The sequence below is a fragment of the Sminthopsis crassicaudata genome, chromosome 2 (genome assembly GCF_048593235.1).
Source record: "Sminthopsis crassicaudata isolate SCR6 chromosome 2, ASM4859323v1, whole genome shotgun sequence".
In the NCBI taxonomy this organism is placed as follows: domain Eukaryota; kingdom Metazoa; phylum Chordata; class Mammalia; order Dasyuromorphia; family Dasyuridae; genus Sminthopsis; species Sminthopsis crassicaudata.
The window spans coordinates 87,102,696-87,174,784 of record NC_133618.1 but is presented as its reverse complement, the minus strand read 5'-3'; the positions used below and the strand labels follow the sequence as shown (position 1 = coordinate 87,174,784).

At 42.4% G+C, this 72,089-nt stretch overlaps 1 protein-coding gene and 1 long non-coding RNA gene across 5 annotated transcripts; one reads left to right on the top strand and one right to left on the bottom strand.

Annotated features, from left to right (window-relative positions):
* Nucleotides 1-13,813: 13,813 nt before the first annotated feature.
* On the bottom strand, nucleotides 13,814-47,055 carry SIX3 (SIX homeobox 3). The gene is made up of 5 exons (XM_074286717.1): nucleotides 46,943-47,055; nucleotides 36,498-37,317; nucleotides 33,424-33,583; nucleotides 17,710-17,812; nucleotides 13,814-17,620 (listed from the first exon to the last, which is right to left on the bottom strand). Exons 1-5 carry the CDS (start codon nucleotides 46,995-46,997, stop codon nucleotides 17,463-17,465), a joined length of 1,296 nt encoding a protein of 431 aa, XP_074142818.1. The 5' UTR covers nucleotides 46,998-47,055; the 3' UTR covers nucleotides 13,814-17,462.
* LOC141554629 (uncharacterized) lies at nucleotides 40,261-52,871 on the top strand. Of its 4 annotated transcripts, none has more exons than XR_012485904.1 (4): nucleotides 40,261-41,116; nucleotides 46,786-46,952; nucleotides 50,413-50,508; nucleotides 51,267-52,871. It is a non-coding gene; the product is annotated as an uncharacterized LOC141554629 (long non-coding RNA). The 4 variants fall into 4 exon arrangements; XR_012485906.1 differs by having other exon boundaries at nucleotides 40,266-41,116; nucleotides 46,836-46,952; nucleotides 51,956-52,871; XR_012485903.1 differs by having other exon boundaries at nucleotides 40,266-41,116; nucleotides 46,836-46,952.
* Nucleotides 52,872-72,089: the final 19,218 nt, after the last annotated feature.

The window sequence follows — 72,089 nt, the reverse complement described above, 5'->3', positions numbered from 1 at the left end:
TCTTGTACAGCAAGATAATTATATGAATATGTCTGCATATATTGTATTTAACACATATTTTGCCATGTTTAACATATAGTAGATTACTTGCCATCTAGGAGAGGAAATGGGAGGAGAGAGGGAAATTGGAACACAAAGTTTTGAAAACATTGTCGATGCATATGCTTTGAAAATAAAATGCTTTAATAATAATTTTTTAAAAAATAGAGTGGAGTTTTACTCCATAATATTTCTATATAGATTAGAAAATGCACTAGCCCAGATGAGCAAAGGGAGAAGTCTGTGGACACTGGCATTGGAATCTAGGCAAGAACAGTTACACACAGCATTCCAGTACAGGGAGAGGTGTGTACCAGGGAAAGAAGAGGTCTCAGATCTAGCATAGAATGGACTGACCTTACAGGGTCCAGAAACAGGTACTAATTGGTGAGATCCTGAATATTGGGTGTGGTTAGCAGAGAGACATTGAAGAATTGATCCTTAAGGCAGACAGAGAAAAAGCACTGATAAAGATCAATTTCTCTAAATCTAAAATTTTATAGCAAATCTCTATATTCAAAAGCCATAAGCAAAATGCAAGTATGAAATCTTCCTGTTTTTTATCTGAAAATGTGTGGTCATTAGGTAAATGACTGTTTTCCATCATTGGGTAGATGAAGATTTGACCTAGTCATCTGCCTTTTACTACAGATATATCCTGTTAGAAATATGTTTGTATAAGGTCTTTAAATCTTTCAAAATGTAAGAACATTTAGCAACTGATGCAACTATTTATGAGATCCAGCTACTATTTAGAGTAGAGAATTTTAGTGCAAATAATTTTTTTAAAGAAATGTAACTTGCAGTTTTTTGTTTCATACAAAAAGTCAGTTTTCTTTAAGCTAATGGGAAACAACATCTGTTTATCCCGTGTGTCTGTGGCACAAGCATATTTTCCTATAAATAACTTATTTGATATACACAGACCAAGCCATAGAAAATGGCTTGCTGATGCAGCCACAAAAGAGGCTGCTATTACATTGGCCTTCTTACTCACCCAGTTCTCCAGGCAATGGATTTTTTTATTATTAAAATTCCATCCTAGATGGAGATCTCTAGAAACTCCACCTCTACTGTATCTAAACAGAAAGCCATGTTATGACGTCAACCCCCCCAACATTACATTTCTCTCCTAGTGAGTTATCTCCTAATTAAGCCTATTTTTACTCCTCACACAGAGAAAATTCTTCAGGAGGAAAAAAGCAGGCCAGCATAAAAACTGCAAAGTTTTTACTAAAAGAGATCATATTTTGTTTTGGCCTGTCCTGTTCTTTACTGAGGGACCAGTCTTCATGTCACAAATAACCTGAACTGTAGCTAAGGCACTTTAAATTGATTATTATCTTCACTCTCCAAATATTCTATCTCCAGAGAAGGTGGGGAAGATTATATTCCCTCTAAACACTTCTTACAAGGATGAGAGCTCTGCTCTTAGTGCTCTCTCAAGCTATCTCTGCCCTACTCTGTGAGCTCCTGTCAGTGGGAGATAGGATAAGTTTTCATCAGACTAGGACAAAGCCTGATCTCAACCTGTTATTCTCTCTATCTAATATCTAAGACCTTTTGAACACTTTGGCACATGTATCCTTAGCTATCCAAACGACCCCTCTAATGTTTGAAATGAGACTGTCCCTAACCTCCATTTGGTAGACTTGTTTTATTCTAGAGTTTGGTCAATTCACCTTCAAATGACCAGCACCAACAGTCACATTGACCAACTTCAAGAATCTGACTCAGAATTCACTGGATAACTCACTTCAATTACCTCCTGGTCCACTCCTCCAACTCTACATTCATTCCCAGTAGGAAGTAGTTTCAGAAAACGAGATCATCATCCCATACCCCAGAGAACTTTGGGCTCCATTTGTTCAGAGGGAAATTGATTATTGAGGTGAATAAATCCTAGCAAAATATTACCCAGTGTCTGAGTGGACCCCCAGTGAGGTGCAAACCGACTTTGTGATATTCTCTACTATTGCGCCCTAGTTACTAACTTTGTACCCCAATGATATCACCAAACTTTGGCTTTAGTTCATCTCTATGATACTCCAACCTCATAGACCACTGTATTTCACTCCCAGTTTCTGGTTTCTACTTAACAAGTATCCCAGGGTTTGGCCCCTAAAATTTCAGCATTAGTTTGCTAGATCCCTTTATGTTTAGGGACTTCCAACCCACTTTTCAAAGATATTTTAGCAAATTAAAAGAGTGGGGAAATGATAAAGTCCTGAATATTGGGTGCAATTAGTAGAGAATAATAGAAGAACTGATCTCTGAGATAGAGAGAAAGAAAGCACTGATAAGAGTTCAGTTTAGCTTCATAGTCCCACTCTCTGAGGAAGTCATCCAATCAGAAATCCAAATTATGTCAAATCCCCAAGGTCCACCCTCTGTAGGGGTCTTGGGCAACCTTACTTTGCTATGTCCTATCAGAAATCCTGATCATGCCCCTGAGGTTAAATTCTCCCTATAAATTTATTTATGGCCCATTCCATAGCTATTGCCCACTTATGGGCCAATCAGCCATTAGCACTCTGCCTCATGATGTTTTTCTCCTTACTCCTCCCCCATGCCACATGGTGTCTCCCCTAATTCCACTGTTCTTCTGAACCCTACTTCTTCTTATAGCTAATTAACTTTTTAGGGATTTATCCTTCCAGCTAAGGACATGCCCCAACCTCATGGGGTGGTGGTCCCTTTCTACTGAGTCATTGTGAGTTCCTCTGAGGAACTTGTCTTTCATATGCTCTCCCACTCTATTTCATATTTACCATTTCTGGTGTCTATAGTATCCCTTCATTTTGTCTGTAACTTCTTTCCTAAATAAATCTACTTTTTGACAAAGAGAATGGCCATTGTGAATTCTTCACATGACTTAATCCCAACTTAAAAAATCCCTACTATCATGTGGGCAAGGAACCTATGTGTTGAGCAAGGAACAAGTTCAAAATCAAGAACAGCTTAGCTCTAATAAAATGTCCAAAATTGGTAAGACGATTAAAAGAATGGGATTTTTTAAAAAAAGAATCCCACCATTAAAAAGCTATTATAGCAACAGAGATGCTCAAGGAACAAATATAGAAGAAGAAAATGTCTCCAAAATACATAGAAGGAAAGTTTCAAAGAAGAACACCACTTGGACTCAAGTTCAACTAGAGTTACTAGAACAGAATTATATAAATGCTAGCTATTATTATTATCATTATTATCATGATCATCCTAGTTTAAAAAATCTAATATAATCTATCATCAATAAGCCTAAAACAAACAATAATAACAAAAATCTTGACTCTACCACTTATTATCCATGTGTCTTTGAGTAAGTCATACAACCTCTCTAAAACTATACTGTCACATTTAGATTATTAGCTTATCAGGAAAGATGATGATGGTATAATTGACTTTATCCTGAGGCCCTTCCACTGCCATCTACAGATCAGATTTAAATCCAAGTTTGCAATAATATTAATAATGAAGACTCTTGTCAGCAGAATGACAAAGTGCCTGGATTAAGACATTAGTCAGTCTAGATCATACACCTTTCTACTTTCTGATTGGCAGTGGAATAGGTCAAGAGGAGAAGGGAAACCTTCCCAGTGTTTGTGAAATTATAATACATGGTTGTCAGGAACTCTGCTTATGAATAAAGCTAGTTCTGATGGCAAGTCAGATTCAAGTTCCCTGGAATATGTGCAGCACATATGAGTACAGAAGATAAATTGGAGGAAACTGAGGCTGGACCAGAGAAAAGCCTTATCTGTATCACTGGCGAGGAGGCAGCCAGGGAGGAGGTATTCCATTACCAAGGCTGAGCTTGTACCATTTCAGCCTGCACAGATGGAAATATAGTTCAATGTTTCAACATCATTTGACTTTCACATGCTAAAATATTGATAAGTGCTGTGCAGCCTAATGCCCCTATGGTTCAGAGAAGTAACTAGAGCGTGCTGTGTATTGAAGTGAGACGCAGTAAAGCCTTTAACGAGTGTTTAAAATTCTGGGAATAATGTTCAACACAAGCACAGCTCATTCCTCTCCTGAAAACCCTTCCTGATTGCCTTGCAGTCCACAAGAGAAGTGCTAACGTACATCCCACTGCTGTCAATGAGTGCAGTGTCTTGGGGAGGAGGAGACAGATAATGCAGGACAGATTTGCAGCCCAACTGGCAAAGTGGCAGATTCAGTGCTGGAAAGGAGATGAGCACATTCAAGAGAAGAGGGGGAAAGAAGCCCCTAAATATACAAGAGCCTTTTATGGTAAATTCACTAGCCAGGACAGCTTGAAGAGGGTTGATGGACTCGTTTATTGTAGAAAAGCAACTATAGAAAGAAAAGGAAGATTAATACACAGTGTTATCTTTGAGTCTCACCTCAACTTTGGGAGGGAGCTACTACAAGTATTATTATACCTAGTTTATAGATGTAGACATTGAGGCATGGATAAGGAAAGTGATTTGCCTTGAGTCACTACTTTTGAATATCAAGGATCTTTCAGACTAGAAGAAAAAAAGGAGGAAGAGGATGTAATGAGGACCTAGAGTAGGAGGAGAAGCAGAAGGTGGGGAATGAAGAAGAAAAAAAAAAGAAAAGCAGGAGAAAGAGCAAGAGAGATGAAAGGAGAGGAGGGGGGAAAGGAAGGAAGTTTATTCTGATTCCCAAATACTACTCTTAGAAGCTATACAGAACTTATGCAGAAGAATGCTCTGAAGGAGATAGGACCACAAATCATCTACACTTATTTTTGGAAAAAAATCAAAGCATCCATGGAAAAGACAGAATAGAAAATGGTTTAGAAAGCTTTAAGAGTACATATGAGTTTTTAAAATTAGGATTCCCCAGATAACACAAGCTAATCATTTTAAAATGTAAATAGGTAGAATAGTATAGCGGATAAAAAATTCAATTTGCCAGAGTTCAGATTTTACCTCAGATACTTGCTGCCTGTGTAGTCCTGGGAAAGTGACTTCACCTACAATATCTTCTTTTGTAAAATGAAAGAATTGCATCTGACGGTCAGTCACATCATTTCAGTATTTCAATCTATGACCCCATAGATGGAATCAGTTGAAAAAACAAGACCTTGCTATTCCTCAATTCCCCCTCTCCCACTGAGGAAGAATTATGAGTTCTTTGGAGAAATAGAGAGCATGTGGGAGATGATCAATACTTTTTTTAGTCATTATTCATACAGGAGGAAGCCTAGAGGATGGGAGGAATGAAGAAATGCTGGAGTGTACAGAAAAATTGACTTTGTTACCTCAAAATCATGTATAAGGGAGACCCAGTTGTCCCAGGGTTGGATTCTTGCTTTAGAAGGGAAGAAATTAGATTTTCTTTTTCATGCCCTCCTTTGTTCCAGGGATTTTTTCACCTCTTCATTCAACCTATTGACCCCCTTATCCCTTGGTCCATTCTTATCCCCAGTTACTTTTAAATTCACATAGTTCACCATACCAGGAACAAGCTTAGTCACTCCACATCAAATCTCTGTGTGATCCTCTATGAAATTCATTTATGAAGTTAATTTTTGTATCTAAGCATTACAATGACCTATTGAATATCATTTTATTTAGATTGGAAACCTCTACATGGAATGTTTACTGACTGCTGGGATTGGAGTCAGGAAGATTAAAGTTCAAATCTGGCCATAGAGACATTTATTAACTGGGTGTCCCTGTGTAAGTCATTTAGCCTCTGTCTGTCTGTTTCCTCACCTGTAAAATGGGGATAATAATAGAACCTTCCTCTCAAATGAGGTAATATTTGTAAAGTATTTAGCACAGCGCCTGGCACATAGTAATCATCCTACTTCCAATTCCTGAAAATTATACTTAGTGTGCCATTATGCACTTACTTGTATGCAAACAGTTCTCTTCACCTTCCTCTTTGGTAAAGAACGACAAACATTTGCTATCATTAACTGGGAATAGAAGAAAGAAGCTGGAGGGGAAATGGACACAATAGTAATCAGCCAATTGATGACCTTTTTTTTATTATTTATATAAAGAAAACCTGTGTCAATAGTAGGTTGTTAGTTCCTATGAAGAGACTCCTGGGATGGAGTGGAAGAAATTTAAGCCAAGTTAGAATTTAAAACCAATAATAACAGCAACCTATATTTATATGTCATCACCAATGGTTGCTATGGGTATTGGACTAAACTACCCATTTCTCTCAGTTAATGTGCTAAGGGCAGCTGGTTGTTATTCAATGATATCATCTGTTCAATTAAGTTAGGTATTCACATATCAAATATCATAGGTTTTTGCTATGACCTATTAGCCAGTCTCTCTTTACTTTCACAGCAGTTAATCAAATATTCTTATCCTAGCATCCTTACCATAAATAGTTTAATTAAATTAGATAAGATACAATAAAAGAAAAAGCATTATTTGCATACAGCAGCAATACATTCCTTTTCAACCCAGGAACAATCCTCCAAGCAGGCAAAACACCTTCATATTGATATTTATTCTTATCCCTCTCTCACCTCCCACCTCTAAGCCTCTAAACCACAATCTCCCTTTCCAAAATTGAGGATTTGTTATAAATATCCTGGTTCCCAGTAAAGCTGAAGCTGGACACAGAGAGTTAATTCATGACCCATTGCCCTGTGATTTGGGAATGCTGTGGCAATTTTCATGGGTTCCTATGGTTACCCGGGATGGCAGGGTATCAACACTCATGCTTGCACATAAGATGACTAAATAGAAATACTCTCATTCAGGATGACCAAAATTGTTCAGGATTCATCCCAAATCCAGAGTTTTACTGAACACAGCAAGAGGCTGAATATAGCACTGAAGGACCTTAAAAGAACTTTCCTATTATCTTTATAGCATTCCTTTCAGAAACCAGATCAGAGGTCTGGAAGCCAGAGCTGCTTTCTCTATTCTTATTGTTTTGGGGGAAATTATTCAATCCTCCCCAATTCCCCCAATCCCAAAGCCAAAGAAGGGGGAGATTTCGACACTGAGGACAATATACAATGAGTGGATATACCTGGAGTTCTCTATGTTGAACTTTCCCAGTATAAATTGAGTTTGGGTTCGGTAATGAATGGAGCAAAGGAACATTAGTATTTGGTTACAACAGAGAAACAGCTGGCCCTCTGCTAGCATTCCAGACAAGCAGGAATGGATATGTCTATTGGTGAGATATTTATAATGCCTGAGGCTCCCCAGAGAAGATCCAAAGATTCCTTTTAGTTACCTCCATTGACTTCCTGCTTCTTTTAAAAGTGAGATGAGGACAAAAGGGAAGCCAGAAAAAAAAAAAAAAAAAAAGTTGGTTGGCTGGTAGTTTTCCTCCACTCTGGCTGCTGATAGAACTGCTGCCCCTTAAAGAACTGTTATGTAAGTGGTATTTTTGAGATTTTCTTATTACGTGTATGTAGCACTCCCTGTCAGCCATGCTCCTCACTTGCATTCGAAATCTTTCATGTCATCCCTACAGAGTTGACTAACTTCACAAATCTAGAGATAACTCTGTGGGATTATAACTTCTGACATTATCCCTCATTAACCCTTCTATCACCACCTATTAACAGCCATGACAGTAGGTACATTTGGCTTTTAACAAAGGCATTTATTAAGAGGATACAGTATGAACAGGTATTATAAATCTTTTGTCTTATAAATCTGAATATACTCCCCTACAAATCTATATGTCACCCATGAGGAGAAAAGATTTAAACTTAGGATACAATGTTAGTGAGGCACACATAGCTTATTTGTATGACAAAGATTATTGACAACTTAAAGGCCTGGAAGTTCTAACTCTTTTTATCTCTATGCAGCTTTCCTTAGCTGCAGATGGGCAGGATTTGCTCCCATCCACTGACTAGAGGAAAACATCCTCCCTTCATATACACTCTCTCTGTCTGTCTCTGTCCCTCTGTGTCTCTCTGTCTCTGTCTTTTTCTGTCTCTGTCTCTCTATCTTTCCCTGTCTGTCTCTGTCTCTTTGTCTGTCTCTCTCTGTCTGTTTCTCAGTGTCTCTTTTTGGTCTCTTCCTGTCTCTTTCTGTTTCTTTGTCTGACTCTGTCTGTCTGTCCCTGTCTCTCTGTCTCTGTCTCTGTGTCTGTCTCTGTCTCTCTCTCTGTCTCTCTGTCTCTCTCTCTCTCTCTCTCTCTCTCTCTCTCTCTCTCTCTCTCTCTCTCTCTCTCTCTCTCTCTCTCTCTCTCTCATTTTGTGTATCTCTGAAGTCTTTTCTATCTGTATGTTGTCTCATCTGTTCCCAACTGATTTCTTAGTTCTCCATGAGCAATGGGTTAAATTCCTTACCCCTTCAGTAATATGTGCCAGTAGCTCCTGGCTTGCTATCTCTATTACTCTCAAACTAGAACTCTAAATACCAAAATTCATTCAGAACTTAGCTATTTAAAGCCCACAGAAGCTTGGTTAATTTGTTTGCTCTGTCAATTATGCTGTTATTTCTTTGACTCAATTCAAAAAACATTTGTACTTCATAAAGGCTCCAAGATATAAATGGATCCTTAAAAGGAGTTTAATATCCCATTAATAACTTGTGATTTTGTTTTAGACCTTCTGTGATTATATCAAATTAGTTGTTGAGGGGAAACGCCTTCCCTATATATGTAACCCTGTTTTAAAGCCAGATGTTACAAAGCTCCTTTTTTTAATACAAAAGGAGAAATTAAGAAGGAAAGAAAAAAGGGAAGACATAGAATTAAGAGGAGTTTTAAAAATACTCTCTGTCTCCATTTTTAGTCTCTCTTTTAACTTTATTTTTCTTCAGGATTTTTTTTATTAGGGTTGGAGATCTATGTTTTCTTTCACAACATGACTTTTATGGAAATGTTTTGCATGAAAAAAAACAGATTGGAACACCCAGGAATAACTGGCTAGGGGTTCAAGAACAATACATTTAATATAAATGAAAATTTATTTGTATGAGGGAGGAGAGGAGAGAGACAGAGACAAAGAGACATACAGAAAGGATAGTCTTCAAGACCACATACTTCCCTCCTAAGCAAGACCTGGTTGTCCCAGAGGTAAAAAGAGAATCACACAGCAATCATTCACATTTTTCCTTTGCTCTAAGTTGCAGTTTAGAAGACTGGGGGAGGGGGGAAGTCTCACTTCTAAGAAGAGAAAGTGAGTAAATTCCTAAGAAAGAAAAGTCAAGTTTCTCTTCAGGAAGGTGAGAATGAGTTCCCTAAAGCCCTAGTATCCCTAAGAAACCCCTCAGATTTTGGGGTGTTGTTTTCACAGTTTGTCCTCTTGAACTCACTTTCACCATTTTGTGGATTAGACTATAACAGACCTCTATTTTAATGGCTCTATTTTATGGGACACATAGAGAACTTGTAGGAATCTGTGTTGTTTAGGTCTGTCATGAAAAAATTCAATACATGACAAGGGGGGAAAAGAAAGAAAAATGGAGGAAAGAAAGAAGGAAGGAAGAAAGGAAGGGAAGGAGGGAGAGAGAAAGGAAAGAAAGAAGGAAGGGAAGGAGAAAAGAAGGGAAGGAAGGAGGGAAGGAAGAAAGAGAGAGAAAGAAAAAAGAAGGAAGGGAAGGAAAAGACAAAGAGAAAGAAAGAAAGAAAAAGAGAGAAAGAGAGAGAGAAAAAAAGAAAGAAAGAAAGAGAGAGAGGGAGGGAGGAAAAAAGGAAGGGAAGGAAGGAAGGACATATAAAGGACATATATAAAACATATAAAGAAAGATATAATACATCTGAGCTTTTCAGTATTTTTGTTTGTTGGTTTCTTTAAATAGAACCAGATGAGGGGCAGCTAGGTGGCACAGTGATTAAAGCACCAGTCCTGAAGTCAGGAGGACCTGAATTTAAATCTAGCCTCAGACACTTGACACTTCCTAGTTGTGTGACCCTGGGCAAGTCACTTAACCACAATTGCCTCAGCAAAAAAATAAAAGCATACTTGAGCACACGAGCGCACACACACACACACACACACACAATAGAACCAGATGACTGAAACAGGTAAGGCCTAATTCTGAAATGGTGAACTAAGTGAAGCCAGGACCAAGTCTGGCTGTTGTCTATAAACAACTGTCTAAAATGGTACAGATGTTTCAGCTCAATATTCCCTTTGATCCTTTTATCTGTTTAGGGGAAAAGAAGCTCAAATACTTGAGGAGGTTGTTGGGAGGGGAGCACAGACAGGAAAGGAAAGGATTGACAGCAAATAAGGGGTAGCCTATAATAGATTAAGTCTAAGAAGTAAATAAGCCCAAGCCTAAGAGTAAAACAAAATATCAGGGGAAGAAATGGGCCACTGCTTACAGCTGTCCAGACTACATTTCTCCAGGCTTTTTCCTTGACCAGATCTCTCCAATATCTGAGCAGTCATAGTAGCTAATATACATCATACCTGGCCACTGAGGTCCCGCTCCTTGATGCTCCAAAGTGACTGGCTTGTTGTTTTGACATACTCCAAAAAGGTTAGATTATGTAAAAGACAAGTGAGGACATTAAGAAATTAAAGTAAATAAAATAAAGTAGTAAGGAAAGAATTCTGAATTGATTATGTTCGGGCTAAATTAAAATTTACTAATTCCTAACCTGTTACATAAATGAGGGCTTATTGCTTTCAGAACTTTTAGAAACATTTGTTCCTTCCAGAAATTGTTTCTGCATTGTCTCTGTAGCTGAAGGTCCCAAAACTGTTTACCCTTTCATCCCAAGATCACTGAATTTATACTCTTAAGCTATGGGGCCCTTCCCTGGTCTCAACCCTAGAGGATGCAGGGATTTTTCTGTCCCCAAAATTTCTTCATTTAGTTTTGAACATTTTGGAATAATTAACTATCAACATGGTAGATTATTTTCCTGTTCCTCTGCTCAAAGTTTCTGCATTAATTGTACTACAAAATTCTGTCCCTATTGCTACTCGTTTGTCTTTCTCTGAAGCATTCACTGTCTCATTCCTAAAATGGAATGTATCTATTGGGATTATAAACCTAGAAATAAAGGGGACTTTGGAGACTGTCTGGTAGATTGTCAACAAGCTAGGCCCAAAGACAAAATCCTGTCTGTTTTTATATAGTCAGTGAGTTTAAAAAAATTTTTAAACATTTTTGTTTCATCATATTTCAAAATGAACTATTAGTCGAACTTTATCATTTGATACTTGAGAAAACTTCAGCCAGAGTCTATAAGTGCTTACTCCTGATCACATAAGTAGTAAATGGAAACACCAAGATTCAAATCTAGGTCTCGTGACTCCACCTCTCAGTGAAGATCAGGTTCCTTGCTTCCTAACATATTTGATGAGTATATACCATAGACATACACAGGAGTGTGCCAGGAATTCCCAGGCACATCTTAATGTCTCAGCATTTTTAAAATATATTTTGCTTCTACTTATAAAATTTGTATTTTGTACAACAAAATTTAGTTATTAACTTTTAAAAATAAAATTATACATGCTAGCTTCTTAGTTGAATTAAATGATGCTTTTAATTCAATAAATGCTAATCTTTAATATATATATATATTCCACTAAATGAACAAAAACATGTGATGCACACTGGTGATGTCTACAATGTTCTAGGCACTATATAGGAGACACAAATGGGACAACTCAGGAGAAATGGAAAAAATTGGGGTAACAAAGTTCTGTCCGTGTGGACCTTTCATGTAAATGTTAATGACTTGGACAGATTCAGAATACACATTGAGACCCCTTTTTGGTGGAGGGGGTACTAACAATATAAGGACTTGTTTGAATATACAATTTTGTCACAGAGGTTTGGCTTTTCTTGCTTTCTCAGTTGGGAGTGCAAGAGAAAAAAGAAAGGACCAATCTTCATAACAATAAAATTCAATTTAATTTTTAAAAAATTAGTATGTAGCAATATCACTACTATAGTCTATATCCCCAAGAGATCACAAAAAAAATTTGGGGAAAGGACACATGAATTAAAAAAAATACAACAGCTCTTTTTGTGCTGGCAAAGAATTGGTAATTGAGAGGATACCCATCAATTAGAGAATTGACTGAATATCTTGTGGTATATGAATATATACTGGAATACTGCTATTCTGTAAAAAATGATGAGCAGATTCATTTCAGAAAAACCTGTATATGAACTGATGCTAAGTGAAATGAGCAGAACCAGGACAATAGCCCATAGTAACAGCAACATTGTGCAATGATCAACTATGATAGACTTAGTTCTTCTCAGCAGACAATTCCAAGCAACTCGTAATGGAAAACGTTGACTTCATCCAAAGAATGAACTATAAAGTCTGAATACAAATACAAGCATACTATTTTTACTTTTTTTCTTTTCTTTTCTTTCTTGTGTTTTTCCCCTTTTGTTCTGAGTCTTCTTTTACAACATGACTAATGTAGAGATGTGTTTAACATGATTATACATGTGTAACCTAAAAAAAAAAAATCACTTTGCAAACTTTTTTAAAAAGTTAGTGGTTCTCACTGGCTCATACTCTCAACCTTCTGGGCCCCAGTGGAGGATCAAGTCTTCAGAGGGCAGTAGACCAATTCTCTCTTTAGTGCTCTATCATTGGATAACCCTGAGTCTGAGGATCTAGGGTTTCTAATTCACCCAAGGGATTTTATCTGGTGTGGTACTCCATCATACTGATTAATCAGTTGATCTCAGTGACCTTTTACAAAGAAATATTTATTAAGAAAGTATAGCGGGGGCAGCTAGTTGGTATAATAGAGTGCCAGCTCTGAAATCAGGAAGACCTGAGTTCAAATCTGACTTCAGACACTTAACACTTCCTACTTGTGTGACCCTGGGCAAGTTACTTAACCTCAATTGTCTCAGGGGGGCAAAAAATTATAGCAAGGACAGGTTGTTTTTTTTTTAACATTTATAAATCCAGGGGGTACTCCCTTTCAATTCCTTGAGTGACTAAACTTAAACTTAAAGAATAAAATGACTAAGGCATATATGTAAGAAATACATATAGCCAAAAAAAATCTCTTCACTCCTTTGTGGAGTCTATCAGCATCGATTAAATGCTCACTATATGTCAGACACTTTGCTGAGTATTAGGAATACAAATAGAAGCAAAGATAAAGGTAGTTCCTGACCTCAAAGAGCTTACAATATAAAAAGAATCTGAAGTAAGGCAACTGTTCCTCTATAGGAATATAGGGGGGGGGGAAGATCCACAAGGGCAAAAGAGAGGAATGAAGGAGGGATCATGGCTGGCCTTTGCCCTTTCCTTCAAATGAAAGTTACAGGAGGAATCAATCATTCAGAGGATGGAGTCACAGTTGAAGTGAAAAAGCTGCTGTAGCTTGATGAAGAACATCTAGAGAATCAGAAGCAGAACCTGGAGAGGAATGAAGAAGTAAAACCCACAAAGTTCAGCTCTCAGAAGGACATTGGTCATGAGACAATCACTTTCCTTGTTTTTCTCTTTGGTTCTTTATGAGCTAAGATGCCTAAAATCAAACCCTCAAGACTGGCTCCTCACTGGAATTTTCTCAATGTCATTGGCTCCTGTTGCCAAGGAGCTTTCTCATGCATCTTCTGACCCTTTAAAACTCTCTAGGTGGAAACCTGCATGCATTCATTCACCTATAATCAGGAAAGAACAAGAAACAAAAGGAACAGAGGTGCCATGAAGTCATGGGTATACTTTGACTGAATGAAGAATACCTGCTACCTCATGGCAATCTTCCAAGTTACCAAGAGAGCAATCAAGAAATTGTTAGCTTGGACTTTTTGATGAGTATTCCTTTCCTGTGAATATCATGGATATCCATGTCATGAATATCACTATCCTTCTGCCTCTAAAGCCAATCAGAAAACTCATTACCTCATAGCATCAATCCACTCATAGCTAGAAGAATGATCACTAATCCTCCCCATGTTGGCAGCAATCAAGGAACACTACTTATGCTCTCAGGATTAAAACCTCACCAACAAGTTACATTAAAATGGTACAGTATATATCTAGTATCTTTAACCCCACCCACTTTCTAAGGTTGACACTTTCACATCATTTGGCCCTAAAAGAAGAGTAATGGATGTTAAGGAAACGAGATCTGTGAAGATCTGGCCACATTCTAGCTGACCTAGGAAATTATTTTCATAATACCATTATCCTCTTGGAGAATCCTGTTTCTACTGTTTCCTCTCCCCACTCATATACATATTTTAATCAGAATTCAGGGGATCCAGGTTAAGAGAGGACAGATTTAAGTTCAGAAATAGAATAGTTCCTGCCTTCAAGGAGCTTACTATATAAAAAGAATCTGAAAAATGGGGATAAGATGACAATACCTCTAAGGGAACTTGAAGTAATACATTCTTGAAACTATGTTTTATTAAAGCAAATTTGGTAACTGGCCTTGTCAAGGGAAATTGCTAAGATCAAATCTAACAGCCAAACTCAAGAAGCCAAATGGAGCTATATTATTTCCCCTTACTATTCCTTTGACTAAAAAGGAATCAAAGCGGTCTTTGCATGTCATTTTTGCTTTCTGCACTCTAATGAGTGAAAAATTCTTCACTAAGGCCCCCATCTAGGTGTCTTCTCAGGAATTGAGGATCACTCTGGTATCTGAAAGCTTATGCTATCAAAGCTGGTTTCTCATGATGGATTATATCAGAGAATAACAGCATTGGAGAGGACCTCAGAGGTTATTTAGCTCATCCCTACTGCTGCACCATCTCTGACAAGTTGTCATCCAGCCTGCATATGAAAAGTTCCAAGGCTGGCAAACTGATCACTTCTGTGGACATTCTACTTTGAGACAACTAAAACTAGTAGAAATATGTCCAAATATCAAGTGAAAGAGCTATCTTTTTGTACCTTCTATCCATAATTCCTAGTATTATCTCCTACAAGCAAAATAAATCAATTCATCATAATAATACAGCCCTTCAGGTACTTGAATATTACTATCATGCCCACCTCCACATCTTCACACACCCATAAAACATCTGATTATCTTCAGAGTAAAATCATCAGTTGCTTCAAACAATCCCTATATAGCATGGCTTCAGTTCCTTCTCCATTCTGGTTGATACCCTCAGAATCACTTCCAACTGGGTCATGAAATTCCTTAACTATGGTGCTAGACTGCTTTATGCCATCTAACCAGGGTGGAATAACCATCACCTCTCTGATTCTAGGCATTACGCTTCTATTAATGCAAGTTAAGATTGAGTTAGATGGGGGGCTTCCATGTCACAGAGTTTATTTGTATTGAACTTGAAATCACCTTTAAAATGCCCTCAGTTTTCATTGGAACTCTTATCTACTCAATCCACCCCTGTTCAATATATTTATTGAGCCCAAGGAACACTATTCTGAAAAGAGAAATGTATAGAAAATTTGGGTTCAAATTCAGCTCTGTTGTTCTCTGTGCTCAATTAATCTCTCCAGAACCCCAAAAATCAGTCAGTGCTTCAACAATCATTTATTAAGTGCCTACTATGGACCAAACACTAGGGAAACAAAATTGAAACAATCCCTGCCCTCAAGGAGCTTACATTTTGTTTGAGGAAATCACATGTACACATATAGGTATATAAAACATATACAGATCAAATTCAAGAAAACCTTAGATGAAAAAGCTCCTGCAGTTAGGGAAGAGGGAATTGGGAAAAGCCTCCCAAGAAGGTGGCACTTGGTTTGAATCCTGAAGGAAACCAGGGATTCCAAGAGAGAGAAGTGAGCAAAAAATGCACTCCAGGGATGAGAGTACAAAGGTTTGGAGATAAAAGATGGGGCATCATAAAGGAAGTCAGTATTGACTTGACCATCAAAAGCATGGAGGGAGTAATGCTAGAAAGGTAGAAAGCATCCCAAGAGTGAAAAACCTTAAAAGCCAAACAAAGGAGTTTTGTATTTGGTCTAAGAGGTAATAGGAGGCCAGTTATTGAGGAGGGATATAACATGGTCAGACTTGTGTAATACATTTTTATTGACTGATTCTGTGCATTAGGAAAAGTACTTTCCAGTGTCTCTGTGGAAACCAGGAAATGAAATGAAAAGAAGGAAATGAAATAGGAGGCCATTTGTGATAGACCAGGCCTAAGAACTTTAACTAGGGTGATAGCTTTGAGAGTAAAAAGAAAGGGAAGTATGTAAGATATATTGAAGAAACCAAAAAGATCAGATTTGGCAAAGGGATATATGAAATGAGAGAGATTGGGAAGTGAGGGATGACTTCAAGGCTTCAAAATTGGGTGGCATGAAAGATTGTGGCACCCTCAATAGTAACCAGGAAATTTGGAAAAGGGTATGGGTTTTAGGGGAAAGATAAAAAGTTCTATTTTCAAGATGTTGAGTTTGTTTGAAGGAATCTAGCTCAAAATATCAAATAGACATTTTTATGACAGAGGGAGCTGAGAATGGAGGGGACCACTGACCCTGATAATTCTACTATACTGTCTCCAATAGGAAGTTGGGCTTAATGTATGGGGTAACCTTCTTTAAAGATAGGTATCAGAAATCTTAGGGACAAACGGGTACAAGTGGAAGTGGAAGTTTTGCCAGAATATCCAATCAAGGGGAGGTAGAAAATAAAATTAATGATTTCAATGTGACAGCTATGATCATAGAGCACCCAATTATTTAAGGACCTTTCCACCTCATTTCTTATCCCCCAGCAATGATGAGCATAGCCATGCATACAGCGTCTCCTAGGATAATGAATTCATTACTTGGAGTATCTACTGTGTGGATGACCAGAAGTACATTTTTTTAAATCCTGGACTACTTTCCTCCTTCTTCCCTAGGAAGCTTCCCTGAGCTGCCTCCATGCTCAGTCTGTGTGTATTCTGAGATGAAAAACTCATCTTCTGATCTAGTCTGAGTGAGTAATCTAAATCTGGAAAACAAAAGCAGGTCCTTCAATGCATTCCAAAATAAAGAAAGATTTGATACAGGTTTGGATATAAATTAAGTGTCTGCTGTCCACCATTTTGGATTAATATAGAATCATGCTCATCTAACTTTTTATGCTACCTTTGGTAATGCATACTCCTTCTCTGAGCCTCTGTTTCCTTAGCTGTAATACATGAGATGATTTCTAAAGTCCTTCCTACTACTAATATCTTATGCTGCAGACTATCAGCAATTGTCCATGCCTTTGAAGGTGGGTTTCTCTCCTCTCTGAGAAAAGGATCTCCTTGAAGCAATAGATAATTCCTTTAGAGGGGACATATCTGCCCCATAAGGAACTGAAAGCTCTCCAAGAAGAAGAAGCTCTCCATTCTTTCATTCTCCCCATGAGCTTAATCATTTGCTCTAAGCACAAGAGATGCTCACTATTAAGACTTATTTTGCCTCCCTGTAGACCATTCCCAATCCAAAGCAGTCTAATTATCTCCCAGAAGCACACTCAACATCCTGGAATCTGCCAATGAGTATTAGAAAAAGGATCTTGATTCTTTCTAGTTTTCCTGGACTTTCCACCCCCAATCTTGTCTCCATTCAATTCAAGGAAAATGAGTTTTGTCCACATGAAGACAAAAAGAACCAAGGGAATCACAGCACCCCCTAGAGACCAGATGTAGCGGTGACAATAACAATGACAGTGGCACAGGAAGTCCATAGAAACGATCTGGAGTATTAGGCCCATCAGAGAGGTGAAAACCTAGAAGGGAAAATGAGTAGGATTAGGCAATATTTAGGGGACAACATCTCAGTCAATTTCCTTCTGACCTGCCTGCATTTCCACCTTACCAGTGTTGGTCTTCAAGGTTCTGTTTGTTTGGTCCTTCATCCATTCTCTGTTTTCTCTGCCTCCCTGCCTTGTCAAAGGGTCAGTGACCTCACAGGTCATTGGCTGGAAAAGTAACACGAGCCAGATTATTATCAAAGAACTTTTAAAAATGAGCAATTATAATAATAATTTACATTTATGGTTTACAGAGCATTTTTGGCTCATTACTTTATTTGATCCTTAAAATAACAGAGTAGATAAGTAATATGAGTATTATGATCATCCCCCGTTTTCAAATTAGCAAACCAAGGCCCAGCAAGTGACTTGCCCAAGGTTTTATGGGTTGGTAAGTGGCAGTGTCAAAAGTAGGACTCCTTCTGACTCCAAATTCAAGTCTCTTTCCATTATACCACCGAGGGACTGAGTGAGAGGGATGTCCAAATGGAGATCTTCAGGGGAAAATAAAAAAAGAGTATAGAACACCCGACCTCCAGGGTCCTCAGGTTAAGAAAGAAAGAGGAAATGGTTAGAAATAAGATATGTTCCAATGCGTTAGAGGATCTTGGACATAATCCGTCATTAGTATACCCTAGTTCAGTGGTCCTCAAACTTTTTAAATAGTGGCCAGTTCACTGTCCCTCAGACTATTGGAGGCCGGACTATAGTAAAAACAAAAACTCACACTCTGTCTCTGCCCCCAGCCCATTTGCCATAACCCAGCGGGCCACATAAATGTCCTCAGCAGGCGGCATCTGACCCATGGGCCTTAGTTTGAGAACCCCTGCCCTAGTTCATCTAGAAATACAATGACCTTTATGTTATTGTTCCCAAGAGGGTTTGAGCCTTTGCTTTTATAAAGGCATCTTGACTCATTTCCAAATCAAAAGTATACTTGGCATAGAGAATGGATTTTTTGCATTAAAAATGTATTGTGTCCCTTACTGTCCCCAATCAGGGGAAGTCTTCCCAAGGAACTCTCCACCTATATAGGGGGATAGCAGAAAGCATTCCTCAAATGAAGTGAACAAAGTTTGCAACTTCCCCCAAGCAGAGGGAAGAAAAGTCAAAGGGGGAGCCCAATTATCATTGCTCAGAGAGAAGGATGGAGAGAGAGAAGGCTGGAGGGAGAAAAATAGAATGAATCCTGTTCTCAGAGAAGCCAAATTTCATTCAATTCAAGGTAGGGGAATCCGGGAGAGAATGAGAAAGCATGTTTCAAAAAAGAGAGAGCAGGGTAGGTAGAGTGACTCCCAGCAGGGAAGAAGATGGTTGGAGAGGGAAGATGAGGGACAGCAAGAAGAGGAGAAAAGAAGAGGAAGTGTATATGAGATAGAAGAGCAAATGTAGGGGATGTGATGCAGGATGGGACCACGAGGTGGCAGCAGAATCCAATCAATAGAGTTCAGAACTGGCTCCTGCCTCCAGCCTTCTATTCACTATATGAGAGGGGCAGATGGGGGAGTGGTACCTGAAAGGGAGGGATAGAAGTTTGTTGAGCTCTGTCCCACAGTGTAAACTCTAGTGTTTTAGGCCTATTCCATCAGAAACCCCAGGGGATGAGTGTACTCTCCCAGGACCTCTATTCTTGCTTGTTGGGTTAAGAATACTCCTCTCTTTCTATCATTCCTCCTCCTTCAAAACAGCAGAAATCCTATAGTATGACTTTGTGATGCCCTAACCTCTCAACCCCTTCCTCTTACCCCTGTACCATTTTTTCCTAATAAAGACTCTAGAGATCACACTTCGGTTCCCTTTCCAGCATCCCTATCTGCCCTCTGAAAAATAGGAAGCTACTAATATAGTCATTCTCCTCTTATCTGAGCCAGCTGGATGCTGTCCAGACTCTCTGAATCATCATCCAGGGAACAGGGAACACCTTTTTGTCTCTTTTCTCCTTGTGTCAGAAATCTTGATTTGAATCATGCCTAAGTAACTCATCAGTCAATAAACATTTATTAAGCATCTACTATGTTTCTGGCCCTGCATAAAGACTGAGGATACAAAGAAAGATGAAATGCAGTCCCTGCACTTAAAAAAACTTATAATCTAATAGAGAATACACCAGGCAAATCACTGTACAAACAAGATACATACAATATAAATGGGAGATAATTTCAGCAGGAAAGCACTAGTATTATGGAGAGATTGGGAAAGACTCCCCGTAGAAGATGAATCTTTATCCAGGATTTAAAAGGCAGTCAGGAAAAGGAAGATCTGAGGATGAGGAAGGAGAGCACTCCAAACCAGGGAATCAGTCAGTGAAAATGCCAGAATCAGGAGATGAAATGTCTTATTGGAAGAATAGAAGGAGGCCAGTACCCTGGATCACAAACTGGAGGCAGTAAAGGAGAAAGAGAGGTGTAAAAAGATTGCCAAAGTAATGGAGGTCCGCTTATAAAGAATTTTATATTTGATACTAGAGATGATGGGGAACCATGGAGTTTACTTAATGGAGGTAGGGTTGGACATGATCAGAACTATACTTTGAGATCATTTTGGCTGCTGAGTGAAGAACAGACTAGAGAGAAGAGAGACTTAGAACAGAGGGAACAACAGCAGACTATTGCAGTAGTCTAAGCATGAGATGATGAAGGCCTGCCACCAGATGGTCACAATTGTCAGAGGAAAGAAGGGGACACATAGGAGAGGGGTTACCATTTTACAATAGGCACTGGCATTGACAACAGATTGGATATAGAATGAATGAATTTGAAAGAATGAAGAGTTACAGAGAACACAAGTTTCAAACCTGGTGTCTGGGAGAGTGATGATGTTCTTCATAGTAACGGGGAGGTTTAGAGAGGTAAAAATTTGAGGTGGGGAAGGATAAGGCAGTTAGTTCAGAACATAGTTTCAATTGTCCATTAAGAAATTGGAGATGTAAATCTGAATGATAAACTGAGACTTAGATCTAAAAAATTAGATTTGAGAATCATGAGCAGAGATAATCATTAAATTGATAGAAGTTGATATGATTATCAAGTGAAATAGTATAGGAAAAAAAGGAGACAGTCTAGGATGGAGTCTAGAGGGATCCTCACAGCATCACAATCTGTATGAATATCCAGGAGATTGAGGAGTACATAGCTAAGTAGGAGAAGACATCCACTGAGTGATTAAACCTTTTTTTTAGTCCCATTTCCCTAGTCCATATGATGGAGGATGATAATTCCCAGGGCTTGTCTTAGCAGGTGCTAGAAAAGCTCAAGTGACATGAGCCAGATGATAGGGGGATTAGTTTATAGGCATAAACCTTAAACAACCACTGTGTGTGTGTGTATATATATATATATATATATATACACACACACACACACATATATGTATGTACTTATGTATGTGTATATAGAGAGAGACTGCAGAATGAGACATTATAGGAATGTAGATATGGAGTTTGAAGAAACCTCAAAGGTCCCCTTTGATGCAAAATTACTTGGCCTTGGTCCACAGTTAACAAGTAACTAAGGCAAGATTTGGTCAGAGATTTATCCTGACTCTAAGCCTAGGGCTCTTTCCATGTCACAATGCCACCAAAGGTAAACAAAGTAAGAAGCTTTTTAGAGAACAAGTATGTATGGGGTAGAGGAAGGTGACAACACATGGAAAGATAATTTTAACATTTTTTGTACTGATATATTTTGTTCATATCACCTTCTTCAGCAGCCAGATAGGTGAAACTGTGGGTAAGAGTCTCAGATTTGAAGTCTGGAAGAACTTCTCAAATCCCAACTCTTTTACTTATAAGTTGTATGACCTAGTGTTTCTTAATCTCTTTCATCCCCAATGTACTCTTCTGTAAAATGGGAATAATAATAGCACCTACCTCATAAGTTTTGGGGGGTTTTTGGTGAGGATCAGATATTTTAAATTTTTTAAGGCATTGTATATGTATAATATATGTATGTATATATACGTATATGTAAATGTTAGCTATTATTTCCAGTTACATCACCATTCACTGTTTTAAAAAAATATTATTTTTTATAAGTGTAAATATTTTTACTTGTGGAAAAATCTACTCTTTGTATTACTTAGATTATTTTTTAGTTATTTTTTCTGTGATCTTCCTTTTTTACAGTAAAGACCCAAAGATTAGTGACAGTTAGGTGGTACAATGGCTAGAGTGCTAGACTCTATGAAGTTAGTTAAACCTGAGTTCAAAACCAGCCTCAGCCTAGAGCTATGCTATGCAATCCTATAAAAGTTACTGAAGCTTTGTCCATTTTCTTCACCTATAAAATGTGAATAATAGCACCTATCTTGCAGAGTTACATAACAATAAAATTATATAATATTTGTAAAATGCTTTGCAAAATTTAAGGCGCTATATAAATGCTAGTGTTCTATTATTCTTGTTATACTTGGGGCTCTCTCTCTATATAAAACAGGCTAGATTCTTTCTCTCTGGTTCTTAGAAAGGTCCAGACCACTGTGTTCTCACCTGCTCCCTAAGACCAGGGACATTGTAGATTTCTCTCTCCCATCCCTCTCTAGACTTAGGGCTATACTGGTTTTGACTGGACCAAGGATGTGGAATAGGAGGTCAGTGAGCCTCACCTTTGGTTTACTTTTCTATAGAAGCCTCAAGTCCCAACTCGTCTCCCTTTCCCTGCCCAAGACACGCACTAAGCCAGAGATCCAAACTTCTCTCCTCCCAAGCCCTGCCCACAAGGCCTAAGAGAAAAAGGAAGAAATCAATTCAGTAACCAAATATTAAGATCTTATTGTGTGCTAAACACTAGGAATATAAAACCAAATGATAAATTATTCCTCCAGGAATTTATATTCTACTAGAAAGAGAAAATTCAGTAAAAAGCCATAGGAATAGTGTATGCTCACTCCCACCTCTCTAGATACAGAAAACTCCACAAATAAGAAGATATTCCATTGAGGGATTCCAGTGGGTACAAGTAGTGACACTGTGTAGGGAGAAAAGGCTTTGGCCCTATTGAACTTCCAGAAGTCTTTGACTTTGTTGAAGGAGTCAAGGCACAAATGCAGGGTCAGGAGACTGGACACAAGTCATGCAAAAAGGAGTATCCATGAGAACCCACATAGACTCCTAATGATATTGTTAAGATGTTCCAGGTTTCTATACACATAGCACACACACACACACACACACACACACACACACACACACACTCACATATGTCATAGCCCCACATAGGTAGGAACCACAACAACTTTATCACCCACAGCTAGGTATATCTGGCCCTATCCCTTTCCCCCCCCTCTCTCCTGCCTTTCCTTCCTCTCTTGATGCCTTTGTCTCTCCTTCTTCCCTTTCCCTTTCTCTATCTCTCCTCTCCATTCTGTTTTTTCTCTTCCTCCCCCCATCTCTTCTCTCTCTCCCTTCTCTCTATGTCTGTTTCTCTCTGAGTGTCTCTGTGTCTTTCTCTCTCTCTCTCTCTCTCTCTCTCTCTCTCTCTCTCTCTCTCTTTCTCTCTCATCTTTTTATAAGTATGATGTCAAAGAGAATAGCACCAGCATGGTCTCAGAGGGAGGCCTCTGCTATTCACAAGAATGTCACTTGGAAAACCCCCACTATCAACCTCCCGGGGACTGCATCTCTCCCTAGTCCTATCCCAGTGCCTATAAGCTCAGAAACTATCAGCTAGTGTGAAGGGATGAGGGATGACAAAAGGGGTACTATATGGTGATACTGTCAGGATGCCCAAGGGATCCAAATTTCCTTCCCTTTCCCCCTTCCTCTCTCTGTAGCTTTGGGCATACAACTAAACTTAGTGGATCCTGTATTCCTCAGCTATACAGACTGGCCCAAAGGTTTAGTGAAATTTTAAGCTAAAACTACCTAAACCTTTGGGATACCTCAAGTGTGAGGTGAGGAGGAGGATTTGGACTACACAACCTATATAACCCTTTTTGGTTCTAAAGCCAAGGGATGAAAAAGCATAACTGCTAGAGCAATAACAAGGTGGTGATAAAAGCTATGGGTAGGTGCTTGGTCTTTCCTGGTGTCTTCCCTAGAACGATCTCAACAAATGGAGGCATGGGGAGAGTTAGAGTGAGAAAGTGACATTGGTTCAAGAAAGGAGGTAGTTAGACTAAAGCTGACCTTAAAGATCCATGTCTACTCTAAAATTCTAGTATTCTAGATGTATTTGTTTGTCAGTGTCTTTGTTTAAACAGGACTATCTAGAAGATTGAGGTAGAATCCGCAGCCTGAGCTCTGCAAGATTGGATTGGGCTGAGTTTGTCCATAAGTACAGAGGTCCAGTCTGGACCAGCCAGCATTGGAAATCTTCAGTTCCTCAGTGCCCCAGTTGTGATGTTCACAGGCTTGCCTGTTTGTGAAGCTGTATCGGCTTTGCAGGCAGCACGCAATTCCCATCCCTCCAGGCTGCTTAGCCAAAACCGCCAGTAAACTCTGTAATTAGTAGCGTGTTCCATCATTAAGGAGCCCTGCTGAGAATTTCTATTTAATAATGGTCGGAAATTAGTTATGATGGTAAATACTCATCTGAAAATCCAACATCTAAAGCCATCTCCAGTCTGGAAAGGCTCCAGGCCTTCCCTCATCTCTAGGCCTGACCTGGCCCTGGCCTGGGGCATGGGGACTGGGGCCCAGACTGGCTCAGAAGACAGGTCCAGAACAGGAATGCATTTGGAAACTAGTCTTCTCAGTTTGAAATTTAATTTCAGGGTGGTCAAGATGGAAGGGAGGGGAAAGAAAGATTCATTGAGATAGAGAATGCAATGACAGGCAGAGCAACCAAAATCCAATGGATAAAGGGAGAGACTGAGAACAGAGACATGAATTTTCTGCTTCTTGCTATAAATGCCAAATCCAACCCAGCAGAAAGATTCCTGGGGTGCAAGAAACAATCCTGAGGACTTTAGACTCTTCAGATATTTTTGCTGGAAAAAGACCTGGCTCTCTAAATGGGAATTTGATGCTTCAAAGGGAAGAGGGGTGTGTGTGTGTGTGTGTGTGTGTGTGTGTGTGTGTGTGTGTGTGTGTTTGGGTATGTCTATGTGAGTCTGTGTCTGTGTTTTTCTAAGGTATATAACATTGAGGAGGAGGAGGGGGTGTGTGTATTTTCCCCCATGTGTCTGTGTGAGACTATGTCTGTGTCTTTCCAGGGTACATATCTTTGAGGAGGAGGAGGAGGAGGAGGGTGTGTGTGTGTGTGTGTGTGTGTGTGTGTGTGTGTGGTGACAGGGGAGCACTACACAACTGGGACAGAGTTAGCAAGATACACACACACACACACACACACACACACACACACACACACACTCCCCCTCCTCCTCCTCCTCAAAGATATGTACCCTGGAAAGACACAGACAGACTCACATATTCACACAGACACACAAAGCACCAAAGTTCCCCAAACACTCACAAATCTATATCCAGGGATAATACACCTGAAACAATAGTGGGGTTGCACAGTGTGTCACCTTGCTCTCCTCTCAGACCTCAATGTTGAGTAAGCTCTCATTGATGTAGGCCCTGGGATTCAATATTCTGTGCTGAGTTTACTTCCACCCCAGCCCCCCTCAGTGAAGGGACCTGCAGAGGCATTCACATTCAAGCCCCAAGCCCTCTATAATTCAGATGTGGTCAAGCATCATCGATACCTAGCTTCCATCCTTTCTCCATTTACCATTCTTTCCCTTGTCTCTTCCCTGCCTTCACTTTTTCCCTTCTCTCCTCACTTGCTTATTCCTCTTTAATTCTTTTCTTCTAATCATTCACCTTTCTTTTTCTTCTTAATTTTTTTTGTACCAGATACCCTCTCCCCTTGTCATTTTTCTTCTTTTCAATCCTTTTCATCCTTCATTTTCTGTCTCTTTCTTCTATTCTTCCTGCCTTAAATGCTCTCCTTAATCTCTCCTCACCTCTTACCTTCCCTTCCCTTTCCCCTTTTCTTTTTCTTCATTTCTCTTCTCCTTTTCTCCCCTTCCCACTTTCTGCTCCTCTTTCTTAACCAACACAACCTAGAGTCACTGGGAGGTAGCCAATCTATTTTAAACAGAGGCCATAGGACAGGGGCCTTTGCTCTCCTAGATCTGACCTTGTTTGTTCAATAAAGCCCTTATCTGAGTGCCTCAGTGTGTGTATGTGTGGCTGGTGAGGGTGTACTGTCTCTCTCCTTTGCTCTCTTGATGTTGAGCATATCTCCACAGAATTTCTGTGTGGTATTTGTGTTCCTATATTCATGTATACATTAATGTGAGAAATTGCCATGTGTGACCCTGTCCTTTTGTGGGAATCACTTGTGTGGTCCTGTACCTCTCTTTATTCCAAGTCTGTATATCCACACAAAGAAAGGACTCAATAATGTTTGTTGACAATGATGTTGCTTGATGATCTATTTGTGTTATTTCTTTGTACACATCAGTGTTTATGGCTATCCAAGGTGTGTTCCTGTGTGTCTTTGTGTTGCAGTATATTCAAAGAAAGGAATATATTTTATCCATGGACCTGTGATCCAAACACATTTACCACCACAGATCTGTGGGGATATAAATGCATAAAACTGGAGAAAAGAAATATATATGATCCCAAGTTCATATGTGAAGGGAAAAGGTTGTATATGTTCATTGTAGAAGATAGCTTATGGGGAGGTATTTATAGAGGTAAATATGTGGATGTATCTTTGGGAGAGAATGTATATGTGTATGGTATGAGCTTTTGCATATGTATATGCAAAGATATATGGGAAGAAAGGTTAATGTGTAACTGAGAGAGATAGAGGGAAGAAGGAGACATATGTGTATGTGCATATGTATATGTTTATGTATGTATATATATACCCTCTATCTCAACCCTAGTTTACCCAACCTCACTCCCCACAGAATCCCGCCAGGCTCAGTGTGCTTCAATCAGCTCCTGCATGAATACACACGAATAGAAAGTTGTGTTCAGCTGACCGGAGAAATCGGAGCCCCAGTAGGGCAGCTTGATCCCTCCCTCCAACCAGTAGGCCAGCCGGGGCTCCTTTTTACTTTGGGTCGAGGCTCAAGCCCAACTAGGCCAGAAAGGAATCAGCTGCCCAAGAGATGAGGGAATTGGAAACTGTAAGGGTTTCTGCTAGCTCAAGCCTAGGGAAGTCCCACTGATCACAGGCAGGGGTGTGGTGCCTTTGGGACAGTTGGATGTTCAATAGCCAGGCTCTAAGTGACAGTCACACAAAGACCCAGTCAGATAAACAGACAATCAGAGACAGAGATCATAGCTCTTAGCAATGCCCAAAACTGTCAGGAAAGAGGGCACATAAAATATATTGTAAATCATGATAGAACTGAATGGTGTAATAATGAAATTATTTTCCAGATATTCATAGTTTTTAAAAAGCTAATTGAAGATACCCTTAAGAGGGCATGTAGATGTCACATATATACAGATCTTCTGTATCCACTATTTTGGGATGCTCCTCTAGCTGACCCAAGAACTAGAAAAATGGAGCAACTGAAAGAGTATCCTCAAAGAAAGCTTCAGTTGTTATCCTACAAACACTCATTTTCTAACCTATTGGGTCTGTTAGTCCAACTGAGCCCAGCAGAGCTACAGTCCCACTGTGGCCTAACCAGTCCTATCCTTCCTCCTCCCATTGTTTGCCTCACTATTGATTTCTTCCCTCAGTCCCACCCCCTAAAACATGAGGTTGCCTTAAGTTCAACTTTTGAGTCTTTTTAATCAAAAGTCCATGGATGGATTGTCATGGATAATCAACTTGGTCCGGTGCTGGTAAGTCAAAGGTGTGCTGAGAGGATGAGAAGGGAAGGGAAATGAGGGTAGGCTGAGGAGAGGACAGCTAAAATGGGTTAGGAACTAAGAAGGCAAAGAAAGAGAAGGGGGAAAGATGTAGAAGTAAGGCTGCCCAGATAGGGATAGATAAGACTATCTTGCTTAGGTCAGGTGGTTTCACAGGTGAGGGCTTAGACACAGATTTCCCTAGATTTACACCTCAATCCTCCAGCCAGGTTTCCAATGCAAATTCCCAAACACTATTGCTTGTCATTAGTTACCTCTGTTCTCATCTAACTCTAGGAACACTCATTGCTGATATCTTATACTTCCAAGTCCGTAGACACACACGAGACTGTCACAGCCACGTGATCACACTCTGCCGAACTTTAGCCACATTCACACACCGTCCCCCCACCCCTACCCCACAAATAGAGAGATATGGACACAGAGAAAGTCATCCAGGCACACATCTGTGACGTTCTTGGTATCTGTAGCAGAATAATCAGCCAGGTGCTTGGCACATGTGAACACCTGCAAATATTGATAGGTGAATTTAAAAGCATTAACCTGTCTACCCAATCCCCATCCCCTTTTAGCTCAGCCACAATAGAGAAAAGCATATCATAAACAAATTCACAGAGACCACCAACCATAACCAGTGTTTAAAACTTGGATACATGTGCACACGTGACTAAGTCAAATGAACACCTGGCCCAAAGAAAATCTTGGTCATAAGTGGTTTTTGGAAATAGAAGCCGTCACATATCCCAGATTGTTGGCTTTGCCTGGGGAGAGGAAAGGAGAGAAGATCCTGACCAAATCCCTCCTTGTTTAGCCTCTCAGCATTGGCTGCTTAACTAGCTTCCTGGATCCATGGACTTGGCTGCTTCTTTGAGGAAAGAACCAGAGATAAGTGGCTGCTGTTTCTTTTCCAGGTCTGTTGAGGGAGCCAGGGGATTGGAATTTTAGGCAAAGGAAAAGGCCCATACTTTTGTTCTCAATCCCTGTTCCGGGTTCTAAGTGTGCTGGGGGCGGGAGGTCAAATATACTGGGAAATAAGAAATGGGGGTGGGAGAGGGGTGGATAAAGCTGATGGAGCTATGTTTTGGATTTCTTTCTGGCCTGGTATATTTGTGCATATTCATGATATGTGTACCTCCCTGTCCTTTTCATCCCTCCCTTTCTGTGGTACCTCAACTGGCCCCTAATTTGCCATCTAAGAAAGAATACGATAATGAGGAGGAGGAAAAGAGGGGAAAGAGGGTTGATTACCCACCATCATTCCAGGTCCTGAAGTTGGTAAAAGGAATCAGAATGAAATAGAAATTAATGCTGTTCACATTCGTTTTGTGACTAAAAGTGCCCACTACCACCACCACACAGCCGACAACACACAGCCAAACTACAGGCATACGTGCTTTTCACACATTTACACTAGACATACCAAACTTGATGTACACAAGCCACACTCTACATGAATGAGATTACATACCAACAGATCTCTCTCTCTCTCTCTCTCTCTCTCTCTCTCTCTCTCTCTCTCTCTCTCTCTCTCTCTCTCTCTCTCTCTCTCTCTTTCTATCTCTCTCTCTTTCTTTCTCTCTCTCTCTCTCTCTCTCTCTCTCTCTCACACACACACACACACACACACACACACACACACACACACACACACACAGAGAGATGGATACATTTGGGCTAGCTAGGCACACTCTCATACATACAATTATGCCATAAGACACAAATATAGCATTCACATGTTCATATGGCAGGCAAATTTATACTGTCCACAGAATCATCACATGGACACATAAATACATTGAATGCTTTCTTATATTACATAGGCAGATATATTCTCCAAGGGCACGTATTCCTATCTATATACTTCCCACAGGACAATGTTCACCAAAGGATATATATGTAGGCAAGATTCATACTATTCATATGTTTCATACACTCACAGATTCCCTCTATCTTTAAAGTAAAACAAGGCATAAGAAAAAAGAAAACAGGTAGGGCATCGAGTGATACCTAGACAGAGGAGAGATTGGTTGATTGATAGATAAGATGGACAGACAGGCAGTCATGCAAACAGTCACAGATATACACATACACACATACACACATACATACACAGCATAGACCAAGAAATTATACATAGAGTTCCTACCCTGGCCTGTATAAACTTGTTTGTTCTGTTTTGTTTTGTTTTGTTTTTTTATTTTGATCATTGTATTTTAATGTAAGTGATTTCCAATGTAACTATATGTATTTAAAAACATTTTGAAAAGTGTTTTCTTCGGCTTCTCCATTCTGCTAAAGTAGTTCATGACACAAAAAGACTAAGAATCTCCATTTTAGAGTGTAAAATAATCCAGTGTGCCTTATTTCTATGCTGGAAGAAGGTTCTGGGACTTGGACTGGGCAACCCAGGCTTTCGTAAAAACAGTCTTTTTGGTTGTTTGGAGAAAAGAGGTATTTTGACTTCTCCTTTTGGTTGTTTACAGCCACTGAACAGAAAGGAATCTATGTGTCTCAGAATCTATTCTGGCCCCAATGGCGGCCACTCTTCCAGAGCTAACAACTTCCACAGTCCTAGGCTAACCAGAGAGAAGGCTCCCCAAAATATCCTCTCTTCTGTTTTTCCCCCAGACCTATCTTAAACTTGTTGATCTAGGGTTTTGTTTAAGGTCTGAGTGTGAGATAAAACGCCATATAGAAACATGAATCGCAGTATATTACATTACACCTAAATTCCAGATTTGAGATGCCAAATAATAAAGATTCATACTAGTGTAGATAATAGATAATATACCAAGATGCACAATACTCCATTACGTTTGAACAAATGTTAGATGATACAGAATATGCGCATTCACTTCTAGGAGAGATAAACTCACTCTGTTAAATTACACACTGGAAATTTTCTTTCCCCCCCCAGGGGAGGAAGGCAGTGGACACAAATACAGACTTAATATGCCACATTAACAGCCAAACGTTGGGGATATACTGTACTACCTAGCGACACAGCATTGTGAGAAGGGAGTCACATTGCGATCCCTGTTTTCCCAGGGCATTTTTCCAGAAGAATAATCCTAAAGTTTCTAGGCCTTCGCCCCCGTGTTGCCCTGCCCGGTCAGGACCCTTTGCTACGGGGTAAGCAGAGCCGATGATGTCACGCCCCCAAATGACTATTGAAACCTGAGGGAATCGGAAGTCGAAATTAGTTTGGGAGCCGATAAGAAATTCCAGGCACGACTCTCCCCTAATCCTCCCAGCTCTGAGAATTGTATTTTCAAGTAAGAACAAGTTTTGACTGTGTCTCCAGAGTGGCTTCTGGCTCCGCCTCATACGGAGCCCAACTTATTTTTTTGCGGGTAAAGAGCTACACTAAAAGGCAAAAGAGACTCAAGCAGGATGGCAGGGACCAAAGCAGTCCTTGTGCAAAGGCGTTAAGGGGCGGCCCCTGGTTGTGATGAAGGGTGAAGGGAAGGTTATTTTGCTTTGTTTTCTTTTTCACCTCCAAACAAATAGCAAAACTCTTTAAATGTTTTCTAAAGGAGAACACTAAACCAAATAGGTGAGACTGGGTCAACCTTTGGGTTCCGAGTTTTAGAAAGAAATATACACTCATGCTTGGGGAGGTGGATGAGCAATCAGTCCAAAGCTAGGACAGTGCTGGAGTGGAGTGTATCTTTTTTTTTTTTTTTTTTTTTTTTTTTTTTTCAATTTCGAGTTACATAAGCTACCTTCCAGCTTCCTGTTCCCTTCCCCCAGTGCCTGACCTTCACCCCACAGCCACCACACCCAGTTATCGCAGATCTGCTCTGGGGGATCGCTCTGCGGCTTTGTCAGTATCTTTGTGCATTTTCCCACTCAAGAACAACCACAATCGGACAGTTGCAAAAAAAATTTAGAACGAACAGGAAAGGTCTTCTTCCCCAATAATCACCTCCCCGAACACACACACAAAACACACACACACACACACACACACACACACACACACACACACACACACACATACACAACTGCAGCCACTGGTAGTCTTAAGTGGAACGCTCTGACTTAGTCCCAATTCAGCCCAGTTATTCCGTTCCCCAAGGTCGGGGATCAGGAAAACACGAAGCTTCTACTAGAGGTTTATTACTCACTTTCCCTCTCCCCATCCTTCTGTTCCATACACACACAGACACACACACACACAGACACATTTTGCACCATCTCCAAAGTTGGATTAGGGTCTTAGGGGTTGTTACAGTTCTTGTTTTGCTTCTCTCTTTCTGGAGGAGTCTAGATTGGTCCTACTTAAGAAAGTTGCGATCTAATTTTAAAATCCTTGTCCCTCAAGGAAAAGGGAGAAATATGGGAGCAGGTAGGGAAGAGGGCAATCAACCTGGTGATGGACAAAACACCAATCTTCGTGAGTAGATAAGAAAATGAAGAATACTGTATTTGATTTAGAAAGTTTTTACATATAGATAAACACGCAGTTAAGGAAACAGTATAAGCGCCCTACGGGGAGTTGAGAGAAAACCCCCAAAGCAGCTAAGAAATACTCAAAAATAGCTTTTGCATAAGAATACTACAGTCTCACTCTCCGGTTTCGCTGATGCTGGGGTCCCTTTCTCTAACCTAGCCGCTCAGATCAGAACAGCTAAGTCTACGCAAGGAACGCCAAGTCTTGGAAAATTGAAGGAAAAATAAAAGGAAAAAAGAATGATAAGGGACAGGTGTTGAAGGGTTAGGAAAGTGGGAGAGAGAGAGAGAGAGAGAGAGAGAGAGATGAGAGAGAGAGAGAGAGAGAGAGAGAGAGAGAGAGAGAGAGAGAGAGAGAGAGAGAGAGAGAGAGAGAGAGAGAGAGAGAGAGAGAGAGAGACGGAGAGAGAGACGGAGAGAGAGGACACAGAATGGCAAAAAGGGAGAAGAGAAAAAAAGCAATAGCATATACAAGCAATTTCTACACATATATTACAAACTGGGAAAAATGACCGCATCATTAAGATATACATAATTCATATAAAATTTTGAAATAAAAATAAAAATCTTTTACAGTCATAAACTATCCTTTTTCCACATTTATAACCAGTACCCACACAGGCAGTGACAGGAGTGTAGAAAAAAAGGTGCTTACGAATAAAATGATTGTCTGCTGAACAAAAAAACAGAAGATTGCATCTTGGCTGACCATTACTTGGACTTAAAAACAGAGAGGGAGAAGAAGAGGAGAGAGAGAGAGAAAGAGAAAGAGAGAGTGAGTGAGAGAGAAAGAGAGAGAGAGAAGAGAGATTGAGACAAAAAAAAAAGAAACATTTGCTATTTCCCTCTTCATAAGAAGTTCTCTTTTTTTTTCTTTCTTTTTTTTGGTACAAATTCAGAACGGAGATGCGTTGGTGGGTTCATTTTTTGTTGTAGTTGTTGCTGTTTTTGTCATTTTTGGTCTTTGTCGCCCGTTGTTGCCTCGGTGGTGATTGTGTATTCGATTCTTTTTAAATCGTTTTAAGCTATAGAGAATATTTTCCCAGATACAAATAAACCGTCATGCAGGTGGGGTGCCAGCTATAGAGAATATTTTCCCAGATACAAATAAACCGTCATGCAGGTGGGGTGCCTCGTCCATGGGAAGCGAAAGGAGAAGTCGTGCTTGTCCTAGAAAGTATACAATTGTCACCTCTTTTAATTGTTCCCCCCGCAACATCAGCATTTGTGAATGTCTGTTGGCGTCCGGGTCCGTTGTGTGGCGGTGGTGGCTGAAGGTGGTTGGGTTTGCTGACAGTTTTTGATTAGTTTCTAATGTTTCTTGCTTTTTAAAATTTTGGCTTTGTGTGTGCGTGTGTGGTTGTGTGTATGTGTGTGTATGTGTATCCTGATTTGGGTTTGCTCTAGGGTGGGAGAGATAGGAGTTGGGGGAGGGGGGAGGAAAAGGAGGAAGAGGAGGAGGGAGAGGAGGGAGAGGTGGAGGAGGACCGTCTTTCCGCTATCATACATCACATTCCGAGTCGCTGGAGGTTACCGAGAGGATGGAGGTGCCGGTGTCCGCTCGTTCTGTCAGGCTGGACACACTGGTTGTGGGACTGGCCGCCGTGGATGGCGACTCTGCCGAGCCGTGCGTCGGGCAGCCGGGCTCAGCCAGCGAGCGCATGCCACTCTGTCCGATCGACTGATGCTGCAGCCTGCGGGGCAAAAAAGACAACACGGAGCGAAGCTCCCTTGACATAGCCAGACTGACCCGCAGACCGCCCGCCCTCTCCTCTGCCCTTCAGGCTCTAGCACCGACCAACAGTCTCATAGTCCCCGCGTCCTCCAGCCCGGGTCATCGCCTGCTTAAAGATGCCCCCTGGGACTCCCGAATCCCCCAGATAAACAAACCCGCAGCCCGGGTTTCGTCTGCAACCTCCCAGGGCTGCAGTCACACGGATACTCACGAACCCACAAGCACAGACTCAGGCACTTTGATACCCATGTGTGCAGATAATTACTGCTGTAATTCAACCCGAACCCTTATCTGATCCCACACATTTTCTGGGAAATAGCCTTCCCTCTCCACTGCCCTACACCTTCCTAAGCCACTTCCATCTCCACTCTGGTCTGAGCTTGTTTTAAACCCCTAACTTGCAGTTGAGGAAAGATTTGAGTCCTATAGCTGGTTAAATTCATTTGAGCCCCAGAAGCTGAGAGCATCTCTATTTTGGGTCTTCTGTCTCTCTTCTTTCTCTTCTTGATGTTTTTCCTCTCATTTTTTTTTTCAGCTTCTCCTTGGCTGTCCCTTCTCCACTGGGCTTCCCCCCAATTCCCCTGCTTTTCATATGTCCAGTCTTCAGTATTCGCTAATGTGCTTTCGCTCTTCTTTATTCCTATCAATATTCTCCTCCTTGCCCCTCAGACTGTGTCCTGTGGGTACCCCATCTTACTAGAGGTTTTTCTGTAGTCACCAAGAACTTGGGGAAACCAGAGGAGAAGAAAAAGGAAATAAGAGAAAGGAGAGAGAATTGGGATCAGGCCTAGACCTAAAGGAAGGAAACTGAGGTCCCGTGCCTGGAAAGGCCTAAGATCAGGCTGGCGGCAGGGAAGGAGTGGGAATAGGAAGCATTTATTTTGACCTATTAGATATAATGGGTAGTGGAGAAACAGATAAGTGCCTAACAAGAGACCCCAGTTTCTTGACTGGTATGGCCATCAGCCCCTTAGTCTGTTCTCAGCATTCCAGCTAGCTCCAATTGGATAGGTTGACAGAGAAGAAACGATTTCCCCTCTTAGGGCCTTGTTTCCAAGACCCCTTCTTCCAAGGATGTTTTGAAACTGGGAATAAGTAGGTTTTATGTAGGGTATTGGAAGCATTTAATTTTTTTTTTTTATATAACAAACTAAATGAAGAATACAGGAAGAAATGGGAAGGAAGAAAAAGAAACTAAAAGGGAAAGGGAGGGAAAAAAGGAGAAAGGGGCAATAAAGAAAAGAAGTAAGTCAGAGGAGTGTTGACGCTCTTCATGTAAACATCCTTTCCTCTTCCGAGAGCTAAATCTCGGCTCTAGGTTGAGGTAAAAAGGTTATGAAAGAAGGCCTGGCGGCCACGGCTTTAAGTCTTCCCCCCATCGGGCGAAAAGCGGCTCCACAAGAGATAGCTTGGTGGATTTGAAGCTAAAAAAAAAAAAAAAAAAAAAAGCTACAAGATTCCCGAACTCAAGCAAAAACTCACATAGTTTTATCAGTCCCACTATCAGTAGCACAGGGGCTAGTTCCTGATATTATCACATCAGGGTTGGATATGAAGACTAGTTAGAGTCCTAGAAGAAGTAGGGGAAAGGTTCTGCCCCCAATTTAAATTTTTTCTTTCTTTCTTTCTCCCCTTCTTTCTTTCCTTCCTTCCTTTTTTTCTTTTCTTTCTTTCTTCCTTCCTTTCTCTATTTCTTTCTTCTTTCCTTTGTCTCTTTCTTTCCTTCTTTCTTTCTCTTTTCCTTCTTTCCCTCTTCCTTCTACTTATTTTTATTTGTCCCTGTCTCTCTTCGTTTCATATAGGTCTGCAACCTCAACTAACCCAGTCAAGCCCTTAAACAATCTGATACCCAACTGGCCTGTGGGACTGGGGACTGATTCCTGAGTTTATAGTGACCTCAACTTTCTAAACTGGAAAGATACACCGATCCCCCATGGATCAGCCTGATTCAAGCTGAAAGTAGATACACATCACTACATACACATTACTCTCTCCAACACTCATACCTATGTTATACTAAATTCAAACACACACATACACAATCGGAGGGGTCGTTTTTGTCAGGAGTCTCTTTCTACCCGGCTCTCTCTCATGCCTGTCAACGTGGTAAGTAGGTCAGGAATTTGAAATAGCAGAAGCTTCTCCATGAATATTCTGTCCTCTCTTTGTGTTAATTAGAATTCTTTCCTTTCCAGCCTCCATAGATATTTATACACAAAATATGTATGTGTGCATACATACATATTTCTGCACACATATTATACATACACACACATATAAACATATGTACTTAATGTTACTATTACAATGTTCAAATGGATCGAATTTTTGCTGGACAGCCGAGAACGGAGGATAAAGAATTCTCTGTGTTCTCCATCGTGTTTCCACTGAGCAGAGAGCCACGAACTAGGGACAAGAGAGTGAAAGAGGCGAAGGCACGGAGCTCTGCTTCTGGTGTTCTGGGGCCACTTCGAGCCCCAGCCAGGTCCCGCTTCAGACAACTCTTGGGCATGGGGGGCGGGAGAGAGAGCCGGGGACTTCGGAGCAAGGCTCGGGCGGCTCTCCAGGATACCTCACACTTACCAAGAAGGCACACAGCATGAGTTTGGAGGGATGGCTACCTGCTCCCCGACCCCCACCTCCATCCCAGGACAAATAAGTTAATAAGACCAGCTCCCCTTCCCCGCGCCCAGCGGGAGATGCAAACTTTCCCAGATTGGTCCGGGGCTTGCCTCCTTCCCTCCCGGTCTCCACTCCCCGCCCTCCCAGGGTTGGTCCCCTTCCGCAGGCCCGATACCTCCGACCCGGGCGACTGGAAAGTCGGGAACCGCTCGGGGCTGGGGGCTGGGGGCCGGCGGGGGCCTGGCACTGACCTGTTCTTGGCCGCAGCCGCCCGATCGCGCTGCCGCCGGTTCTTAAACCAGTTGCCTACTTGTGTGGGAGTGAGGCCCGTGGCCTGAGCCAGTTCGCGTTTCTTGCTGGGGTTGGGGTAGGGGTCCTGAAGGTACCACTCCCTGAGCAGGCTCCGAGTCCGCTCCTTGAAGCAATGAGTCTTCTGCTCGCCGTCCCAGATGGTCCGGGGCAACGGGAACTTCTTCCTCACTCGGTACTTGTCCACTGGGCCGAGAGGGCGGCCGCGTAGCTTCTCCGCCTCCTGGTAGTGCGCCTCCAGCCACATGGCTTGCAGCTTGCCGTGCGACTCTTTGGTGAACTTGTGGTTCTCCAGGATGTGGTAGAGGTCGCGAAAGTTGCCCGTGTGGAAGGCGACCACGGCTCGGGCGCGCAGGATGGACTCGTGCTTGTTGATGGCCTCGCACGCCCCCGGGGCCACGGGCAAGGACCAGAGGAAGCGTCCCAACCGCTCGATGTCCCCAGTCTCTTCCAGCGTCTCGCAGACGCTGGCCACCTGCTCCGGAGAGAAGTTGAGGGTGGGCAGCTGGAACATGGACAACTCTTCCGGGGGGGCCCTGGAGCCGCCGCCGCTGCCGCCGCCTCCTCCGCCACCGCCGCCGCCTCCTCCCGCGCCGCCTCCTCCCGCGCCGCCGCCGCCGCCTCCTCCCGCACTGCTCCCGCCGCCGCCGCCGCCGCTGCTACTAGCCAGAAGTAGGGAGCGGTGGTGAGGATCCGCGAAGTTTGGCAAGAAGAAGTGGGAGGGATAGAGCTCTAGAGGGGAGCGGAATACCATGGAATGACCTGAGAGGAGAGGAGAAAATTCAGGGAAAGGAAGAGAGAGGAGAGGAAGAGGAGGAGGAGGAGGAGGAGGAGAGGGGGGAGGAGGAGAGGGAGGAGGAGGAAAAGAGAGAGAGGAGGGAGAGGAGAGGGGAGGAGGAGGAAGAGGAGGAGGAGGAAGACAGGAGTAAAGGACACCCACACCGCACACACATCCACATCCACACACACCCGCGCAGCCACATAGAGAGAAGGGAAGGAGAGTGGCCGGGCGCGCGCGCGCTCACACACACACACTCACACGCGCGCGCGCGCGCGTGCACAGAGAGAGAGAGAGAGAGAGAGAGAGAGAGAGAGAGAGAGAGAGAGAGAGAGAGAGAGAGCCAACCACCACCGAGTCAAGATTCAGCGATTCAACAGCAATCGCCCTAATGACAACAGCCTCATAATATCTCCCCTAAATCCACAGTGAGTGCAGCATTGAAACATTTTGTTTCGCTTTTCTATTGGTCTTCTGAGTGTCGTTGTGGCGTTGCCACGGCAACCCCTGCCAATCACTGTCAGCACTGCCAATCAATAATGAGTACGTAAGGAAGGTTTTTACCACTTAGCCCAAATGCGCAGGGGGGGAGGAGGAGGAGAAGGAGGAAGGGGAGGGGGAGGGAGAGAGAGAGGAAGGGAGGGAATACTCGGGGAGAAAGAATTTTTTTTAATCTTTGCAACTCTTAATCTCGCCACTTCCCCCCTCTTTCTCCATTTACCCCCTCTTCCCTCTCCGTCTTCCCCCCTCCCCTAAATAAGGGTTCAAATAATGTGAAAAACAGTGTGCTCGTATTTGTTGAATGGGATGAGCAATTAGAGGATGGAATATTATTGTGATTTTTTTTTTTTTTTTTTTTTAACGAGCCTCGTTAAAACTAAAGATCTAGGGGAGAAGGGACACGGCTTGGCCTAGAATCCGCACCCGTTCGTACGATGGACTCCGAACTGAGACAATTTGCACATGATTTGCACGTAGGTCCTCTTCATTCTGCCTATCTGAGCACTAATAGTGCCGGCGAAGAAAGGAAAGATGAGATCATGAGACTCATCGCGCTGGTGACCCCGTCAGGCGCCTCAGCCCAGAGAAGCGGAGAGGGCATTTCCCCCTCTCTTCCCCTCCTCCGAGGCCTAGGCTGCGGGTCCCAGGGCCCAGCGGAGCTCGGGAAGTAGAGCACTTCTCGTAGGCTCTGGTTACTTCTAACTCTCTGAGTGTGCCAGGACTGTTTTCAGACATAAATTCTCTAGGGATTTAGTCCAATTTACTCCCTCCCTTCCACCATGCAAATATCTATTGCCCCCACCTTATAAATTTACCATTTAAATTTAATAGTAACTAAAATAAACAGGCATGACAATATTCCATTACTCTGTTTTTTTAAGAACATTTACTTCTCTTTGTTATACCCCATTCCTCGGCGAACTCTTCCAGGGGTACTTATTTCAGAGTTCAGAGAAGCCAGGATCCCCATTTTAACCAGACCCCGGGGCATCTTTCACAGCCCCCTTTAGCCGACTAAAACAGGGGTTGAGGAACACAAAAAATCAAAGGCCTGCACATTTTTCATTGACGAACTTTAAGGGGAAAAACAATACCTTAATCATATTCCTCCCCTCCAAAAACAAAAAAATTATACTACTAACTCCAAACCAAGCTTAAAAAAAAAGAAGAAAAACTTCCCAGATTCTCGAGAAGCGGGGGACCAAACCTTCTTCAACCCACCTCCGGAGCTTGCTGGCTGGTCTCTGCGCCAGCTCGGACTCCTGCTCTGGGACGAGGATATTTATTCTTAGGTATGTTGCCTTTAAGAAGATTTAATCAGCATCTTGAGCCAGGCCTTGCTTTGTGGGGTTTCTGTGGCCGTGGAAGTGTGATTTACCGAGATTTGTCCGGGTCAGAGGCTGCCTTCCCCCCGCTCTGTGTATATTTAGACAGGACTTGGTTTGGTGTTAAAAAGTGTATATTTTGAATAGGTTCACACAGTTGCAAACAATACCGACATTGTCGGCCCCATATACAACGCGTATTGAAACGCAGCTTCCAGACTTCAACTAATCTGCCCTCAATAAAGCTGAAATAATTATCCTAAGCCGCCTTTCCAGAAGAAAAATCATTGAGGAATTCAAAACTTTTTTTTTTTTTTTTAAGATCTTTTCTGCATTCCGATGCAGATCTGGGGGTGAGGCGTAGAGTCCACAGTACTTTGGAGACATCAATGGTGGTAGGGGGGGGGAGATTACAATTAAAATGGGAAAACATAACGTGACTTGGCCTGCGGAGCTACTAACCCTCCTAATCCTGGATCTTGGGGATACAGGGGACCCTGGTTTGCCAGCCCTCCCCCTGGAGCTTCCTGTGGTGTCCAGTCCGAGACCTCCAAGGCCCTTGCTGCAGAAGGCTCTCGGTCCCCCAGAAGCCTGCAGGGTCTAGAGTTTGAAAGATGGAAGCGCCTCCATACCTAACCGCACCCCGAAGAGGATAGAAGAGTGGGAAACTCCCAACCACTCTTCTGGCCTCCAAAAGGTTAATAACAAAGACAAAAGGAAAAAAAAAACAAATGGGAAAACCCCACTTTGTAGACATATTTTCTTTCTTTCCCTGCTCCTCCCTCCTCTTTCTCCCCCCCCCCCCATTGATTTCTGTTTCCGCTCGGCTGGGGAGACCCAGAGCGGTTGACATCGGTCAGCGAGTCCGAAGAAGGAACCCAAAGGTTGGGACACAAAAAGAAAAAAATCTTTTCTTTGTAATCCCTTTTTCTTTTAGGGGAAGGATTATAGGCTAGGGGGTGGGGAGAGGGGAGCAGGGAGGCTGGAGAAGGAAGTGGGGAGGGAGGAAGAAAAGGGGAGGGGAGTGTGTTTGCTGTGGGGGGGTGCTGGAGGTGGAAGGGAAAATTCCTACGGGTGGGTTTCCCAATATTTTATTCAACTTTTTGAAAGCTGCTCGTGACCCCAAAACTGTATTCCACTCAGCAAGAGACCCAGGCGCTGGGCTCAGTGGATTGAACCTGGCTTGATCAGTTCCCTTTCTACCCACCTCCCGGGAACCTCAGGCCGGAAAGGGGGCGTCTCCCCTTCCCCCCTCCCTACCAAGCTTTCGCCTTCCGCGCCCCTACACGCTCGGAAGATTTCTCAAACTCATTCATTTGTAAAGTACAATAAAATCGAAAATCTCCAAGAAGCTTGATAAAAAGCAGCCTAATCACCGCATAGCAGCACCTAGACGCACGCCGGGACGCCCGGAGCCCACCCTGCTGGCTCCCTCCCGGAGCGAGCGGGAAGTTGGGCTCAGTCTTGTTCGTGCCCCCGCCCAGGGCCTTGGCGCCTGGCGCTTTAAGCCTGTTAGGGACAGAATTCCTGTCCTTAAATATACAAGCAGATAATTGTTGGCGCGCTAGCTTTGTGTGAGGAGGCTGGGGGTGTAAATGGCTTTTAATGACTGCAGCTGTGGGTTGCGAACTGTCAGTGCAAGTGGGTTAGTGCGGAGCCCCAGAGTCAGGCGGGGAGCTGGGCGCTGAGCCGCACGGAGCCTTCCCCTCGCCACCACAGTTCCTCAGCAACAGAATCCGGAACCCCCGGCGTAGACCGACTACCTAGGCTAGAGAGCCAGGTCCAGGGCGCTAGGTCCAGGGCTAGGACCAGAACTAAACCGCCCGCAAGGCACAGCACCCCGGGAAAGAAGAGAAAAAGAAATTGCGTAGATCCCCAAAGCTGCTGCGCCCCGTTTCTTACAGCCCACAGGCGCTGCCGGCGGCCCTTCTCGCCTAGAAGATCCGTCTTGGAACCTGTAAGTTTAGGACCAGGGACTGGGAGGGCAGAGGCCGGGTTGGGGCCCAGCGTACGATAGCTACGGGATTTCTCTGTGGTGTGCCTGGGCAGAGGTTCGTCAGTTTGGAGCCGTCACTCTGGGCCTGGGGGGGGGGGGGGGAAACAAGAGGGAGCTGTGAGCCTAGAGGTTTATTGGAGGGAGTTTCTGGATGTAGGGTACAAGGAGTGTGGGTGTTAGAGCCTAGGAAGTATCTCCTCCTTGCGCTCACACACTTTTTTTTTTCCGTCACTGTCCTCCCCATCTCCACCCCTCCCTCCCATTTCCCCGACACACACACACACACACACACACACACACACACACACACACACACACACACACACGGCTCCAGGATTATATTTTCGGAGGCAGGGAGCAGTGGCAAAGTTGGCTCTCTGTCCTTATATATATATCTTCTTCCCCAGACCAAAAGTCTAAACTTCAATTCGAGGGGTCCAACTCACAGCTTGGGACAAGGTGGGGCAGGGAGGTATTGGAAAGGGACGCTTCTTAGATAGAGGAAGGATCACAGGAGAGAATAAGGGCCCAGAAAAGGAAAAGAGAATAAGCACGGATCATCACCACCTAACAACATCCAGCCACCGAAAGCTCGGGAGGACTACAGAAACTGGAGCCAGATCCTGGGAGCCTTTAGCCCCACTAGGGGCCTCCCTCTCAGCGCTTTAGTCCCCCCGGGCCGACTCAGATTCTGAAAGGCCCTTGACTAAGGCCTGTTCTGTGGCTAGAGTAGGGCCCGTCTCTGGGGCACTTTTTCCAGAGACATGACAGATACAACCGTGTCTTGGCTCAAGTCATCCAGAGGAGGAAGAGTTCAGAGACATATGGGAGAGAGCGGACAAAAGCAATAGGGACGGAAGGTATTTTTGGAAGTATTTGGGCCAAAATATTGCACAGGCAATATTTTGCAAGATCAGGCCATTTATTTTTAAATAGTACACACACACACACACACACACACACACACACACACACACACACACACACACCCCTTTCCCATCAGCTCGCTCTCCATCCGCAGCTCCTCTTAGGAATTCCATATCACAGGAATAACTTCAATTCCTTTAGTATAGATTCCCCATTTTAGCCCCAGACCGCCAGTTTTCTGGGCCAGTAGGCAAGGAGAGGGAGTCCGAAGTCTTTGGGCAATGACGTACAAAAAGAAAAGCAAATTTGGTTCCTCACTCTCTCGACAGGCCGCCACCCAGTTTGTCACCCCGTTTGGCTCCGACTGGGTGGGGAAATCCTTGGGTCATACAGCTGTCAGCTCCCTTACTCTCATCCCCACGCCCAATCTTTGCCCCCTTCTACAGTCAGAAAACTTGGGATCCCATAGATATATCTGCGGAGAGAGGAAACACTTTTCTCTTCCTAGTCAAGTTTTCTCTGTGAAACTCCCTCCGAAAGGCTAGGGAAAGAAGGAGGGAGGAGGGAAACACCGAGAGAAGCCCTTAAAGGGCCCCATTACTTTCCTTTGAATTACAAACAACAACAATTCTCCCCTCCTCCTACAGTCTCTCGCCCCCCCACATCCAACCTCCGGGGGTCAGGCGGCGGCGGCCCGGGGGCCTCGAGCTTGGAGCAATTGTGCCCCCGTGAGTAAACACTACTCAGTTGCCTCAACTTTCTCCCCTCATAAAAGTTCCTGGTGCGCGGGGAAATTTGAATATTTGATCAGCCCCTTTTAGTGACCCTCATTAGCCCGGCGCCCTGCTAAGGCCCCGGCGTTGCAAGAAAGCTGCCCAGTCTCTGCATTTGCACGCCTTGTTAGCGCCGATTAATGAAGCCTCCCCGACTGCTGAAAGGAAGGCCTCCCGGTGTATACACGCACCTTACGGCAACTGGTTACTTCTAATGAGCCGCAGCAAGATGCTGAATGGAGCTGGGGCACCCGGAGCTCCCGGCTCCGGGATTCGCCCCACCCCTCTCTCCCTCCCTCCCCAGCCACCACTGTCACCACCAGCAACCTGACTTTCACTTTCTTAAAAAAAGAAAAGTTTAGAAATTGCTCGGTCGGGGCCCTCAAGAAGGAAAAGAAAATTGTTCTTGAAGAGGAAAGTTCAGGGAGAGGAAACAGGTCCTGTCCCACTGCTCCGAGACGCCCAGGTTGAGGAAGAGAGGCGAAGAAAGAAGAGATGAGCTAGAGGAGGGAGGGGGGAGGAAAGGAGAGAAGAGATTGAGAAGGGAAGAAAGCTGTGTGGGGCAGAGAGACTCCTTAAGGTGTGGCCTCCGGTTTTCTCGGGGAGGGGAAGCTCGCTGCCTGCTTGCCCAGACGCAGACAATTACAAATCAATTCATTCTTTCAATTCCCCAAGGAAGGGATGGGGACTAATGTAAGGGCCCACGGAAGCCCCCACACCGTGACCTAAGGGATGATTAGCTTTGACGTCTCTCCCAACCCCCCTCCTCCTTTTTCCTCCCTTCATTCTTCTTCTCCTCCCCCCCCCTTTTTTTTTTTCATACTCATCTTCCTTCTCCCCTCCTGTCTTCCTAACCTCTCGGGTCCCTTCATTTCCATCTTAGGCCTTTAAATTATTAAGGGCGGGGAGGAAGTCTTCTTGCCGGCACAAGTTGGACCAATTAATAGGATGGCCTCAATTGTCTCTCGGATTCTAGACTGGGCCTTGAGAGTTTGGTGGAGCAACTGTATGTAAGGCGATGGGCGCAGAAAAAGATAAGGGGCGCCACTGGCTTAAAAAGAAAAAGAAAAAAGAAAAGGATAAACTTGAACCACAGGTTTTTTTTGTTTTTTTTTTAAAGGCATCTCCTCTTTTCCTCCACTACCAAACCCTCCACTCTTGTTTCCGAAGCTGACAGCTCCACCTGTCCCCTCTCTTGCCTCCACCAGAAGAGGGTTGGTTAGCTTCCCCGGTGTCTCACCCTTCCTCAATGGTCCTCAAAGAGAGCAGAGCCAAGGCCTCCCGCAGTCGACAGTGCCTGGAATCTGCTTCCTCTGCTCCCAGTGCCTTCAGCGCCGGTTGCAGCAGAGGCCGCAGAAAGAGTGGAAAGGCTGCTTCAGCTAGACCACTGGTGCACCGTCTCTGAAGACGGCTGCGGGGCTCTTTTGGAAGAAATTCTAAGGCCCAGATTAGAAATTAGGTTTACAAGAAGACCCTTAGAGGAGGGAAGCGAGGCTTTCTTTTTCGTCTCTGGGGCTGAGCTGGGCTCTTCCTTGCCCTTGTGTTTCCTCACCCAGTGGAAGTTCCCAGCACAAGGACCCAGAAGCTCTGGGATTCCGAGCACCCGCTGGGGGTGGGGACGCCATTTTTCCCCACTCTATATTCTCCAGCCCTCAGTGCCTACCCGCTTTCGAAGGACTTTGGGGACGTCACTGTACCCAGTCCCTTGATCCTCCAAACTCCTAGAAACCCGCTGAGCTGCTGAACTTGAGGACAGCGGCTCACGTGGGCCTCCGCCCTTCGGATTCAAAGAGGATCAGAGGAACGGCTTCCTTGTTTTTTAGGACTCACAGAAAGTTTGCATCCGTGCCCTCTCTTTCAGGGACAAGACAATTGATCCAGCATCTTAGCAAGGCCCTCCCTGACCTCTGCTTCTTTCTCTTGATTGTCCTTCCTATTTCGGAGATTTTCTCTTCTCTATTAATCCCGAACTATCTCCTCACTCCCTCACCAATGGCCTGCAACCAACCACTTCCACTATCCCAAATCAAGCAATAGCTGGATAACATTTTTAGAATCGCTGTCTGCTGCTCCCACCAAAACTCTATGGGCAAAAATGATCTCAAAGCGCAGAAAACATAAAGATCAGGTGGGATGATGAGAGGTGGAGGTAGATGAGAATAGGGAAGAGAATCCCAACAAAATCTACATTCCAAGTGGAGAGAAGCTTATCTGCTCCCTCTAGCTGGGAACGAAAGATGAGCTAAGAGACAGATAGCCCCGAAGGTGGATGCATAACATAAGCTGGGACCGAGGAAGTGAGGGCCCAAGTTGCAGAGATCTGACGGGGAGGAGGGGGGACACTTAGACCCTGTAAGTCAGAGACATTGGGGGAGGGGATGGAAAGAGAGGAAAGGGGAGGGGACGTTGGGGTCTGAGAGAGAGAAGAGAGGGGTCGGGAGGTGGGGGGGGGGGGAATCCAGAGCTTTAAGAGAGGGAGTAAACGAGAGGCCAGCAAATCGCAGGCCTGCAGCTCACTGACCCCGAAGGGGATTTAGAGTCGAAGAGAGAGGGGCAGCTCCCCGGGCTTTGTCCCTGTCCTGCCCGTGGCCGGACGCTGAGCTGGGACAAAGTGTCAGAAGAATAACAAACGGAGTGGGCTTGAAAGGCAGTGGGGAGAAAGAGAGCGAAGCTGCTCTTGACTTCTTAGCTATCGCTTAGAAAGACTCTCCAGGCTTAAGACAAGCGGCCTGCCGGGCCGGGCAGAGAGGCAGCGTCTGGGCGCACAGTGCCAGGCCTGGTCCTCAGGAACCCGATTGCCAGATAGGAGAGGAACGGGAGGGAAGGTGAAAGGAAGGGAAAGAAGAGGAGAGAAAAGAAGGAGGTGGAGTAAAGAGGGAGGGAAGCAACGGGAGGAGGATGGAGAAAGGGGTCAGAGAGAAAAGTTGCTCCCCATATATGGAACGATGGGTCAGGAATAAGGGTGGGGGACCAGCAAGGTCAGATTGAGGTGCACTTGGAGGGAACGGAAACAATTTCTCTTCTCCAACTTTTCCCCCAACCACAAAAACTCCCAGATCCACTGGCCCCAAAGGGACTCTCAACAGGTGACGGGGTAAGTTCGCTTTTACAGTCTTTATGTTCTTATATGTTAGGGCAGCTCTTCTCTCCCGCTCTCCATCTCTGCACTTCTCCTTCCCTGTCACCTGCATATTTCGATCCCTCTGACCTAAATAAAAACAATCTATTTTGTAAGGGAAGGGTGGACTTAAGTTTGTGTCGAGTTAAGCAGAGTTCCATGAACCAGCCCTGGTCTAGCCTCTTTTAAAGGAAACAACAGCCCCTGCCTCCGGACCTTAAATCGCCATATCTTCTAAGCCTGCCCCCTCCCTCAGCAAATGCAGGCGCAGGTGTCCCTTGGCCCGGGGGGAGCGCTGGGATCTAGTCTCTGGCTGGAGGCCTTGAAGAAAGGGGAAAAAACAACAAAGAGAAGACGAGGGGACCCCTTTTATAAAAGAGGCCAGCTTTGTGTTACATTTTTAGGCGGAAACCGAACTATTCCCTTTCTTTGATGTGAGAACGATCATCGGGCGCCGGTGGGAAGGGGGGAGGTCGCAGAAGCCACACAATAGGCAACAAAATAGCAACTCAGGAGAAAAAAGTAGTGGTAGAAGTGAGGTGAAGAAGGATGGTGAAGAGGGGTGGGGGAGAGGAAGCGAAAAAAAGGAAAAGAAAAAAGTATACAGGAAGCCAGTGCAACCGGAGGTAAAAGTCTGAAAATGTCTCCAGAGAGCTTGCAGCACACACACGCACATACACACACAAATCCACTCAAGTAGACCATCCACACTCCAACTCCATATAAGCACTGCATTGTGTGCCACATACTATATAAATATATGCATATATGTATGTTTTTCTATACATATATATTTACACATACACACATACACATCTAGCAGAACTCCTGCGACGGACGGGACGTATACTCACATTTCTACATCCACTTAGGGCTAGGGGGACCCACTCTCTTGCTAACCTGACTGCCCTCCACCACCCAGAGATGACAGCCCAGAACTGGTCCGCCACCTAGCAGGGCTACGGGACTGGAGACCAGAGTCCGGCACAAGGCTCGGGACGCGGGACCAGGAACCAGGAAGGATCTTACCTGCCGTAAGGTAAGGGAAGCCGGGAGCTGGCAGGAGCGGAGAATAAATATTCATTAGGAAGTAAAAGTGCCTCCTTTAAAAACCCGCTGGCGCGCTCTCTCGCGCTTTCACTCTCCTACTCTCTCCCTCTCTCTCCCTCCCTCTCCTTGTCTCTCTCCCCCTCTTTCTCTGTCTGTCTGTCTTCTTCCCCCTCCCCCCTTTCCTGCGGAATGCCGGCTCACCCGTCTAACTAACCTGTTAGTCAGCTGAGAGCTGGGGGCTGAGGTTACACATATGTTTTCCTTCACTTCTCAGGGCGCCTTCCCTTGGAGGTTTCCCTCCCCCATCTCCACCCCAGCCTCCCTCCTTTTTCTAGCCCACTCACCTCCCCCAAATAAATAAATCATTAGTCTTATTTGTTCTCTTCTGGGTGCTAAGGAGTCAGAACATAATATGACATTGGGTGGCACATCTGGGAAGTAGGGATATAAATAATCTCTCTGCCCTGATCCCATTCCATCGTGAATCCTTACTCTTCCTAGCTCACTACGGTCTTCATCCTCACCTTCTTCCCAGCCTATTTCCATTCTTGCCTACATCCCTACCCCTAGCTCATCTCAATCCCTATTCCCACAGTGTCGTCTTCCCCGCCCCTCCCTACCTCCATTCCCACCCTACCCCTTCCTCATCGCCATTCCCCCTTCTATCCTGACGTCCACCCCGCTTTCATCGTCCATCCTCCGTTTCCATTCTACTTACACACACTCCCACTTGCCAAACAGCTCCAACCTCTATTCGCATTCTCAGCTTAACTTCTAGCCTTGTTCCTACTCTGCTGTATTCTGTGATGCTGTTAAATCAAAGGTGCACAGGTTAGTGTTCTCCCTGATCTCGGTACCTGCTGCCTTGCTCCGTTGACCCGTTCCTTCCACATCCCATCCCCTAAAGAAATGACTTTAAAAGAAAGGCGTGCTGCTATTCCTGACCCCGCAAAAGTAACAACTCCGTGGCTTTGTCTTGAAGAGCTGGGGCCTCCTTCGGGGGCCTTCCTCTGCCCAGTCTCGGGCATGAACAGCCCAAGCTTGAGACCTTCAATTCCTTTTTTTGTCCTAGTGTAGAAGGGGAAATCGGGTTGGAGACTTGGGATCAGAGAATATGGAAGAAGCTTTCTTTAGGAACTCAACTTTTTCTTGACGTATTCTTGGGGGGAGAAGGGAAGGAAGAAAAAAGGGTGTTTATTTTCTATCTCGCATATAAGCAGCGGCAAACAACGCACATAAATTCCATAAACATATGAGCCAGTCACAGGTAACAACAAGCGTAGATGTCTACATAGCTCACAATGCATGAGGAGCATTTATATTCATAAGGAGTTGCAAAGATATACATATCTATGGACAGAGAACACAGGAATGCCCACCTACCACACACACAGCCTTGTGCACACACTCCTACACGATCTTAGTCATAAGCTCACAATTTCATTCTCATATATTCCCAGCTCTTAGGGAAAGAGGTAAAAGCCTATCTTGGGGACAAGCGGTTTTGCCCCTCCTTAGAATCCCCTGAACAGAGAAAGGAAGAGGATCTAGAAAACAGAAAGAAAAGCATAACTAGGGCTCCCTCCCTAACCAGCTTTCTGGGGACCCTCTTTCTTGTTTCATTCCCAGTAGCTTCACCTCTATTCTCATTTCACCCTTTTGAGACCATCCTCAGGCCCAAAGCAGAATTAGGCTCACCCTGGGGAACAAGGTCCAAGTTCCACCCTTCCTGTCCCCAGAGGCTTCCCTACCACGTGATCCTAATACCCCAGCAGTGCTCTTCCCAACTTACTTAGAGGATGGGGTAGTTACTAGAAGATATGGAAGGGATGGGGGGGGGGGAAGGATGGAGGCTGGATTGGTAAAGAGGGATCTGAGTAGTGGGGGAGGGTCTTGATCCATTACAAATTACAAATTCTGGCTCTCTCCAGAGGCAGGAACATTCCCTTCACATGCTCTCTCACTTACCTCGCCTTTCTTCACATCCCCCCAAAACTTAGGGAGCAGAAAAACTTGGTGGGAGCCTGTGGTTGTAACCATTCCCTTCAATCCAGGATCAAGGTCAGATGAGGAGGTCATGATTTACTTCTCCCAACTCTTCTCCCTACCTAAACTCTTTAGAAAAACTTAGATAAGTGAACCCCCCCTACCAATGATGTTTAGTGCTGATTTAAAAGATAATAGATAGAACCCGCATGGACTAAATATGATGCACCAGAGAAATCATGCCATTTTGTCCCATGGCATTCTTGTCTACTTGCCCTTTTGGGTTTTCTCAATCAATGTGTTTGTGGAGATGAGTGAAAGGGAGAGAGGAAAAGTGGATTCCACAGGGGAATGAGGAAAAGAGGGAAGAAGACGGATTTCTTCAGAGAGGGAACAGTGCCCTAGCTAGACACAAGTAGGTAGGGGAAGGGAAATTAGCTAGAGACTTGGCAGGATCTCTGAAGGAGGCAATGGAGGGGCAGATCTGAATATTACCCTCACCATTGTACCAAGGCCTGGAAACAGTGGGAACAGAAGGGATTCTGGAAAAGAATCCTAGTCATTTCTGGTTTGAGATCTTTGTAACTTAGGAATCTTGTTCTGCTAAGGTTTGATTTTTAGAAGAAACTGGGCAAAAGTTTTCCAATCACTTATAGGCTGAAAACCCCATTCAAAACCAGACACAGGTGCACGTTTCTGCACATTCGGCTCCTCTTCCTCACCACGATGAATACACATATGAAAATTTATTTTATTATGCAACACACAGGGAATTGTCTGAAGAAATGTGCACAAATCCTAGTTAAAGTACAAGTGTGTATATACCGAATTTACCTGAGTACACAAACACGCGCGGACTCCCTGACACACACGCAATTATTTTTAGCCACACACCTCAATGCACACATTGACACAAGGAAAATGATTTGCTTTTGAGTGGAGGGGGAAAAATTAAACTTCTAAGACAGAAAGAAAGAGAATGAGCTTTAGGAAGATCCTGGCAACCCGGGAAGTCGTACACTGCTCTCCTCCAATGCCAATCCTTGTGTGGTATGGGTGGAATGGAAAAGCCGAGACGTCCCTAACCCAGCCCTCGGATGGGGGAATGTTTCAAAATAAGAATCTGTTTGTACTGGGAGAAACATTTCAGACCTACGTTTGGGCGGACCAACTTTCTGGAGTATCTTTTTAAATAAAACCCTAGCTAGTTTCCCAGTGAAAACATTCAGCCCAGATCAGAATATAATCCGGAAATGGATGTGTTCGCCTCTCTCCTGTTCCATTTCTTTTCATTCTTCCTTCCTCTAAATTGGCAGGTTTAATTGGTCCTATAGTCCGAACTCCCAGAACCCCTTTCTTCCCCTGTCAGCTCTAAGTCCAAAGAACAGTTAGAAGACATGACTTCTTTGATGATGATTATGATATGGTTGCTATTATTGTTGTTGTTATTGTTACCCTTTTAGTTTTATTCCTGCCTTTCGCGTTTTGGGGCTCTCTCGGCCGTGACCATTAGGAGCTGCTTGACTACAGCTGGAGATCTTTGCGGTCGGAGCCCAGAGGTAGGGAGTGGGTAAAGAATGTATATGAATGTCACAGGATGGCATCTCTCTCCACCTAGTGCTAGGCGAGGATGGAAAGGACAATGATTTTCCGAATTAATCTTCAGGCTTGTTTTCTTTGTTGCCTCACATGGATCGAGTCAACTCCATTCGTGGCGCAATCGCTGCCTCCCCCACCCCACTTCTCGGCCAGTTAATTTAATGTTCTTTTGTACAGAACCTTTATCCACGGTGAGAACCCCTACTAGGCCGCCCCCTTCCCAACCCCACCCTTCCGGCTTCTCTCCCTCCTCACCTTTAGTTCTTCCGGGAGGAACTGGCATCTCTCCCTCCCTCCAAGAACGTTGGAAAGTCAAAGGCAAGTCTGGGAAAGGTTAATTTTGAAAAAAGAAAGACTTTAACAGAAGGTTGAGAGAATGTCGGTTCCCTTTACATCAAAGGAGAGGAAGGTCCAAGCTGCTGCTGAGAGCTTATAGTGCCTCTCCCCGCTTCCCACTCTGCAAAAAGGCACTAGTCAAGAAGTTTTTGGTGAGGTAAATCCCCTGAAGATCGGAGAGAGAACTTTTCTATCCCATATTCCCTTTCAGGGATAAACTTTTTTTTTTAATGGTTTTTTCGAGGTGCCCGCAACTCCTAAAGATTTCAATAAGTTATTCTTAACAGATTGGTTGTTGTTATTTGTATTTTTTTAAATAAAAGAACAAACTAATTCATTTAAACCACCTAACGATCGCTGGATTTCTATCCCTTATTTTCAGTAAATCCCTGAGATATTCGAAGAATGAAACTTAATTTAGAAAAAAGATGAGAAGAGAAAGAGACATTAAGGGAGAGCTATGGAGCCAGAGATTCAAGGAGACATGTGAAAACGAATAGAAGAAAAGCTTCCCTCTGAGATACTTTATCTTCTCTTCTCTACAGATTTGGAGCTTTATCTCTGCAACCTCGTTTTGTTTATTTATCCCTTAAATAGGAAAAAAAACTTTATTAATTATAAGATCCTCCTCTGCCCTGAGGAGCAAATAAACTCTTTCTAACGGGAGTTTATTTTTGAAACAATAAAAAACAATTCACTTAACTTCAGATTTATTTGCTCTGAAGATTTAAACATGTATACAAGTGAATATATGGCTTTAAATGTATGCGTGTAAATATATGAATGAACGCTCCTGTGAATTTAAATCTGTGAATATTTATATAAGCATGTATATCCGTGAATAGATCCTTCGTGTGCGTACTTGTTTATTCATTTTCCACCGAAACAGAAATGTGATTAGTCCCGGTCTCCCCCACTCCCTAATGAGCTACAATATAGTGATGGAAGCCATTGAACAGAAATCATTTTCTTCCGTGATCTTGGACCTGTGATAGTTTAGCTTGGGCCAGGAAATCAAGATTGGGACCTTTTGTAGTGATGGGCTGTTTTCCTTCCTTTTTCTGTTGCCAGAGAAAGTCTGTTAGTCCGCCCATCTGTCTTCCCGACCAGCAACTTCAGAGCTAGCAGAGACCTACAACCCTGCGCCAGGACTAAAAGTATTTCAGGCTGCACTCTGCCCTGGAGTTGAAAACTATTGCACCTTGTAGCATCAAAAAGTAAAAACTCACAGATACAATAAAATGATGAAGATGTACTTTTAATTCCTTTTGCCAACAGAGCACCGACGCACCCGAAAGACTATCCCAACTGGGAGAGGTACATTCACACGCGTGTGTCCTGCATTTACACAGCCCTGCCCGCAAAGCGAAGTGGAGGTGCCTCACGGCAAAAATCCCATACATTTTTAACTACAGTGATTACTAAATTAATAGCAGGCACCAAGACAGATGTCAAAACGTCTTGAAAATGTTTATCTGTGAATAATTGAGAAGGTGGTGGGACGCATTATCTGATTGTATAATGAAATATGTATGAGGAACAGCTGTTTGCAAGAGTCCCCTCCCGTCGTTTCCTTAGCCTGGGCCCTTTTCCTCGCCAGAGGCGAGAGGGCGACAAAGTTGGGCACCTACTTCTTAACTAGGGAGAAAACTCTCTTTTTCATGACAGCCTCCCCGCCCCCTCCTCCAGCCCCTAGTCCCTCAAATAAAGGTTGGAAAGGAAGAAAGGGGATTTCTTCTCAGAGCTTGCCAAGATCGAGCCAAGGAGGCTGGGAGGGTAGGCTCTCTCTCTCTCTCTCTCTCTCTCTCTCTCTCTCTCTCTCTCTCTCTCTCTCTCTCTCTCTCTCTCTCTCTCTCTCTCTCTCTCTCTCTCTCTCTCTCTCTCTCTCTCTCTCTCTCCCCTCCTCCTCCTCCTCCTCCTCCTCTTCCTCCTCCTTCTCCTTACACACACACACACACACACACACACACACACACACACACACACACACACTCCCCAACAGCTGACCAAGGATTGTGTACTGCCTAGAAACAGGAGCAAACGGTTCTCTGGCTTTCCATGTTGGAAATGTTGGCCGCTGAGCTTGAGGGAACCAGAATGGATGCCTGGGCCAAGCCTGACCCCGCCCGCTTGTCCCCGGCTCAGCAGTGCACCTGGGAGCTTGGCTGCCAGCAGCTTGCAGAGTGGTTGGAGGGCGGACGCTCACCCCGACGCCCAGAGGTTCAGCTGTCTCCCGGGTCACCGCGGGGTGACCCGGCCAAGGAGAGGTCTTTGTTTTGCGTTCACTCCGCACTGCGCACTTCCTGAGATCGGGCCCCAATCCCAACCCCTGTTTGTTTTTCTAGTCCTTCTCCCTCCGTTCCAGCAGGAAAACACCCCGGCGCGGTGCGTCAGTAGGCCCAGGGTCTGGCCCACATTTGGCCCTAAGGGGATGAGACAGACCGGGTCGGGCCATGGTAGGCTAATTTGGGTTGCAGGTTGGCTGTCAGAAAAAAACTGGAATGTCTGGGGCGGGGGTAGTGGAATAAACTGTTTCTCGCTAGTACCCAGGGGGAAATGGCGAGGCCCAGACTTGCAGCATACATTGCAGGGACAGGCGGCCCAACAAAGTCTCATGGCCATGGCTAAAACAGCACCAGCACTGTGGGGTACAGTCAGGGCTGGCTCTTTCCTTACTTTCTCTTGTCGCTGTCCTGAGCCTTCACTCCCTTGCTTCGAACTCCAATTCTCTCTTGGCCTGAAACTCCAGATCCCGGTACTCCCAAAGGCCTCGGAGCCCTTCGCCCTTTGGGGAATGCTGTGAGAACCCTCCCTTCCTTCCCACACCTTCAGGTCTGCCCGAGGGAGGCCACACGCAAATCCCTGACTTTCACCCGCCTCATTCGCTGTCCGAAAAGGGACCTGAGGCAGCGGAGGGGACGCAAGGGTTCAGTGGGGCGTGCTATGAGGACGGAGAGAGAGACGCAGCCAGGGGGCGAGAAAAGCGGAGGCTCGGCCTCGACTGCACCAGGCGGACGCTCTCTATCTCAAAGCGATGCTATCAATAGGGATAAACACGGCGAGTCTCTTTTTGTGCGTGTTGCCCAACATCCATCATTATGAGCAGCTTTTCATGTCAACTGGATCATTTACCCAGAGCAGAGACTATCCTACGAACCCTTTCAGCACCAGCGGTTCCCCCCCCCTCTCTTTCCCTCCCCCTCCTTCCACCACTTCCCGCCCCCTCCTTTTCCTTGTACTCCCCACGTCGCCAACAAGTCCTTGCTCTCTCTTCCCTACTCTTGGCTCCCAGGCTGGGCCTCAGGGAAGACAGGAAACCGGGACAGCCTCGCAGAACCCCACTGATGATCACGAACCATCCCACCACTGCCGTAGTCGCCGCCGCCCACAGCCCACGGCGCGCTCATTCCTTCCTTCTTTCCCCCAAATGCCCATGGTCATCACAGCCTTCCCGGGGAAGGAATCCTGTTTTAGAGCCCAGCATTTCCCGGGCACATTTCGTCAAAGCGTTATCCGCGGGCTGGAGCCTGCGAGTCAAGATGCGTGTGTTATTTCGAGCCCCCCACCCCACCCCCTTTACATAATCCCTTATGCCTTTTATTCTAATCCTACACATTACAGTTAATCTGTAATGATACTGCTTCAGAGGAACCTGTTGCATGCGAGGCACGGCAATTTGTAACCTTGGTAACAGTTTTAAATAAAGATTATAACAATGATGTCAACTGTGTTTATTCCTAGTGCTGGAGGTGGGGTTGAAGGATTAAATCCCCTCGGCGAAAGACCAAGGTAAAGGGACTGGTACCAAGCGGGCGGAGCAGAGGGCAGCGAGTGAGGGTTCAAAGGCGAAAACTTCAGGCCCCCTTCGGGCGTCCGCCTGGGGACCTTCCAGGAGCCTCAAATAGATCTTTCCCCCCCTCCTTTTTTAAGAGAAAAAGCCTGGTATTCCATCCGGAGATTGGGCGAAGGTGAGGAGTGTTCGTGTGTGTAAGAGAGTGTTTGTGCTCGAGCGTGGAAGTTTAGGTTTATAAAACTGCTGAAAACTCTGTGAACGTGCGTGAGTCGTAGATTGTTCCAAATTACTGTTCCTACGGCACCTGCTCCCTGACAACGCTCCCCCGTCAGAAAGCTAGAACCTGAAGCGGAGTTGCAGTCCCAGTAGAGCCGGGTAAAGTCCGCCCCGGTGCGAACACGCAAAGGTAAAAAAGGCTTCTGTGTCCCAAGCAGCCTTAGCTCTCTCACCGAGTTTTCTCCTGTCTATTCAATCCAGCAGCAACGACAACCGCTCACATGCCGAACGCAAAATTAAACATAATTGCTTTTGTTTATCTATTGCTTTTATGGCTTTAAAATATTTTTAGTTACATTGTATCAAATAACATCCACTCTGATTATTACCTGCCATATCTGTTGATCCTCTCCTTGCATGTTCAGCACGGCAACATTAACAATTAAGGGGGGAAAGCCCATCTTATACATTGTATCTGTCAAGATAGGTTACAATTCCCATTAACAACAACAACAATATAAAAAAAAAAAACCACTGTATTCTTCTTGTTGAAGACTCTATGAAGCATCTCTCTCACGAGCACTTTATTAATAATCACAGTTGTCAAAAAGAAATAGATAGGCAAAGATTGTAGATGCAAAGGAAATATTAGATGCAAAATGAAATATAGAGTGGGGGTTGAGACAAAACTATTTTCCCCCTTTAAAATGAATTTTTTACAGAGTAAAAAATTGAGCTTTTAAGCTTACTTAAAAGATGGCTTTGTTGGTTTAATTATACTGTAGTTATTTTATAAATATGTTTCAAAGGAAGCTTGCCATATTGCATGCCAATGAGGTCTCCGAAGAAAAGCCTTCCAAACGCTAATGCATACCAAATACCAAATTTGAGTCATTAGCATTCCTATTTATTACAAACTAAAGGCACCTATTAACAGACAAGAATTTCTATTTAGCTACCATTACAATGTTTAGCCATTAAGAAAAAAGGGCAAAGTATATACGGATTTTCCCCCTTGGAACTATACGGTTCTTTTGACATCAAACCTTAAGTACAGAGCGAGGAAAATCTTTGGAAAGGAAAGCACTGTTCTCCAGCTTAGGTGGGCAAGATGACCATGGGTACGGATTTTGAGCAATAGGGTTTAATGCCATCTATTTGGAGGAGAGCACAGAATCGGGGTCAAAGACTAGGCTCTGTTGGAGTCTGAGGGCTGCCTGGTAACCAGAGCCTTTCAAAAGAGCACTTTGTTTTTAATTTATGCCATAAGCAATGCAAATTGAGAATTATTTTTCATTCCAGGAGGAAGCGTAGCCACCTTAATACATGTTCTGTTTGTTTATTAGCATTTCCTTAAATACATAAATGTAGCGAATCTATCTCATAAGATCTAACACCTCTACCAATTTAAGACTTGCAGCAACCTTAAATCCCAAGCATGCGGGGAAGAGTCTTGATACAGCTATAGCTACCCATATACACAGATTTCTAATATTTTGAAAACTTTGGAGTTGAAACTTTGTCAGATTGGCTTCGTATCATAAATAGCCACCTCCCCTCACCGGGGTCCCTTCGAGGAAAACTCATTTTAACTTTCATTTCATTTGAAAAGTCCTCGTCCTTAAATTGTGCTTTTTCCTCCACTGACCAGGAGAAAATCAGTTACTTGGAAAGAGGTAAAGTGAAGCATTTGAAAGAGTTTAGAAAGTGCTCTTGGATTATATTGGTTGGGAGATTTTTTTTTGGGGGGGGAACCTAGTGGGTGCTCCTAACAGCTATTTTGAAACATGCTCCCAAAATTCTCAGGGTGGGGGAACAGTCTAAAGAAATGTACTTTGGCTCTGCTCTTGCACCAGTTTACTTGCACAATTAGCTGGCTTGGGGGACTATTTGCATGAAAAAGATGAGGAATGGTTCTGTGGAGCTAACATACATTTCTAAGAACATGGCTGAACAGAAGAGTGCAGAGGATGTTGTAGGCACAGAGGGGAAAATTTTAGTGGCACTTTTCAAAAAATTTTAACACTTTTTAAATATCACCTTTAATTTCAATAATTATCTGCAAAATGGGAGTTTTCACTTGCAAACATTGTTATTTAGCAGGTAGGTGTGTGTGCGTGTGTGTATGTGTGATAATGAGGTCCACAGTTCTCTTCATTTCATCCATCCAGAAGCAAGGCTGGTTCCAACTCAGCAGGCAGCCCTTAGGAAGATGAGAGCTTCCTCCATTTCCTTCCCCCCATTAGACCAGTATTAGGGGTTTACTCTCAAGTCTTCCCCCCTATATTTGAATGACTTAGATGGCTTTAAATTCATAACAGCGCCAATGACACATACATTTGCAAACAAAAGGTTCAGACTACATAGGCCCAGTCACTTAAATAATTCAACTAGTCTGGCATTGAACTTCCTGCACTCCTCTCCACCTCTTCAGCTTGCAATATTTATTTTTTGCTTCAAATGGTCAAAATTTGCCCAGATCATCTGTCTGGGTCTTCAAAGCCAACCATCAATTGTCCTCTTTTATGGGATTCTCTGTAATTCTAGTTACACTCAGAATACTTACATGACTATTTTTTCCCCTACACATGATTTGGGAATGTGCACAGTCCCAAAATAGAACAAGGTAAATCAGCTTCTAGTGTGCTTTAATGCCAGCTAGGTACAAACTAGATTCTCTAAGCAAGTGAGAATCCCCTACCCTTGTCTGACACTGAAACACTAGAGTTACAGGCTCAAAAGAAATTTTTTTCTACTTTCCCAGCTTGACATGCTTCCCTAAAGAGAATATAGCATTTTTTTCATAAGTCTCATTACTACTTTCTCTCAATAATATCCAATTCTCTATTTCAAGGCCGATATTCTTATTATTTACTAAACTATTGAGGAGTATTTGAGGAAGCCTTACAGTGACAAGTTTGTTTTGGAGATGTTCTTTTCCCATTGAGGTACTGGATATTATTTAGTCTTTCAAGATAATCTAAATCATGTATTCAAAATAGAGACTAACTTACTAGGAAACACTTTGCATTTTTATTTATCCTCTTCTTATTTTATAAAACATGAACATATTTCCATAATAACATAGGATTTTCAGAGGGCTCAATACACAAAAGGTCAATAAATAGCTGTGTGAAGAAGATGGAAGATGTGTTATCCTCATTCCATAGATGGGGAAATTGAGGTACCAAGAGCAAAAACAATTTGTTCTCAATCACTTGGTTAGGAAGTATAGGGTCTTCTGCCTGTAAGTGTATGTAATTATATAAGAGAATGTGAGTATGATTTATACTACAACATATTGTCTCTGGAGTGTTTTTCAAACAACACCTGGGCCAGGATGAAGAATGGGATGGATTGGGGGTGGGGAGGGAACACTGGAAAAGGAAGTCAGAAATGTAAAAAGAAAAGAGCACAAGCTCTGAAATCAGAGGAACTGGATTCAAATCCTGACTTTTATTCTTAACTGGGTGATCTTGATCAATTTATTTGCTGCTTCTTGAGCCTTAATTTCCTCACCTATTAGTGTGAGGGGGAATAAACATTTATATAAAATCTATCATGTGCCCAACTGGATATTTTTGTAAATATCTCATTTAATTTTCACAACAATACTGTAAAGATTATCTCCATTTTACATTTAAAGAAACTGAAGAAAACAGAAGTTAAATAACTTGCCCAGGATTTAACAGTTTAGTAAGTATGTAAGACCAAGTTTCAGCTCAGGTCTTCCTGACTCCAGGATAAATATACCGTTCACTAAGCCACCAGCAACCCCCTTATAAAACATACAAAATGAGCTTATTTTCAATAGCCTCAGCTCTCTTCCCATTCTAGACCAAAGCTTGTTACACACTTATATTCTGTATTGACACATGACTAAAATGGCTGATCTAGTCAGTATGTTTGAGTCTCCACCACTCATTGACAGATAGATGTGTTTCTGGAACTTGTCTGTCCTTCATTTTCCTCAGTTATGAAATTGAGAGAATATAGTTTGCCTGTTCCTAGTCACAGAGATACAAAGCAACACCAATATTAGATAATCAACTCTTTCTTTTGCTTTGCACTTTTTGCTCATAAGAGCAACTTGGATGTATTTTGGTTTTTCTTTGGAATTGGTGTGAACATTCATATATGAATTTAAGTTTGCTGACCAAACAAATGAACAAAACCCACTAACAAGAGAGAAAATCCACAATCAAGGAGTTTTTGTTGTTGTTGTTCTTTTAATGCTGTTGGGTTTTTAGCAGTTCTTTTAGACCAAGCCATAATTACTATTGTGGGAGATACCCTCCATAACTGCCTCTAAGCTCTGTGGTCTAAGAAGACTGCTTAAGGCATGTCATGTGGTAATAAGGCATCGATGGACAATCTAAAGGGATCAGAACATTTTTGGTATTTTGGTATTTTTGCTATTTTGGTACTACTCCTCCCTTCCTCTCCCACCTCTACTTGCACCTCCCAGAGAGTGAGGGTGTGTGTGGGGAAATCTTATTTTTCTCTTCAAATACCCACTGCTATTTCCTAAACCAAGCAGTAAAGTCAATACTATGGGGCAATGTGGTTCAATTTAAATCATAAACAAATGTCTTTTGATTTCCTAAGACCAGGGCAAAGGATTTTACTCAGGAAGCACCTTATTCAAGAAAATAAAATACTTATTATGCAAGTCTTGTAAATAAACTTTGTTGAAAAGGAGCATGTCTCCTATGCCTCCCACCTCTTCCCCTCCACTGAATCTCCCTTTCCCCTTCAAGTTCATCTAAGGGAGATCTATTTTCCCAAGAGTCCATATTTCTCAGGTTGTAAAACATATTCTGTTCAAATTCATGAAAGGTAAACATATGGTGGAAAAGTGAGAGAAGAAGGAAGTTTGTCCATTAGCACATTTGATGACAGAATCTAGGATGTCAAACACCAACAAAAGGCTCCTTGTATGGTCCTATGGATGGTGTGCTGGAATTGAAGTGACCTTAATTTGTCTGGGCAGTGTGTGTGTGTGTGTGTGTGTGTGTGTGTGTGTGTGTGTGTGTGTGTATGTGTGTGTGTGTGTGTGTGTGTAGGAAGAAAGAGAGACAGAGAGAGGGGGAGAGGGAGGGAGAGATAAAAAGGGAGGGAGACAGACAGATAGGAAGGAGAGAAGGAGGAAGAGAGGCAGACAGAGACCAACAGAGAGACAATGAGAGACAGACAGACATGTCAGAGACAGAAAAAGGCAGAGAGACAGATTGCAAGCTTTTTTAATCTCTGAAAAGAAGGTGGAAAAGTATTAAGTAACTGTGTGTATTGGGGAGGAAGGCGGGGCATGGAGATTAGAAAATCAGTAGAGGTTGGGGTTTTATTTTAATCAGTCTCATATTTCCTTGGAGAGCTTTTCTGAGAATATGATCTTCACTTTTCCACTGTGAAGCACAGATATTGGTGAAGCTAGAGAGGAATACGAGAACATATCAGAATAAAGGGAATTCCAAAGAAACTTTGAGAAAGTTTTTAACAATCTTTCATCTCTATTTAAATAACAATTATGGTGGAAACAAGGGATTTCATAAATGGAATTTTCAACTGTCCAGACATTATGATTTTGAGAAAAAAGTTCAACTGAGAGGTGGGAGATTAGAGTTCTAGTGCCTGGCTGTGTGTTCTTGGGAAAGTCACTTTACTTCAAGAGTAGTCAGGTTTCTAAAGCATAAAACAAAGAGACTGCTCTAGATCATTTCTAGTAAATTCTAGATTGAGTGTTTGAAATTGTGAGTTGAAATTTCTAGCCACAATAGCCAGTCATCCAGGCACTTGGGATAGACTTGGCTGGGGGGGGACCCTGAGGGGGGAGTTATTTTGTTTTTTGTTTTTGTTTTTAACAGTGGGGTTTTAACGGAGACTTCTGCCCATTATACCCAACAACCACTGCTGGATTCAAGCCTGAATTGGTGATGTTCAGGAGGGATAGCCAGGGAAAGAGAATGGAAAGACAACGTGCTCAGCTAAGCAAGGAGTGGGAACAAGAGGCATCCCTCTCAGAGGAGAGTTATTGTCCTGGCATAAAAATGAAAGGTGCCCACCTGAGCCAAAAGGGGCTATTAAACCTTGCCAGGCGCCGCAGCCCGCCGCCATGACGTCTGCGTACCACCCCCGGTCCTTTGTAGCAATCTGGAGTACGTGTCAGCATGGTTGAAAGAAGCTTCCTCTATCAAGTTTAACAACTTTCTGGTGTAACTTCTGAGAGCGCTGATTGCTTATTCATGTGGAAGCGAATACGCCCAGTTCATTTTGCCTGTTTTTGCTACTCTTTGTTGGGTTGTGAGGCTGTTATGGTAGCTGTAAATGGCTTCTCCAGTGACATTTGCTGACATTCAGTGAAGTACATTTATCAGTATTCATCATTTCACCTCTATACATGCAATCCATTTTATTTGTTCTTCATAGCAAGCTCTTCTCCGACATTCATGCCCTGAAAATGGTAAATGGCAAGGTGGCATATTTCCCGAGCTGCACTCAAATGTCACTGTGAAAAATCCTTAATGGACTAAGTGTAGCTTTTCAGGTTGTAACTTGTCAGGTCCTGAGAAATTCTAGAGTTTCTCCTTAATCCACAAGTCTTTGGAACCACACATCTGCAAGGAGAGACTAATTATAAGCTATACCAGTCAGACCTGGATAAGCAGAAACCAAGGAGAAAATATTCGATCTCAGCTAATCCTTTTCTGCATTCTCTCTTCCCATTTTGCTACTTTATTTCCTACACTCTGAAAATATGGATTATGTGCAGTGTGTTTTAATTAAGGGTTGAAGAGGCCCATAGTTTACATGATTCTTGATCACAGTCCTCTCCTCTAGTCTGGTAGCATCTTTTTTTTTTCCTCCAGAGAGTTTAGCGTAACACTCAATCTATTGTCTTGCTTTTTTCCTTTCTGACTCAAACTGACCTGATGGAGGAAGATTACCAGCTCTTGAATCAACACAAAGTGTCAGATATTATTAGTAATTTTATGAGCTGATGTTTTCAGAGCATTTTGTGGTTTTTACAGATTAGGAAATTAAGGCCAAGAGAGGTTAAGTAATTGCCCATGGTCACACAAGTACTGAGCATTGGAGTCAGAATTTGAATCCAAATCCTGACTCCAGGATCAGTGCAGTTTCTCTGTATAATATAAGTTTAGTCGCTAATTTACTGACTTTTCTTATAGCAAGATGACTTCCCTAAGAACCATGATTATATTCATTCTTCGAGTTGGGTAGAAAGTCTCACATGGATGTCTAAAATGCGTGTCATGTATCACACAAGTCACACAAGTCTTTCATTAACTGGGAATTAAATATCTTCGATTTCATTTGCATCTCATAGCCTGTCCACTAGGGGGAACCAGAGGGGGAAGGACAGCACATCATGCAAAAGAGCTTCACACAATTCACCACTGCCCATGGATACCATAAAATTGCTCACATTCTACCTCAGTGCATCCCTGTCTTAGATGTCCAGGGGCTGAAGATTTGGTCCTTCATTGTTGTTTTCTCTTTCCCCACTTTGGGTTACTCTCTACCCATGAATGGAAAAGGACAGAGAAAAAAAAAAAGGGAAACTCAAATCATTCTTTCATGGTGTTAATAGTTCTAGAGAAAGGCGTAATGGGTAGAGAAGTTTGGAACTTTCAACTAACAAAGAATAGATTCTAATTATCTCTGGCTATCTTAGTACAGGCTCCTGACACCAAGTGACTGGTCTGTTGCATTGATTTTCTAACTGATCTCCTTGCTCTTCATACCTCATCATTTCAAACATATCTCCTACTTTCTTCATGGAATAGTTCCCGCTTACCAGACTTGGTAAGATTGTGTTCCAACATTGCCATGCAGATGGTTATCTCCTTGTTTTTCTTTCTGCTTGAATGCCTGCTTTAGGGAAATTATGCGGCTCTTACTGAAAGAACTAGATAACATAAATTCAAATCCAAGCTTTGCTACTTACTACAAGTTTGACCTTGGGCAAATCAATCAATTAGTCAACAAGTACTCCTCCTTCCTCACCCTCCTTTTTAAAGTACTAACTATGTGTTAGGTGCTGTGCTAAGCACTGAAGATAAAGAAAAGCCAAAAAGAGTCCCTATCTTCAAGAATCATTCCTACAGTAGAAGAGAAAATACAATTAACTAGACATATACAAGATAATATGCTTTGTAGATGGAAAATAATATCAAAGGGGAAGCATAACAGCTTGGGGGGAGGTCAGTTCTAGGAAAGACATTCTTAATAAAGAATTCTTTCAGCTGCCTGGAAGGAATTAAGAAGAGCAGCAGAGGTGAAGAAATAGAACATTTCTAGACATAGGGCACAATTTATATAAAAGTATAAAGATGAGAGGAGTGTCATATTCAAGTAACTGAAAGTATCAAACAGGGGACTGAGGGAGTTAAAGTTTAAGAAGGCTGAGAAGTTAGGAAGGGTCCAAGTTATAAAGAGCTTTAAATGCCAAAGAGAGGAGCTTTTATTTTATCTTAGGGGTAATAGGGAACAGTTAGGCATGTTGAGCAGAATGGTGACAAGATCAGACCTTTAGAAAAATCATCTATATCTCTAAGTGAAAAGTAAGCTAAATGAGTAGAGACTTGAGGGAAGGAGACCATTTAGAAAGGCTCTTGTAGCAGTCCAAGTGATAGGAGATAAAATAGTACTGTAGCTATTTGAGAGATGAGTTGTGATATGTTGGAGAGTTGTGGTATGAGAATGAAGTCTAGGAGGACACAAAAGTGATGGAATTGAGTGACTAGGAGGATGGTAGTGCTCTTTATAGTTACAGCACAGTTTGGAGGGTTGAGGAGGAAGTCACTTCTGTCTAGGTCTTACTTTCCTTATCTATAAAATAAAAGGTTAGTACAAAACATCTCTTCCAACTATAAATCCTATGATCTTATGATAGTGTGTTGTTTTTTTTCAAAAGAGTAAAAGAAAGAACTTTCCTGCGCTCTCTGAATTTGACTCTTTAAGAAGGAGCTTTGAATTGAAATACTGATAACTAGTTACTGAAAAGACACAGTTCCCCCCACCCTTGCCCCACTAACATCTAGTTGGTTTAACCTACTACCTACTGAATCCATTTATTCTTATCACCCTATCTGAGGAGGGGAATTTAACTGAGCATCTTGCCATAACTCTTCCCCAATAATTGAAGAACAGTTTTAAGGAAAATTTAGGAAAGGGGACTGTTGGTACAAAGGAAAGGAATTAGATTTTAAATCAGAAAATCATTGTTTGAATTTTCCCTCTGAATTCACTTAACCTGTCTTGGTCTCAGTTTCCTTATTTGTGAAAAGAGGAGATAAGATCAAATGACCTCTTAAGGTTCTTCCAGCTCTAAATCTATATTAGAAGCCATACATACATACATACATACATATATATATATATATACATATATATATATATGTATATATATATATATACATACATATATATATATATATATATATATATATATATATATATATATATATATATATATATATATATATATATATAAATTTGAGGTAGAGCTTCACAAATAGGGGAAAGAAATAGTAGTTTGTGCACCCAAGAAGCAATATCAGTAAAGCAGATATTTGGCTAGTTATTTTTAAAGTGCAAATATAAACTGTATGTACTATAAACTTTTTTTCTTCCTTCCTTCTTTCCTTCCTTCTTTCCTTCCTTCTTTCCTTCCTTCCTTCCTTCCTTCCTTCCTTCCTTCCTTTTTTTTCTTTCTTTCTTTCTTTCTTTCTTTCTTTCTTTCTTTCTTTCTTTCTTTCTTTCTTTCTTTCTTTCTTTCTTTCTTTCTTTGTCACATATTCTTAGAATTCTTAGAATAATTTTATTTTCAATCATTCCAGTTTAGTTTAGTATCCCACTGGCCAGGCAAAACCAGGCTGAGGACACAGGGGCTGATGACCTTGCCAGTTTTTATCCTATAGCTACCCTTATGGTTTTCCCTGAGTTCATTGCTATAGTATTATCTGTCTTCTCAATAGGGGAACAAGTTATTAGTGCTCCAATTCCACTCTCCCCTCTGATTTCTGAGCAACAGTCTTATTTTTGTCTTTACCAAAAGAGGCTCTACTAGCAAGAGAAAGGAAAGAGAAGAATTAAGAAGAAAAAAAAAGGTATTCAGAGTACAAATATGAATCAAGTACAGGACAGGCAGTTTTTATCCCATACAAAAAGGAACACTAAGCAATTGAAATCATAATATGATTACAATCTGTTTTAGAAGCTAATATGCAAGCCTGATTGGGATATTTGAAACCAGACTGCCCATTAGCTATTTTACCTTTCACCTCCACTTAGTACAGTCTGATAAATGTCAAGTGTCTCCTTTTTTCTCTGTTTTTTTTCTCTATGAGAGACTCTTTCCCTCTTGGCCAATTTGCTGTGGTTTCTGACACTATCACCGTTGCTATTGCCAACAAAATTGCTTGGGTAGTCAGTTGGGTGGCTGATACCCTGCTACTCAGGTGTCTGGAAAAAGGAAGATACCAACTGCTTTTCCAGATCTCACAAAGCTCTATGCCAAATAAAGGAAGACACAAATTGGATGTGCCTCATTCCAGACACAGATCAGTCTAGGGAAGCCATGTGGGCTTAAGGATACTCCCTGATATAGCCTAGAATGGTAGGAGACATCCCTTTTATTAAGTCTATGGAGTTCCTTCTTAGTCTAATTTAAAAGATTAACTTAAAAATCTTCATAGCAGATAGGAAAGAGTAAGAGAATCTTCACTTTCTCAAAAGTGGAAAGGAAAATGAATATCCATCATACATTTCCAAGGCAGCACTATACCAGTCTTCTCTATTGAACTAGAAAGTATTTTCATGGTACTGTCAGTCTATGAATATATCTCTGTGGGGATGGAAGAAGTGTACCTCTAGTAGTCCAATGTTAGAGTGCTATATTAATGATCTAGAAATTGGTTTCATTGATAGGCATAGCAATAAGCATAAAGGAATAACTAGCAATTGTTGCACCAGAACAAGAGATACAAAATCTTCCCTCAAATAAACTTTTAAAGATATTTTTTTAGAATAGGAGTACTGGAGCACTTTGAAATTACAATGAAGAAGGGAGAGAAAGAAACTTGGTGGGGGGTAGACCAGGAACTATCTCTGAAATTTCATAACTTCTTCCCGTGAGGGTGGGTGGGTGAGGCAATTGGTGTTAAGTGACTTGTCTAGAGTCACACATCTAGTAAGTGTTAAGGATTTGATTTGAATTCAAGTCCTCCTGACTTCAGGACTGGTGCTCTATCCACTAAGACATCTAGATGTCCCGTAACTTCTTATTTAAATTAAATATTCTTATTAACTAGGTAGCAGGATCATTTTTAGCTGCCGAAAAGCAAAAGCTTTTGAGTCTTACTCCTCTAAATTTGGTGCCCTTCAATAGAGCCCTGGGTGTTTCATTCTATTTATGTTGCTGTGTTGGGAGAAGATTAGGAGTATTGAACCTAGAAGGGAAAGGGTTTGTGACAGCTGTGAATACTGAACATTTACAGCCTGGGTGATTCTATCATTACTCCCCGTGCCCTGAATCTTTTCCTGCAGAGATCCAGTGCAAGTCTTAGCTCCTCTATGAAGTCTTCCTTAACTACCACAGCCCATACTGATTCTCTCTCCCTCCCTCCCTTTCTCTTTTTCCTTCTTTCTCTCTCCTTTCTTCTCTCTCTCTCTCTCTCTCTCTCTCTCTCTCTCTCTCTCTCTCTCTCTCTCTCTCTCTCTCTCTCTCTCTCTCCCCCCTTCCGTCTCCCCCCTTTCTCCTTAAATAGTCATATACCTCCTTAAGAATAGCACGATGACCTCATGCCTATCACATTGGCTAATATGACAGAAAAGGAAAATAATAAATATTGGACAGAATATGGGGAACTTGGCAATGTGGTATGATGATCAACTATAAATAACTTAGCTCTTCTCAGCAATACTATTATCTAAGACAATTCCCAATTAGATGGAAATGCTTAGATGGAAAATGCTATCTACATTCCAAGAAAGAATAGATAAAGAGTCTGAATACAACCTGAAACATGATATTTTTACTTTCTTTATCTTTTTCATGTTTTTTTTTTTCTTTTTGGTGTGTTTTTCTTTTAACTAATATAGAAATGTTTTATCTGATTGTACATAGATAACCTGTTTAATTTCATTTTAATTTAATTAATATTACCTTTTTAGGGAGGGTAGGAGAAAATATGGACCTCTTTTTTTTTTAAATGAATTGTTAAAATTGTCTTTACATGTAATTGGAAAAATGAAATACTACTCAAAGTAAAGCAAAACAAAAAAATCATGTTTTCTCTTGTATCCCCTGGAGTACCCAGCCTATATAATATAATATAATAATGCAATATAATATAATATAATATAATATAATAATACATAATAATTGTATGTTGATGACTAATTCAACTCCCAGTTTTTTAGAACCATGAATAATATACAATTGTCTTTATCTGAGAGATGCAGATAGATCCACCACTAAATAGAAAAAGAAAACCAAATAGAAAGTCAGCTAAATTTATCTTTGGCAATGATGTTGCCTCCCTTTTTATGACTTCTTTTCTCTTTCTGAGTGATTCCACTCCAAAGACCCAGTGCTCTTGTGTAAATATTTGTAGATTTTAAGAAGTCTCTATTACACTACCCTTCCCAAGCACATCAGCACTCTCTCCCAGCCATGCTTTATTCTGCACATATCTGATTTTCCCTTCTCCCATAAAAATGTAATGGTCCCATTTCCCTTTTCTCAGCATCCTTCTTTAATGAGATCTAGAGTCTTAATGACTTCCACATATCTGTGCTTTAAGAAGGGTTGTCAATGTCTTAGTCACTTAACAGAATGATTCTGTGGGGGGATAGTAAGCACTAATAGAAGCTTATAGGGGAGAGACTTTGGATATGAGAATCTTGTGCCTTCTCAATCCTGTCGTGTGGCCATTTGCTCACTCTTTCTATGGGTATGCATGACTAACCCTAGTTACCTAGTTACTTAGACTAGGAGATGCCTTATTCCAAAGCCAGTAAAGGAAAGTCAATTCACTTTTTAGTGTTTTAGATGATGGACTAACCAGACCAATTGTCTTCTTGTTTTGACTCATGGTTGAACCAGATTCAATTAACAGCAATAGCAATGGGGCATGGGGGAGGGAGGTGATGATTATGAGAGTAATGGTGATGCAGATAAGGTTGGAGATGCTGGTGATGATGCTGATAAGAATGGCACTGATTGTTACAGTGTCGTTGATAGTGTTGGTGACACTAATGAAATGGCGATGCTGATGCTGATAAGAATGGTGAAAGGGATAGTGATAGTGAAGCTGAGACTGATAAAGGTGCTCCTATTGATGCTGATGGCACTGGTATTGGGGGTGATTATAAAGTTGAAAAGAGTAATTCTTATACTATTGATTTTTATTATTATTATGTTGAGACTAATATTGTCTCCTCATGTAGCTCTTTATTCTTCAGCACTGCCATTTTACTAGACATCCCTCTATCATGTCAACACTTTTCTTCCACTGATGAATTCCTAGAGGGGCATTCATTTTTGGGAATGGGCCCAAGCTATCCATTCTTCATTCCATTTGTGACTTTTCTTTTCTTTACTTTTTTGCTGAGGCAATTTGGGGTTAGTGACTTGCCCAGGGTCACACAGTTAGGAAGTGTCTGAGGTCAAATTTCAACTCAAGTCCTCCTGACTTCAGGGCTGGTGCTCTATCTATTGCACCACCTAACTGCCTCAACTCCTGACTTTTCTTACTGCAGAATTTCTCCACTTTTCCCCCTTTTTCTCTTTTGATGTTGTTGTCTTTCCTCATTGGAAAAAAAAACTTCTTGAGGACAGGACTTTTAATTGCCAGTGCAAATCATAAGTGTTCAATATGCTTCTCAGTTCTCTCGATTTCCCAACAACTCATAAAATTGGACCAAGGAAATACTGGAGCTGAGTCTTTGTAGTGCTAAGTGGTTGTTTGAGAGAGACATAGTTTACTTAATTCTTGTCTAAGTAAACTAGTCAGATCAGATCTGAAACATCATTCTGTTTTGTCAACTTTCCATTTCTCTTTATACAGTATAGATCCTGCCTTGGAGGAGAAGTGCTTCTCTGCTTTCAGTGTTTTATGCCTTGGATTAAAGAGCCACCCAGAGGGGCCTTTCCTCTTCTTATGTTCCGCAGGGTCTCTGAGATCCATATAGCTCAGTTAAATCTGAATCTAGATGGATACAATTTTTGGCTCAGGTCCAGATAGAATGAATGTCACAGAAGGCCAAAGGTGTCTATACATAACAGAGGAAGGTAGAGATTTGGAAAGTATCATGTTTACTTAACCAGTGTGGACAGTTAACCTAGATGCTTTACGTTGAAGAAAAAAATACCAATAATACTACAATCCTAAGTTCGTTATAGTTTTGTCTCTACTAGGGCAGGAAATTAGATTGGGTGAATTTCAAAGCGATATCTTCCTTCTTATTTACCAATTTTGGCTGTATATTGTTTGAAGTCTGAAATATATCATATAAACATCATGTTTTCATTCAAATTTTGTGTCATCTTTTAAATGTTCTATTACACCATCGTCCAAAATGTTCTATTATTTTTTATTTTAAAAATTGCTATTAAAGCTTTTAATTTTCTTTCTTTCTTTTTTTCTTAAGGCAATTGGAGTTAAGTACCTTGCCCAAGGTCACACAGCTAGGAAGTATTAAGTGTCTGAGGTCATATTTGAACTCAGGTCCACCTGACTTCAGGGCTGGTGCTCTATCCACTTCACCGTCTAGTTGCCCCTAAAGCTTTTAATTTTCAAAACATTCATAGATAATTTTCAATATTCACCCTTGCAAAACCTTGTGTTCCAAACAAAATGTTCTATTCTTAGTCTTGATTTGTTTTTAAAATTTTTATTTTGATAACTTCCTTTCACTGTTATTTGCTTCTTTTGTAATTCTATTTAGTTCATTTGAAGGCACAGCTAGGTGGCAGAATGAATAGAGCACTGGACCTGGAATTTTCATAAGTTCAAATCTGACTTCAGACATGAACTAGCTGTGTGACCCATAGCAATTTGCCTCAATTTCCTCATCTGTAAAATGAGCTGGAAAAGGAAACATCAAACCACTCCAGTATCATTACCAAGAAAACCCTAAAATGGGATCACAAAGAGTTGAACACAATTGAACAACACTAACAAAAGTTAATTTTATGTTTTTACACTAAAAAGGATCCATAGACTTCACTAGACTCACAAAAGGGGTTTATGACATAACAAAAGATTAAGAACACTTTCTCTAGTAGTGTTTTCTAAAAGCAGTCCAAAGTCTACCTACTCTCTTTAGAATAAAAAAACAATCCTTTAGCATAGTTTTTGGACTGAGAAAGGGAATGAATATATCCTTAGTGTCTGACTCAGAGCATATGTGCACATTGAGTCTAAGTCAATGAGGGATGGAGCTGAGGAGGAAGAGGACCTGCTGGGGTCTCTGTTTCTAATGTAGCTGGAAGTGGAGATGAGGAAAAGTGGGGGTGGAGAGAGTCTTCCAGACACCAAGGAATTGCAGTGATGCTTGGCATTCAGTTTTCTCATCTGTGACAAATAAAACAGCCTTCATTTAAATCTGTAATTACAGTCTGCATGTAATAATTAATGCAAGCTTGCTTTTTTAGTCACTCTCATAAATTCAACATATTCTTCCATTTATTTAACTGTTTCAGAGCTCAGATGTAGGAGATATGGGAAGAAGACTTCTGAGAAAACTCCTTATTTAAGAGTATTCAAGGTTTGGGAGTGAGGTTGGTAGTAGACACCCTAGTTGGAAAAGAGAGCTCCATGACTCAGTTGACAACACTTGAGATTTATTTTCCAGGGTTATGACCATGAGAACAAAGCTTATCCCACAGACTCTCAGAGTTGAAAGGCACCTCAAAACCCATCTAGTCCAGCTCAAATATGTAGAATACATTCTACAACTTGTTAGACAAGGGTAAATCCAGCCGTTGCACCAAAAAACTCTCCAGTGAAAAGGAATCCACTAACCCCAGAGATAGACAATGCAACTTTTGATAGCTCTAATTGATAATAATCTTTCCTGACATATAACTTAATTTTTTTCTAGCTTTCATCCATTGTTCTTAATTTTGCCCTCTGGGACCAAGGAAAACTTGTCTAATTCCTCTTCTCCATAACAATATTTTAAATACTTGACAATTAAACTTCCCTGAATCTTTTCCACATTAAACATTCCCAGTTTCTCCAACTAAACTTCATATGATGTGACTTGAAGGCACTTTATTATTCTGGACAATCATTTCCTCTGGATATCCTAGATGCTCAATGGTTCCCTTAAGTTCAAAGATCATATTAGCTTTTTCTGATGGCAATATCATATTGTTGACTGATATTGATATAGCAGTCTATACTCAACTCTCTTTCAAACTGAAGCTAAGCCTCCTGCATGCTGGACTTGGGATGCTTATGTATTTTTACTTAAAATTTTTTATTCTTCCCTACTCAATTTCATCTTATATTTGACACAACCTGCTAGTTTATTGAGATGTTTTATCCTCTATCAACCTCAGAACCCATTCTCTCATTGCATACTATAGTATGATAATGAGTCACAAATGTGGAAAGTGTCTGTAACAAAGGAGTTCCTTCTGACTCTGGAACCTTCTCTTTTTCTGGAGTCCTTGTGAAGTCCATTTATTCTTCTCTTAGCTCCCTACTGGTCTCCAAGAATTGATGTCTTTCCAGAACCCATACTCAGTACTATTCTTTGTCATAAGGGGTCAAAAATCTATGGCTATATCCCCAGGGGCCTGAATTGGGAGATGTGGGAAACAAGTATTTTCAAAGCTCACAGTATTATTTTGACTGTCTAGTTTTTGTTTTAGATATTATACATTATCATGGTGATACCTTAAGGCCAGGCTTTTCCAGCGGCTCTCAATATGATGTAGCAGGGTATAAACAACATTTCATGAATATCAGGATTCTGTCTGGTTCTACTGCCATCATTGTTGGCATCTGTATATTTCTCGAGGCAAAATAAACAGTTAAAGGGGTATTAGGATTTAAGCAGTGCAGATGAGCTGAATAATTTAAGACAGAGTTGTAGAATTAATTGTGGACTCCATTGAGTCTAGAGTTTCCACAGGAATCAAATACATTTGATTATATT

What these genes read in the sequence shown, in the direction of transcription:
- SIX3 (XM_074286717.1), bottom strand. Translation starts at nt 46,997, where the DNA reads ATGAATATTTATTCTCCGCTCCTGCCAGCTCCCGGCTTCCCTTACCTT. An exon ending in CTTCCCTTACCTTACGGCAG is followed by an intron (nt 37,318 to 46,942) that starts GTAAGATCCTTC and finishes CTCTCCTCTCAG; the next exon opens with GTCATTCCATGGTATTCCGC. An exon ending in CCGGCACCTCCATCCTCTCG is followed by an intron (nt 17,813 to 33,423) that starts GTAACCTCCAGC and finishes TTACTTTTCCAG; the next exon opens with CCAATGACCTGTGAGGTCAC.